Source organism: Lissotriton helveticus, chromosome 12 (genome assembly GCF_964261635.1).
Source record: "Lissotriton helveticus chromosome 12, aLisHel1.1, whole genome shotgun sequence".
NCBI classification, from domain to species: Eukaryota; Metazoa; Chordata; class Amphibia; order Caudata; family Salamandridae; genus Lissotriton; species Lissotriton helveticus.
The window spans coordinates 834,404,476-834,455,177 of NC_136073.1; the positions used below are offsets into that span (position 1 = coordinate 834,404,476).

The following is a 50,702-nucleotide window of genomic DNA, read 5'->3' on the forward strand; positions in this document are numbered from 1 at the left end:
GCTGAAACGCATCATGGCAATTGTGGTGGATTGAAGGCTATCAATAAAGACACCTATTGAGCACGAAATGGGTTTGCGCTTTGTTATTTCCTGCGGAAGGGAAGTTGATGAATGCGGCTGTGAAGGAGATATTTATACCGAGCAGGCTTCCTCGGTACAAGCGAAGCCCCTCCCCGCTTCTTGGGCTGTAAAGACAAGAAGCTACGTTTGTTGGCAGCCGGAAATGAAAAGGGGGGGCTCTTGGCCCTCCCGCCCGCATGGCGGCGCGGCGACCGCCTCCTCCTCCGTGCTTCTCGGTGGTGGGGCGTGCCCTCCTGGGCGCGCCCCACCACCGATTGGTTGGCGCCCTCCCTGACCCGGATGGCATTGTAGGACATCCGGGTCAGGGGGCGGGCCGCAGGAGGGGCTGGGTGGGGGGCATAGCCACCCCCCATCAGGCCCCTCATGGATAAAGAAGCAGGGAGCCCCCGGGAGACCCTCTTGTTCCCTGGACGCTCCCCCACATCATGTCGTGCCCCACGCTCGGGGCTTCTAGTTTGTCTTTTCTCTCTCCTCTGCAGGGTATACGGTGCGGAAGCCGCGGGTTGCTGAGGAGTCGAACAGCCGGCATGTTGGTATCTGGCAGGAATCGACATGCGTCCAGGGGCCGACCGAAGCAGACTACGAGGTCGTTTTTGAAGCAGCGGCCTCGCACGGAGATCTACGGCAGGAGAGGGCTTGGTCTGGAAATGACGGCCTGCTATGTGCGTTCGCAAGAGACTACGTCTGGAGGCACTCGAGACCAAACGGAGTGTAAGTTTTTACCACCGGGATTGGGGTGCTGCAGCACGTATGTTTCTGGGCATTGCTGCAGGTATTTCTGCATGTATTTTCTGGGCAGTATATGGCCATGGGGCAGGCATGTTGGTTTAGGGGCATGTTGTGCGTTGCCTCATCTAATTAATGTTAGCGGTCAGCGGGCGGTGTGTTGCTGACTGGGCTTTGTTGCGAAAACTTTAGTATGGCTTAGACGCAGTGCAACATCGCCTTGGGCTGCATTCCAGTTCAGTTGGGTGTAGTGTCCCATCTGTGAAAGCAATACAAATACTCTTATCATAGTACTATGAAAACACGTACCATTGATTCTTTTCTAAAATATGTACATCATTACATTTTCAAACTGTATTAGACAGGCAAGTACAGTAAATTAAATCCTGTCGTTGAAACAAAAAACGAATGTAAATATTCTTGAACCGCAGAGTGAGCGATAGTGCAGCGGCGCTGTCTTCGGCCTTTGGTGTCGCAGGTCCCTAAAAGACAAGGGTTTAATCCCCAGCAGTGACTGTAAGGTCAGCTTTCTCGGGCAAAGAATCTAAAAGAGCTGCTTAAAATGATCGGAACCGTCAAAAATGTTGAGAAAGTTCTTGCATTTGTATACGCCACAAGAATACGAAGGTACCATGCGGCTTACAGTGCAAGCATGCAAACAAAGCCTGGCCGGAGCATCTCGAGCTGCACTTGCCGCCCTCCGCGTGCCGCGTGCACTAGGTTCAGGTTGACGGTTAAGAACTAGTTCCGTTGGCCTTCGTTTCTCCTTAGTTTTGTTTTATTATAGGAGTATTATTCGGTACTTGTGTCTGCCGGCAGCATTCAGCAGTCACCATAAATAAAGCTAGACATCCGCTGCCGCAAATGAAAAAGTGATCATTGGTGTGACGACATTGTTTTAACCTGTGCTCAGTTAACACTTTAAACCTGCGCATGGAGCGCTGTATTTGCATTTTCGTATAATACCAGAACGTATCCCCAAACCTTTACAGTGGAAGCGTTAAAAATGCATGGCGGGGCCTTTTGAAGCCACAACAGTTAACTACTCACTCATTATTGTCAAGGTTAATATGGTGGTTGATCGCTAATCAGTTCTTCGCTTACTCCTGGGAACATGGGGAGGCGGCTGTTCTTACAGACAGATCCATTATAGCTTATCAGCCCATCTGCACACAACCTATGAAAGCAGGGGATCTTGGTAGTGGCGCAGACACTTCTCTTACTACCAGAACCGCAAGGCAAGAGCAATGGATAGGCTGGATGGTAGTTACACAGCTGCATGTTTGTTGGATACAGGTTAACTGTTAATGAGATACACAACAGGATGTGCAAACAGTTGTATCATGCAAACTGAGCAGATTATGTATCGCTGGCTTTGTGAGAAGCAATTTAACATATTGGGGAAATGTCATGCAAACAATTCGAGCTGTCTTTGTATTTCCGTTAGTTTATACACACAATCTCTTAATCTTAGCTGCTAATGTATATATTTTTAGGGCATTGGAGTGATATGGGTATTGGGACAGCCCCCCCCCTTTTTTCCTCCGGGTTCCCAAGGAAAATGTTTACATCAAACGAGGCAAAGTGACAATCGTGAGCCAACAGAATGCGGGAGGTAGCAAACGGTGCATTTTAGGGGGAGGAAGTGACGTGGGCAGGTTAGAAGCACACAAAGTAACATAGAAGTATAATGCTGCAGTATATGTAGGACACCTGAACACAAGAACAAGCGTTACGTGGGCAGGGGGGTACTTGTGCAGATTCTTCACCTTAGTGCTACGGAACAGGGTTCGAGCCTCGGGGTCACGTCAGACTTTTAAAACGACAGTCTGGGATGGGACTCTTCTTGACACTCAGATTAACCTAGTTTGCCTGTGCTGCCATCTAGTGGCGACGTCGTAGAATTAGAAATGATGGAATTGTTCTGCCTTTCAGAACATGGGTTCCGTAATAGATCATTTTCCCCGTTTTTGAAGACACTTCAGGTTATGCGTAGGAAGGGAATGATTGTTGTCGGGCCTGTTCGAGGTTATTATACAGGGAGTGTAGTGGCCATGTGTGTTTGTATGTCGTGGGTCACTCTACAACAGGCAGTGACGTAGAAGAATACTCACTAGATACACGGACATCATCGTGTATGGTTCACACGGATGCAGGCTGTACGCCGTAACGGTATGAATAGCAACTACCCATAGGCAGGATTTCATGGCAAATACAACCATACAACTTACAGGAGGGAGGTGCACTGAATCTAAAACACCCAGTGCACATATCAGGGGCAGGACGAGCACACCAAACAAACGCTGAGTTGCAGTGCACACAGAGTATTATTTAATTTAGTTAGTCGTACGTTTGTATACAGCGCAGGCTTTTACCCGCAGGCGTCGGAGCGCTTCGCAATAGGAACAGAACTAGTTTAAGAGGGGAACATTACACGTGAACAGATTACAAAAGCAGAAGTTACGTTGCCTAAGGTATACAATGAATATTGTGAGGATGCAAGATACATGAGTTAGCATAAGGTGCTCAGGAGGGAACCGTGACAAGTATGCGGGCTACACGAGAAAACAAGATACAGTAGAGGTATAATACGGTAATAGATGCTAGACACAAAGGCACAAGAACAAAAGATACCTAGGCAATGATGGCACTTGTTTGCAGGTATCAAAGGCAAACAAATGTGAGAGGGACAAGCTTTGGCAACGCCAACAAGTTCTGCCTCTACGGGAGTGGCCCGTGCACTTATGCAAAAGGTTGATTGCACAGTAGTAGCATGTTGAAGCTAGATCTTGTGGGTGTGTGAGTGCAGGTTACATTTCAACCTCCTTCCGGTGGTAGTTGGTCCTGTTCTCCCCTAAATGGCACAGGACACGTGGGGTCCCTTCAGCAAGTCTTGGTGCAGCTAGCAATACTTCATTTCCTAGCACCAGTAGGGCTCAAATAACCAGAGCCCCAATCATACAAAGAGTGTTGACTAAACAAGCACTGGTCAAATGGGGGGCCACACACTTTGAAGTTCCTGGCCTTTCGGTCTGATAATCTGGGCCACGGAAATTGATAGATTATGCGGCTCTGGCAGGAGTTCCCATAGTTATGACTTTACCGCACTTATCGCTTACTCTATAAGTTGCCTCTCAATTTTCATATTTGAAAGTAGCATGCGTTTAATAAAAGTGCTGCACAAGGGCAGGCACTGGGTTCTGAAAACACAGGGGTATCATGGGGCACAGTGCAGCGGTGTAGAACATGAAACTTACCCAGAGTTCTGTTCATTTGTTTAAATACATCTTCAGAAAACACGGTGGCATGGACGAGTCTGGTTGCTTGACGCAACTTTAATAGCACATCTCGCCGACAGGGTACGCTTCCTACCTTCAGGGTAATCACTGTGCACTTTTATCAGTATCTTGGGCAATTACGGGCGCAGTGATCGGGGGGTTCCCTCACGATGCACCCACCGTACACTTTTCTTACTGGAGGCAGAGCTGTAATCATTGTATTTGTTGCCACTGATGTGAACGAGCTACCCTTGGTATCAAGCTAAGGGGGAGGGGGGCCGACTAGGCACATAGGATCCGAGTGCCGTTCCAAATTAGGCTTTATGCGCAATGCACAGACCCTTGGACCTGACCCTCTGCCTAATAAGGAACCAGAGCAACTGTTTAAGCAAGGGAATGGATGCTCCCTGGGGCTAGGACAGAGCTGTACCTCGCCGAGGTCAGTAATGGCAGGGAACACAGGTCAGGCCATGGCTGAATAAAGTTGTTGCTATTGCAGCGGGAAGTGTCCCTGGGAATACATTGGGCGTTAATCATGGCTAAGACGTGGCTTGTGCGGGCAATGTAAGACAGGCTTGTGTAATGCAGTTTTCGCCACGAAGCCAGAAACACTAATTGTTTGTGTTTGTCTATCTTTGTTTTCGCGGCTGGGTCCATGGCGGATATCTGAGAGGTGCTCCACACCGCAACATCAGCGACGGGTGGACGGCAAAAGGGAAGCGTACGTCAGCATGGCGACCGCAAGCAGCGACGTCAAGTGTGGTGGCGATTAATCAAGAGAAAGAGGACACCCAAGGGCTCAAGCGGTGCTGGCAGGAGTAAGTGCTACCCATTCCCTAAGGTGGAAGTGGGATTTGTCATCCAGGTGGGGTGCGAAGGGTATACTACCATGGTTGGCCCAAGGGCAGGAGTAGTATGGACAAAGCGTCTCAACAACGCCCTTGTGGGAAGACGGACATTGAGATGGTTGCGCCTGTGCTTGCAGGCGCCCCCCCCCCCTTATTTGTTAAGAATAACTCTGCGTGGAGTAAGGAGCATATATCATAGGCGGGTAGGCGGCACGTAACTGGGCACTTTGCCATATGGCCAGAAATGTAGTATACAAAAATCTAGATGAGGATGTTAGATTCGGTTAGGAAACAATCTGTATTAGAGTTTCTGTTAAGGTTAGTCTCTCAAACTTGTTGACAATATTGTATCTAATGTCCTGCTGATTTTTGTATAAATTGTTTACCATGCAATTAAAATTATTAATTTTATATCTTAATAAATACGGCCCGGGGGTCTTGCGACCTCCCGCCTTCCAAAGATAACCATGTTTCATGTTCATGTGTCCGGGGGTTGGTGTGGTCATATGGGAGGGGGCGGCAGCCAGTCGCTGACCATGTCAGTATTGGGAACTCAGTCAAGTTAGTCAGACTGCAGCCCCCGGATATAATTCCACCTCAGGAGAGCAGCGGGAATCGAGTCGGGGGACACTGTGAACGACTGCCATACGCATACATGCCGCCTGAAATTACATTTTCAACAATAGAAGTCAATGGGGAATTTTCATTCTCCCGATTTTTTAAATCTCCCAAGTCCCTGTCCTAAAATGTTGGCATGTATGCATACGCTAGGTAGGACCAACGGGAATTGTCCGGTAGGGGAGGCAGGGACGGATTGGGAACCAAAACTGGCCCTGGCTAAGAGCTCGGCCGGCCCACCTGGGAGCAGCCGAGTTGTTTGCCAGGGCCGGTTTCAGCCGATTTTGTTACAGGGCCGATTTTGCAGGAATGCTGCAAACACAGCCCTGTAACACAAATGGCCCCCGGGGGCCTAAAATCAGCCACCACCCTAGCGTCCCACCGGGGAAACGCCCGGTGCCCCCTACAGCCAGTCCGGCCCTGAGGGGAGGTGTGCGTTACGAGCATAGGAATTACACCGAAAAAGCTTGTAACGTTAATTAGCCTACAGAAAGCATTTCTGCCATGACTGCCGACGCGCTAAGGAGTAGAGATGCAGCAGCTGAGTTTATGTTTGACGATGCCCCGAGCACGATGCAACAAACTATGGCCCCAGCTAGTACATTTATGGGGAGAAATGCAAACATGAGGGATATGTTATAAAAAAATTGAAAAATTGATGAAGTCAGAACAGTCCAAATGGTGGGTGCACAAATCCCTTGGCAGATATTTACAAATAGGACAAATGCAAAGAGGTCTGCACATTATGATTGCTCCTAGTTACGAAAATCCGGATCCACAGATGTTACAAGTGGGCAGAGTGCAACTTAGATTCTTCCAGGAGATTGGTTGAAATTTTAGTCAAATATACCGACAGTGACAGAGCCAAGTTACAAAAGCAAATAGATGATTAAAATGCTGAAATTGCCGCATTTGAGATAACGCCTGCTATCACAAAATATCGTGAAGAAATGATGACCTGAATTCAAAAAGAGGAGATTATCAAAAAATGAAAGACATATAAATTCCAAAGAGAAAAACAAGATTACGAACAAGAACAAATATTTACCTTTGCCAAAAAATATAATACTTTAAAAGTAGAATGGAAAAGCGGTCCACGTGAGGACCAACAAAGTGGTAATAATGCAATAACCATGTCCTCTACATCAGCGTCTGACTTAAGCTTGGCTGTGGAGAGTTTAGTCAGAAACAGACCAAATTTGATTATCTGCCCAATTGGGGTTTACATTTTTTTCCCTTAAATAGGAAGTCAATTGTCTGTGTCAAGACAGAAGGCAAACACTACGCCCGGGCTTACAAACCGCACAACAAAACAAAGACGTAACCAAAAGCAGAGGGAGAGGCGCAAATGTGTCCGAAGGAACCAATGCCAAAAAATCACAGAACAACAGAAAATAGAGACGGAAATAAATCGGACACAAAATAACAATAGAAATACAGTGATGAATCTGTCGACAGTAAGTTTAACAAAAGCTGAAATTCAACTCTTGGAACTGGGGCTTTCATATTGCCCCGAAAGCAATTTTGATTACGCCCAGACCAGGATTGATGTCTTCAAATTTATCAAGAAATTGAAATTAAAAAAACATCATCTTGTCAATCAAACAGTGAATCCTGCCAAAACCAACACAAATGAGCATGGCTCTTCCTACCCACTCACAGCAGGTGATGCAGACCTAATACTAAATCTACAACTAGAACACTCTCTTTCTCCCCTGAGGCGGAAAGCCGGGGGCCCTTCAGCGCTCTTGCTCTTGTTTCGAAATCCTGCTATTTGTGCTAACTGCTGGTTAATGATTGAAGATTACCTGCTTTTAAAATCTGTATATATTTTAATAGGATAGATTTTAACTATCCAGTTGGCCCGACCTGGTGTGAGACTTAAGTCGCCCAGGGCGGCCTCCTTCCCCCTCCTCAGCTGATAGAGCGCCGCTATTACCGGGCGCTGGGCGCTGAACTAACTTTGGGCGCCATCTTGGGTAGGGGAAGGATCGCGGTCTAGATGATCGTCGATCCCGCCCTCCCAGGTTACTAAAGGAGTGCAGCCCCGCCTAATCGAGGTATTTGCCATACTCTCTTTCTCCCCTGAGGCGGAAAGCCGGGGGCCCTTCAGCGCTCTTGCTCTTGTTTCGAAATCCTGCTATTTGTGCTAACTGCTGGTTAATGATTGAAGATTACCTGCTTTTAAAATCTGTATATATTTTAATAGGATAGATTTTAACTATCCAGTTGGCCCGACCTGGTGTGAGACTTAAGTCGCCCAGGGCGGCCTCCTTCCCCCTCCTCAGCTGATAGAGCGCCGCTATTACCGGGCGCTGGGCGCTGAACTAACTTTGGGCGCCATCTTGGGTAGGAGAAGGATCGCGGTCTAGATGATCGTCGATCCCGCCCTCCCAGGTTACTAAAGGAGTGCAGCCCCGCCTAATCGAGGTATTTGCCATACTCTCTTTCTCCCCTGAGGCGGAAAGCCGGAGGCCCTTCAGCGCTCTTGCTCTTGTTTCGAAATCCTGCTATTTGTGCTAACTGCTGGTTAATGATTGAAGATTACCTGCTTTTAAAATCTGTATATATTTTAATAGGATAGATTTTAACTATCCAGTTGGCCCGACCTGGTGTGAGACTTAAGTCGCCCAGGGCGGCCTCCTTCCCCCTCCTCAGCTGATAGAGCGCCGCTATTACCGGGCGCTGGGCGCTGAACTAACTTTGGGCGCCATCTTGGGTAGGGGAAGGATCGCGGTCTAGATGATCGTCGATCCCACCCTCCTCCCGCCCCTTACAGTGGATATAAACACCAGATACGCCCGTCTGCGCCGGCGGCGCGCCGAAGGCGCGCCAAAGGCAAGCCCGTCTGCGCCCGTCCGCGACCGGACGGGACCAGGGGCCACCCCCCCTGCGCAGTGTGGACCAGAAGGCAGTCAACCGATACGGTATGATTCAGCCACATTAAAAAATCTTATGTGGCCTATTAGTGATGCCTGCCGGCATTCTATTCATCCTAATTCTACCACGGGAATCTGTTCCCACTGTAAATTTACACTTTCTAGTCAGGAAGGTCAACTCCACCCTGTTAAAACCTACAAAATGTTTCTTTTAAATTGCCGTTCATTAACCAAACATGCTGTGCAAATGTCCCTCCTGTTAGAGGAGAATGATCCCGATGTAATATTTTTAACAGAGACATGGTTGAAAGATGCCTCTGACACTGATATTACTTCTATTTTACAAATGGGATACACGTTGCAAAGGCAAGATAGACCAGAAGGCAGAGGAGGTGGCCTAGCCATTCTTCTAAAAAACCACTACCTCTGTAGGATTTCATCGGCCGCCATCTCTAACTGTGAGAGTATGCTCTTTACCTTGGACTTTTCACCCACAGTCTCATTCTCTGGTGCTCTTATTTACCGTCCCCCCAATCAAATAGGCGAATTTATTGATTCACTTCAATCTAAGATAGCCGACTTAGTGGTTAGTAGACCCTATTTCTCAATATTAGGGGACATAAATATTCATTTAGATGACCCTAATAATTCTACGGCTAGGGCATTTCTGGACAGTCTGGCAGCTCTTCAGATTGTACAGAAGGGCTTTGAACCCACCCATGAAAAGGGCCATCTCCTTGATGGGGTACTTAGTAATGATCATAGACTGGAAGTAGGGAGTCCACTGCCTCTTACATGGACAGACCACTATTTAATACCTATACAGTGGACACCAGTTATGTCACTACAGCCCTCCCCCCGCACTATCCTACAAGGGAGGGACTGGTCCAAAATTTCCTCTGATCAATGGGCCAATGTGCTCTCCTTTGCTCCCCCTCCAAATGAGACAGACCCGGCATTGCAGTATGAGAACTACAACAACTGGCTGTGTTCAGCCCTGGACTCTATTGCACCTATCAAAGCCCTCAAAGAAAAGACTAAATCTAAGGATTCGCCTTGGTATACTCCCCAACTTAAAGAACTAAAAAGAGTGTGCAGGAAACTCGAAAGAAATTGGAGGATTTCCCGTAGCAATATAGACAAAACTATTCATCTTGAAGCTATCAAACAATACAAAGCAGAAATTAGATGTACTAAAACATCATACTTCGAGGAAAAAATTAAAACCGCCTCCAACTCTTCTAGAGAAATTTTTCGGATAGCTAAATTCCTGATTGATACCCCTTTGATTCCTCCGGACCCTAGTAAAGCTCAGGCTCGCTGTGACAGTCAAGCTGAATACTTTCATAGCAAAATACAGAAAATTGCCTCTGCTTTTGAACCACCTAACTTATGTCAGGACACAGGAACCACCTCACCAAACACCAGCACTCCAAAATTAGAAGAGTTTCCATTGTTGGATACTAACTCACTTGGGGCCATCATGTCGAAAATAAAATCCGGATCTCCTGCGGATCCTGCTCCCCCCTGCCAGTTAATAACAATTGAAAACACCATCAAACCAGTTATCCTTAATATCTTGAATGCTTCCATTACCACAGGCTTAGTGCCCACAGCGTGGAAATGTGCCCAAGTTAAGGCTCTACTGAAAAAGCCCACCCTGGATTCTGAGAATATGGCTAACTACCGGCCTATTTCTCTCCTTCCGTGGGTCAGTAAACTTTTAGAAAAACATATTAACACGTCCATCACTCAATTTTTAGAAAATTATCATCTTCTCCACGATTCCCAAGCCGGCTTCCGTCCCAAATTGGGAACTGAGGCGGCTCTTTTGGCGGTAACTGAATTGGCCAGGAAACAAGTGGATCAAGGCGGCACTACAGCAATCATGCTGCTCGACCTTAGTGCCGCTTTCGACACTGTCAACACCAGCATTCTCCTTCACCGCCTCTATAAAATGGGAATCTCAGGGAAGGCCATGCACTGGCTCCAGTCTTTTCTGGAGAATCGCTCTTTTAAGGTTGTCGAGGGCACTACCCATTCAAAATGCTGGCCCTTGGATCAAGGTGTGCCCCAGGGCTCTGCTTTGAGCCCGACACTTTTTAATATTTATATGCAGCCTTTAGCTGATATAGTGCACTCGTTCGGCCTTGACATAGTGACGTACGCCGATGATACGCAATTAGTCGTATCTATGAATCAGGCGGACTCCTCTTCTTCTAACTTAAGCAACTGTCTAGTAGCGGTTGCTCAGTGGATGGCTATCTCGCATTTAAAATTAAATGGCGAGAAAACGGAGCTTTTGATGCTAGGCAACTCAGCCATTCCCAGCCCTCTCCCGGACTGGCCTTTGTGTATGGGGCCCCCGCCACAACCTAAGTCCCATATAAAGAGCCTAGGCATTTGGCTGGACACTAACCTTAACTTCCTGCAGCAAGCTACTACTCTGTCCGCCATATGCTTTGGGCTCATGCGTATGCTGAGAAAGGTGTTACCACTTCTCCCTTTCGAAGCTCGCAGAATAATGGTGCAAGCCATTATTCTGTCCCGTTTGGACTACGGGAACTCCCTATACTTAGGGGCTCCTACCTCCACAATAAGGAAGTTGCAGGTGACACAAAACGCTGCAGCCCGCCTCCTATTAGGCCTCAACAAACGGCAATCAGGTACCATGGCCCTGAGGAAACTGCACTGGCTTCCTATCAAAGCCAGAGTGTTGTTTAAATCCCTGTGTATCATGCACAAAGCCATGCGGAAGACCGCCCCCACTATGATCTGCTCCCTAGCGGAACCCTACCTCCCTCACAGATCTCTGCGTTCAAGCACTGCCTTTCTAGCTACTGTCAATAAGATCAGACGCACTAGATGGGGTGGACGTTCCTTTTCCTGGAATGCTGCTAAGGAATGGAACTCTTTGCCCACTCTCCTTCGCAGTGAACCCAACCTTTTAAAATTTCGGAAGGATCTGAAAACCTATCTGTTCATCTAATCTCTCCTCCCTTCTTAATAGTATGACGGTACATAGCGCTACGAGGCCTCCGGGTTGTTTGCGCTTTATAAAACCCGATTAATAATAATAATAATAATAATGAAAGTATAAATGATTAAGCAATATGTGACAGCCCTATGGGGATAACTTTCGGCACAATACGGACAAATTTCAAGCCAAAATCAACATTTCAACCATTGGCACCAAGGGCACATATATATATATGTATATATAGATACATAAATACACACACACACACACCCTACAGGACTACTGGAATGTCTCACAATGGTTTCATGATGTTGTCAATGATGTCATTTAACATGTCATGAGTGATGTAATACGGGGTTAAAAGCAGTGCATGTCATGGGCACAAGTTCTGTTTTAGCTCAGTAAATTATAAACGGAGACATTCCGTGTTTTTTCAGTTTTTTCTTGGCTTATTTTCATATTATCGCAACCCCTAACTATAATGCCACATCAACCTTTGTTCTTTCCGCGAATTTCATTTTTTTTTTCAATCATATTCACCCAAATCCCCCACTGAGTATAGATGTTTGTCATGCATGCCTTGCGGTTGGCCAATGAGCCACACCTGTGGCCAGGCCCTAAACCCAACCCACTGCGGAATGCCAAAGTCATGCCTGTGACCAGGCTATTTACACAGCCCCACAAGGACGGCCAACCCTATGCCACACACAATGTTTGGACTTTCACCAAGTGTGGTTGGACGCCCCACACAGGAGTCCAATTCCCCACTATGCACAGCGGTTGGTATGCCGCAGGGCTTGGCTTATGGCCAAGCCCTGCACCCAAACCCCAGCTGGAGGCTAACCACCATCAGACCCCACCCCACATTTTTCTTGTGTGTTTCTTTTTTTTTACATTTTTTTGCGGTACCGAGGTACCACACCCAAAGGCCCACCTGCAGTACTACAACATGGAAAAAGCTTCACTTGTTGAAGCTAGTGTGTTCTCACAGTACCAAAGCTCCCTTGGGAGTCATGGGGCACAATAAGGGGTCTCATGGGTGTTTCACAGGATATGCCGAATGCATTTTTGTTTGGGGGGCCACAGTTGTGTTTCCTTTTGCACTCCCGCAGAAGTGCCAAGTGATTAAGGTCCCGCTACCCGGCTCCTTTATTTGTTTTCCAAACGTTTGCTTCTGGACATGGGACAGAGTCATAAAAATGTAATGACAGCCGCAACATTGGTCTTCATGTTGTTGCCAGTCAGTCAGATCACTTGGTCTTGTGGGATCGGTCCCTCTGGACCAAACCAACCAACAGCAACAAAGCCCTCTTGCCTGATCAGCTCACTCTGTTTTTTAAATTAGGGTTCCACAAGACTCCCATAGGACGAATAGTCCAGATATCACTGTAGTTTAATCCCTTAATAACAACCCAGAATGCCTCTTTACATGCAAATTTATCAAAAACAGTTGAATGGATTTACACACAAGAATGAAAACCATGTTTTCTGAGTAAAGATCAACCTCTGTGCCAGTGATCCTTTTCAGCCATTTTTTCTGTATCGCTTCCTAAACCTTTCCATGAAAATTAATATGGAAAAATTATGTTTTCAGAATGTTATATATCCCTGCCCCGCTCGACAGATCACCCTGAAGCTTTCCCAGAAAGAGCTGAGGGGAATGAATGTTCTTGGGGAATGTTTTGGGAAGATTCATAACACAGCAACAATGTTAGCAAAACAAAAAAAAGCTGTTCCTATGGAAACTCTGACCTAACAGTACTCGTCGTAACTTTACACTCATAAATCTTGATGTAGGAAGCTCCACTACAGGATTACAGTGGGTTGAGACAAGTAAGTTTAAAATTGAGTGTAAATCCACACTTGTAATTTGTAAATAGTAAAAAAAGTGCAGAATTACATCTATGTTTAGATGTAGCTAAGTGACTAAGTATACATATATATTAACATTTGAGAGTAGGCCTCACATTGATTTATATTTTGGTCGATGCTCCTTGTGTTTTCAACAGTTACTTGTTTGCATCACACCCGCTAACATGTTTCGACCCTTCCAAAGACTTTCTCATGGCAGAAAATGTTGTAATTAGAACCTTAGTCATAGCTGCAGTATTAACTAGTGCATCACCAGTGGTTTTTGGGATACTTATGATGTGTCCAGTGTCTCTCCCTTCCTTCTGGTAATGTAGTAGAACCCTGTGGTTAATATTTAAAAATGTGGAGTGTACAATAATTATATTGTCGTTAATAAATGGCGATGAATACTCAGGTGAAATTGGCAGGGCTGTTGGAATAAATATATTAGGAGTCACTGAGGTTTATGATAGTGCCATGTTGAACAGATATTTAATGCAAAGCTATACTAACTTGCCCCACCGATTTCACACTGAGCATTTATGACCATTTATTAGCACCAGCATCAAACTTAAGTCCCTCATTACAAGTTAGACGGCATAGGTGACGTTATTGCCACATATGGTGAAGAATATTACCCTGGAGTGAGGTATCTACCACATGTGGTATATTCCTCCCATTTCGACTTTTTAATTTGAAAATCAGGCGTAACATGCAAACATGCAGTAACAGTATTTAACACACTAAATTCCACATGTTTTACCTTCCTTACCAACCTTTTCCCCTAATAGATCTCACCAGTTTTGACCTGCTGGACATTTTCAGGGGAAAACTGCTAGGGGTGGGATAGTTATGACACAACTCATAATTCTGAATTTTGCCCTGCGTTTGTAATCAGGGCCATAGTATCTCTGACCTAAACCTAGCCAAATAATTGTGCATGCTTAAGGGTAGGATTTTAATAAAAGCGTTAACTTAAAAAACATAGAAAAGCCAGTAATATTACCATGTGTTGTTCTCATCTGCAGGTAGTGGCGGATGTATGACGATAGTAACAGCCGCGTTGTAATGGCTGTTTCCCGGCAGGGATGTATGATGATACATCGCAAACTAAAACAACGCGTGCTTTTACAACGCGGTTTTTAGTTCACAAGTACCGTCACAACGCATGTTTTTTCAACGCATGGCATTAGTTCACATTTCCTTTGAAATGCATACTATATGCCATTTCATCGGACCCAAGTTTACCGCATGTATTTAAATTGCTAACTATCCCCCAAACACTAACACACTACCCTACAAACACACAGTCCACAGTAATACCCTACAGTTCATAATTGAAAACTACCCTAAAACAGTACTCAAAACACAACCTTACCCCTATGCACAGTCTGCCACCTTTACGTAAAACACTACCTTACCGGTCCTGCTTACACACCCCTGAAGCCTAAACCAATACCATACACTACAACCCTCTGACACTACCCTAAGCCCTAAAGTCTAACACTACAACCCCCTGACACTACCCTAAGCCCTAAATTCTAAAACACTAGCATACACTAAAACCCCCTTACACTGCCCTAAGTCCTAAAGTCTAAAACACTAGCATACACTACAACCCCCAACACTACCCTAAGCCCTAAAGTCTAAAACACTAGCATACACTACAACCCCCTTACACTACCCTAAGCCCTAAAGCCTAAATTACTTGCATACATTACAACCCCCTGACACTACTACCACCTGAGACTACCCTAAACCCTAACCCCCTTTACTTCTCTCCTTCCTCGTGGTCCGGTCCCGTTCCCAGCGTCGCCGAGTCTCTGCTCCCGGTTCCTGCATTGCTGTCTGTGCGTTTTAAAAGCGCATGCGATGTAATGGCCCACGTCGTAAAGTGTACGCGTGGTTACGTCGCATTCATTGTAACGCATGCGACGTAACGGCATGCGTAGTAACAACCGCGTTGTAATGACTGTTTCCCGGTAGTGGCATGACCATTCTCAATGACCAGTAATACAATTGGGAACAATTGCATTAATATCGCACATCTAAATGTTGTGTGTGTGCAAATAATGACCATTCTGACTTTTTAGGGGATTTTTATTTTGTCTCATACAAAACATTATTTTTGTTCTAAATCAATAAACATTTCTTTTCTTTAAAGAGGATAAAAAACACTGAACTTCCCCAAAAACATATTTTGAAGGCATTTTATGACACAACTCCTAAAAACACTGAATTTTACAAAACAGAAATTATCTCTTTTGATAGCTTATTATTATCAAACATTTCTAATGACAAGAGGTTTACATTCTGCACCTTTCTATTGAATGAATACATTATTGCATTTCACATAGTATTTGCAAGAGGCTCATCTTGAAAAACAAAATCATTGTTTTGTCACTACAAAAGATTTAAGGCATTGCTCGAATCTGAGGTTTTGTAGCGGAATTGTTACTGTATGTTTACCTGTTAGTATATATAGTAATTACATTTGTTGCTCCTCAAGAGTGTTTTCACCAACTAGGCTTTGTGTTTTCTCTGTCACCTTCAGGTGATGAGAAGACACAGTTTACAAAGTTACTGGACTGGAATCCGCAGCAATGGAGTCGGATGTGACTTATGTTGATTTGAAATTCAACTCTGATGTGGAGCGAACATCTAAACCGACATCAGGTAAAGGGTACGATGTTGGAAGGCAGAAGCTTACCGGCCTGTGGGGAGGCTTCAGAGTAGGCTACTATATGTGAAAGAGCGAGCGAGTATAGAAATATCGCATCATGGTGTGCAGTGCAGGTGTTTGTGTGTGTGATGGTGTGTGTTTCTCATTGTGTTCTAAGGTGTGTGCATGTGTGTGTCGGTGTGTGTGAGGGAGAGAGAAAGATAGAAGATGTGTGGGTGGTTATTATGAAGTTTGTAATGGTGTGTGATGAAACAGAATATGGCCTCATTTAGAGTTTGGCAGACAGGTAACACTGTCAGAAGTTGCTGTAGGTGATAATGCACTTGCAACACAGCTGATGGGACATCCACTACGTTTGTGACTGAGTATCCCTTCTGCCAAACTTGAAATAATCCTTAAATCTCAAATTACACAGAAAAAGTCATAAGAAAAAATACTTCCCTGATGTCAACAGTGGAGAGATACGCTCAACTAATTATAGAGTAGGATTAACACAAGATTACAGGAAGAAGCCATTGACGAACGAGCAAGAAATGGAAATAGAGAAAAAGACCATGAAATCATGAGCAAGGGCGAACCCGGAGATCACTTTGAGAATATGTTGAAATATTGTTTACAATGTTGTTTGTAGGACCCAGCTAAAGCTGTCTGTAGCAACAATGTAAAGAAAGGAAACTGAACCTCATGACTAACATGAGGTCTGCCCTTTCCACTGCTGGCCAGACCTGTAAAGGAGTCATGCTCCAGCTCTCCCCAGCAGCTCTTTTGAAATGTAAAGTCTGTATTCCAGTAAAGAGGATGGAGTGCAAACCGACATGCAAATATCTCTATGATCGTTGTCTGCACTAAATTACGTTCAGGAAGCTATTTGGGCACAGATATTCAATGTATAAACACACACAGATGGCGTGACTTGTGAAATTCAGAAAGGTAAACTTGCATTCATAAAGGGATTTACTCATGGGTAATATTTCCCCAGTATACTATAATAATATGCATGATTAAATATTATTACATCCTGTAATTGGTTGGCATTATGGAGTCATCTCAAGACACCGTGTGAGAAAATGCCTTTGCATCTGTGGACTGGGTGCATAGGCAGGGGGATTTCTACAAATTTGCTTTGTGGAGAGAAAATAATTTTTAAAAAGTACAGGTGCAATAACGTGAAGGCAATGTCACACGTTTGCAATTTTGCATACAGTACTGATTTTGAACAGACATAAATGGAAAACCATTCACATTTGCCAGTATTCTTCTGGAAAGCTGTAACTGTGTCAAGTAGGTTTCCATAAGTACTCTAAAACCTCTATGAATTCCAAAAATCAGCACACAAACAAGGGAGTAAACATATATCTGTTTATTTACACATATTGTAAATATCAAAACCAGATAGGGAGGGAAGGACAGAGGGGTAGGGAGAGACAGAGTGAGAGAGAGTTATTTTATAGAATGTAAGTTCCATCAAAAGTGGACCTTCTATTCCACAAAGGACATGTTCTCCACCTACACAAGGTTGTGCAGATTGAGCAGTGGTGTAGCAAGGTCAGCTGGTACCCGGTGCGGAAAATTTCTTGTCACCCCCCGCCCACATTAAAATGATTAAAATAAGGAAAAAAAAGATAGTTACACATAATTATGCTATTTTCTCACCCCATTCAGTGCCAATTTGTCCCCCCCCCCCTAAGGTATGACAACTGGGGCGGCCCGCTCCCACAGCACCACCCTTACTACGCCACTGAGATTGAGTAAATCCTTCTCTAGTTCTCGTTTTTATCTTCTAGTAAGTAGTTGGACTTGCTTGATATGCCACCCGTTCAAACTGGAACCACCCCTCCATCCTAGTAACGTTACTAGCCCTCATGTATCCAGGTACAAAAGGAGGTTTTCAATGTGGAATGCGTGCTTTGGTTGGTTACCTGTAATGATTTCATCCTCTGAATCAGATATATATTTTGAAGCATCTAGGAGATGTGGTTAAGGGTTTCTAACCTTCAAGCCACCTCTTTGTGGTGTTGAACATAATTTTCATGCAACTATTATCCATCCTTTGTGATGGATTAAGAGAAAGAAGCGAAAAATGCTGGGACAAATGTCTTTTTGTCTTACTTAATCATGATAATTAATTAGGGATGGTTTATGGTCTACCTTTTTTTCTCATTGTTTTTCTCCAGACAGGGAAGAATCATATTTAATTTCGTTTTTTTAGAGTTTTATATAGCGCAAACTAGATTCTTACTCTGAATTTTCATTGTTGAAATTTTTGATTTTCCGTTGGGTGTCAAGGCATATCTTTTGCCATGGATTCTTGCTGATGACATCTTTCGTTATTTGTATTTCTCATGGATTTTGAGAGTTATATCCCTCACCACTTGCGTTTTACGAAAAGTTGCATTGGATTTTGACGTTCTTTACACCTTACTGTATGTATGTATTGTTTGCTTGTTAAGCACTGCAATCAAATGCAGTTTTTCTGAGAATTACCTTATTACACAGCCCAAAATATTAAATTCAAGGTAAGGTTGGATTTTGTATAACCTGTTTATATGCCTGGATTGGCCTAGTGGGCATTCTCAATTCATCGGTTTCTCACAATAACAATATATGAATCATTTAAACTTTTGGGTGGGTGGATGGTTCTCAAATTTCTATTGTAAATGGAGTTGAATCTGCAACCCATTTGCAATTGAATGGGTTTTCTTGGCTCTAGATACTCAAACCCTCATGCATTAGTAATTGGAATCCAAATTGAGTCAAAGATTATGTGTTTTCAACAAAAAATACTTAGTTTTATTAGAAGTAGGCCTGGGCGAAGCACTACGCTACGCTCGTGTAGTTTGCGAAGTTTGCGCAACTTCGCACTACGCTAACTGCACGTAGCATGGTGCGAACATGCGTAGCGTAGTGCAGCGGTCATTTCTTGGTTGCTCGCGGTCCTCAATGTCAAGTTGGCGACCGCGAGCAAGCAAAATGACATCCTGGCGAGACTTTTTCCTCGTTCACGATCAGCAACATCAAGTTGTTGATCGCGAGCATGGAAATTAACCTACCGGCGAGATTCTCAACGCGGGGAGTTCAGGTTTCTCATTGCGAGTGGTCTTGTATGCTCGCGACCGCTCGTGATGAGAAACTACCAGTCCGCGTTGAGAAAGCTGCCGCTCGAGTAAAAATCTACTCGAGCTGCAGAAAACTACAGCTTGCACTGTGCAAGATGCCATTTTCAATGATTGCACAGTGACGGATGCTTGTCCGCACTGTGCAATCATTGAAAACGGCATCTTGCACAGTGCGAACATGCTACTACTCAGTTCGCGTAGTGCTACGCTCAGTTCGCGTAGTGCGAAGTGCACTTCGCGTAGCTACGCGTAGCGCTACTTTGCGAACTATGCCCAGCCCTAAGAGATAGCGTATAGTGTTTGCTATAGTGAACACATCTCAAGAGAAGGGGTAAGGGCGTAAAGAGGCATACTACCAACACTAAATTGCATGCGCTATATAGTGTGACAAAAATATTGCTTCCACCACAATGACTTAATCACTACATCACATGCTCATGTCAACAAGCAGATGTCGAGTTACGAATAGTAAATATACACACACGTTGATGATTTAGTGGTAGGCAATAACCAATCTTGTAGAATGATACTAGAGTCCTTGAAACAGTGTCATATGCCTGTTAAGAATAACCAGAAGTGCAACAATTCTCAAACAAATTAGGTAGATGTGTATGAAAGTGGGATAAAGGAAAAGTAATTGAAAAGGAAGGTTTGAGTGGTGAAATGTGGAGGACTTAGAAAAAAAGAGGAAACATGATGAACTGCATAAGAAAGTATAAGGTTTCAGGGTTTTAATCAGAGTACCTTTTCAAACACATGATTGACAACCTCTTAACATTCAAACATTCAAACTAATGGTTGTTCTTTGGTTTCAAGGTGCCAGGACAGACTCCCGGGCTCAGGGTGAGAATAAGAATTCACCAAACATCTTGGTCACCTTATTGTTGGTGATTGTCCTTCTGCTGGCAGGATTGATTGCTCTGATCACGCTCTGTAAGTACCTTGTGTTTTCTAATCATCCCAGTCAATAGGTCCGACTTCTTTCTAGCAACATCACCAGAAATGTATTTTTTGACGCATGTCGTGACTTATTTTTCTAAATAATGGTCTTACCACACAGAGGTTGAACTGTCTCCTTTCCCCAAGTACAAATGTGCCTACTTATATTCAAGTGAACAATTCCACTTCACCTAAACATTTTACATCTGGTACATTTAGAAGTTTCCCATTATAAATTCTCTTTATATCCCCAAATCCCTCTAGGTTTGTATCAGTTATGGAGTGGTACAGGAGACTTTTACTCTTTTTAACTTTATTTTGAGCTAGGAATGTCCACTGTTCAGATTTAAAATAAAAGTACTTTTATTTAATGAGGCACTGGAGAAATGTGTTTCCCGAGTTACCTGTTTCAGAAAGAGGATCTGTTATGTAAGATTTTGTTAGCGGAAATAAATGGGCAAAATGGCACGGTTATTCAATGATTCCAATTTTCCGTGCAAATTAAGTTTCAGGAGTGTACTGATACTGTGATTTTGTTTAAACAGACGTGGTCCAAGAATCATCCATTGATAACAGTTTGACTTTTGTTTTTTGTAGATTTCAAGGCCTCCTCAAGGCTTCCAGAGTTGGAACATCAGATGAAACGATTACAACACAATCACACCAAGGTGCTGGAGTACATTGGGTGCAAGAACAGATCCTCTGCTCCTAATTGTAGTCGTGAGTATTCCTCCTACTCATCCCAGGCTTTCACTTGCATTTATTACATTTTGCTGCAAAATATCTGTGGTGATCTGGGTGCTTTACATCATCATCTATGTCATGAGAATCTAGAATGTATTGGTTTTAGGTTTTTCATGTTATGTATTATTTTATTGTTGTAGTGTTATTTATCCATATAATTATTTTGGTTTAAGTTATTCACTTTTATGTAAAGAAGGGATATGGTGTGGTGATCTGAGTGCTTTACATCATCATCTATGTCATGAGAATCTAGAATGTATTATGTTTTGCCTGTCGGAGGGATTCCATGTTATACAGTTACTTTGAGGATCTGCGTCAGCTGTGGCTAATAAATCTACATCTTGAAATATCAATACATGGTGATATGTATTTCATTACAATATCCCATATCATTCCATCGTTGTGCATGGCAATCAAGGCCTACCCTAATGGTTACGTCAGGATAGCAGCTACTATTAGTTATAGTGGATTCAGTTGAAGCAAGTGAGCATTTGGAATTCAATACATAAAATCGCCAAAAGAAACAAACAATATTCCACTAGATGAATAGACCAATAAAAACAAGACTGCTAATAATAGTACAAATGTGTTCCCATGATGCAGAATCAACTGGAACTTCCCTACAGTGGTTGTATGTCACATTAACAAACATTAAAATATCAAGTGTTGGGTGATAACATTGACTCTCAAAATATGTTAGATTTAAATGTAAATTTTCTTTTATTAACTCTTCTGAGATGGTATGTTGGAAGGCGGTATTATGTTTCTGATGTATGTGTAAGTCGATATTTTAACCGTATCTATACGGCCACAAAATGGTGTAGAGTTACCTAAAGAATGATGTTGCATGTTACTCCAGTGCAGCAATGTCAATTGTAGTTAGCCTTGATTTGTTATAGGAAATGTTCATAGTGACAGCTTCTTGGAAAATACTCCAAGCTTTAGGGACTCTCTGTCAGACCCACGCTGCACCTCTTCTGAGCTGTAAAAATAAAGCCCGTACAGTGAAATTCAAATCTACTGTACATGTAGGTGACTCAAGCTTGTGTAGTTTTGGTACATGCAGGACTGGCCAACGTTTCCCATTAATGGCAAGTTCTGGAAATGTCTGCATTATGTCCTCCTTGTTTGGATTTGTTCATTAATAACATCTACAGGGAAGCCTTGATGCAGAGCTATCGGTTGATGCAGAAGAATGACCCAGAGAAAATCCAGCGCCGACCAGATGTATTCTTATATCAACCACTGTCTATGTGCTCTTCATACCAGAAAGACTTTCACATCTGCTGGAAGCATGACTTTACAGTATCCAAAAGCCCAAACAACAGGGACAGTGCAACCGCCTCCAGTACAAACAGCTGTATTTCAGGCTGCAAGCATTTTTCTTTGGTCACACATCCACAATGAACTTAGAAGCTTGTCTGAAGACCCATCCTGTCCCAAACCTCTTCACACCACTCTTTTACACACACAGTCCTTGACAAACCTCCCTGGCTCCACCACCTTAACAATGCATGTTCTTTATTCATCTTTTGTTTGTAGGTAGTCTGAATAGAAAGTTGAGACAAACAATTGGTGTTGACATTACACACCCAAACAAATGTTACTAAACTAAATTGATATTAAGGCACGGACATGTTAGTCGAGCAGCGATCTTACTTCTGCCTCCATTGGTGAACATATGCATAAGAAAGTTAAGGGCACTTTGATTTTTAAATTGTCCACCCACAAAAAAGATTGCAACTGACACAAACCATATGTGTAGTAGAATTTATTTTGCAATTAGAGTGATTGCCCTAGAACTCAATAGGTGTTCTCGAAGCAAATTATGTAACATAGACTGGATTATGTCAGCCCCAAGGTCATATTCTCTGGCATTCGTCATGACAATACAAGGTCATCAAAGATCGACATCTTGCATTCATAATGTTGCTTCTAGCAGGGTAAAGTTAAACATTTAGGCTCAGACTTGCTAACATTTGGCGCAACACAACGCAACAAGGCAACTTGCTGCTCTGTGTTACGTCAAATGGAGAGAGCTGCACAGAACTATATTTACTAATGACACTCACACTGGCGCACTGTCTGTTTTCTTGTGCCAAGGCATGCACTCTTGAACCAAAGATTTTTCTCCTTGTTCTGTCTCACTGGGGAAGGGGTAGATTTGATGCATTTTCAATTTGCTCCATCAACTGCGGCTGAGATGTCCAATAGGATTAGAAGATTTGCTTGACCTTTTCCCTGCATATCAAAGGCATCATCAATTATGTTTAACATAGGCCTTCAAACAGAGGGCCTTGATTTGAAATCCGAATGAAATTTGTTCTGTGCTCCATTCCTTTAACTTATTGGGATAATTATTTCCCTCCACGCCCTATAATTTTGTCAAAAGATAGGTCCCAATAGGGATGATTGTTTTCACTGCTGTCTTGATTAACTTTAGGTTTGGTTGGGATGGGCCTTGTGATGTCCTTGTTTAAGGAGTCGTGGGTTCGGCACAGCTCATGGTAGTTGTTGACGTTGTTTTTGCTGAGTACCGGGAGCAAGGAGGAGGGAGCGTCAGCCATGTTAGATGGCATTCTGCACCGAATCAATCTTAAAAAGCAAAACCAGTTATGCAGGGACAGGCAGCTGAACTTGTGGGGCCATTTGAGAGAGAACTGCATAAAATAAACACTCAGGCCAGTGGATGATGATTTTAGAAACTGCTTTGCTTACACTCAGGGCACTAGGGACGTCCCATCAAAAAGAGAATGTGGCTTGAATCCCTATTTAGAGCGCCTTGAGGCTTCACTTCTGACCCAGCAGAAGGGTTCTTGATGGTTCTCATTGTGTGTTCTTACTCCATTGATTGTCCTTTCTCTTTCAGAGTTCTTCTACAAGGATTGTCCCATAAATTGGCAGCTGCACAATGAAACATGCTATTTCTTTTCTCAAACCCCACTGTCATGGGAAGTAAGCAGATCCAGCTGCCAGTCAAGTCAGGCAGACCTGGTCATCATCGCTGATCGGGAGGAGCAGGTAATTTAAGGATTTGTTGAATGCGTTGATGTGATAACTATGAAGCATCTTCCCTGGTGTATTTCAAATTGTTGTACTCTGCACCATTGTAACCTTAACCCCTCCCCTGCTGGTGACAGAACCACTCCGTCATCAGCTGCTGCTGCTGATGACGGAGCGGTTCCGTCACGGCCCGCTCGGCACGCCTGCGCGGCGCGGATTTGGCGCCTGCGCTGAGCGTTCCATTGAGCGGGCGGGGCCGTGACGGAACCGCTCCGTCATGAGCACAGCGCAACCATGGCTGGTGACGGAGTAGTTCCGTCACCAGCATGCGCCCGCCGCGCGGCCGCCCCGGCCCCTAAGCACTGCGGTGGAATAGCCGCCGCAGTGAAGGGGTTAATTATGTTCAAAATTGATTTTTCAGTCAATAGCAATCTATAAATAAAACAGGTGCCCTGAGTTGAAGCTCAAATTCGGTAATGTTTTAATCAGCCCAAAACATTAGTGAGCACGGTCGAGGCTGGGCAAGTGTGCTTTAACCCCATATCTGCCGTCGAAAATTAGCTGTAATACTCGAGGGAGGTCTTTGCATCCATGAGTTTCTCAATCGCAATCCCCGTGTAGTTCCTGTGACCAGGCTTTCTCCTCACCTGCTGCCCTGCTCACTCTCTGACCCTTTATGCACAAGAGGCATGTTGACACGCATAGAAGCCCCTCACCACACACTAGCAGTATCAAAAGTCTTCCCGCCGTTTCCCAACTATGATGGAAAGTTACAGGCACACAGGGTCACTGGAGGCAAGTCTTCTGGCCCTTAACACAGCTGCAGTGTAGGAAAAGCACTATACATTTACCCACGAGGTAGCACTTACTGATTAGCCAGTAGAAAGTACTCCAGTTGAGTAGAGGTATTGCACAAAACGGTGGCATCTTCGTGGATAACTATGCAGGGCAGGATTCATTCTGGCACGAGGCTCCTGTCACAAAAATTAAACCTCAACAGGAAGCACTTACAGATATAAAGCAGGTGCCCGAGTTGCAGCTCAAATTCAGTAACGTTTTATTCAGCCCAAAACATTAGTGAGCACGGTCGAGGCTGGGCAAGTGTGCTTTAACCCCATATCTGCAGTTGAAAATTAGCTGTAATACTCGTGGGAGGTCTTTGCATCCATGAGTTTCTCGAGTGCAATCCCCGTATAGTTCCTGTGATCAGGAGGCTGCTTTCTCCTCACCTGCTGCCCTGCTCGCTCTCTGACCCTTTATACACAAGAGGCATGTTGACACGCATAGAAGACCCGCACCACACACTAGCGGTATCAAACGTCTTCCCACCCTTTCCCAACTATGATGGACAGCTCACTCAAGGGACCTCGGCGCCTTTTGGCGTGGTGGCAAAGTTACAGGCACACATGGTCAGTGGAGACAAATCATCTGGCCCTTTACGCAGCAGCAGTGTAGGAAAAGCACTATACATTTACCCAACGAGGTAGCACTTACTGATTAGCCAGTAGAAAGTACTCCAGTTGAGTAGAGGCATTGCACAAAATGGTGGCATCTTCGTGGATAACTATGCAGGACAGGATTTATTCTGGCACGAGGCTCCTGTCACAAAAATTAAACCTCAACAGGAAGCACTTACAGATATAAAGCAGGTGCCCGAGTTGAAGCTCAAATTCAGTAACGTTTTAATCAGCCCAAAACATTAGTGAGCACGGTCGAGGCTGGGCAAGTGTGCTTTAACCCCATATCTGCAGTTGAAAATTAGCTGTAATACTCGAGGGAGGTCTTTGCATCCATGAGTTTCTCGAGCGCAATCCCCGTATAGTTCCTGTGACCAGGAGGCTGCTTTCTCCTCACCTGCTGCCCTGCTCGCTCTCTGACCCTTTATACACAAGAGGCATGTTGACACGCATAGAAGCCCCACACCACACACTAGCGGTATCAAACGTCTTCCCGCCCTTTTCCAACTATGATGGACAGCTCATTTAAGGGACCTCGGCGCCTTTTGGCGCGGTGGCAAAATTACAGGCACACATGGTCAGTGGAGACAAATCTTCTGGCCCTTTACGCAGCTGCAGTGTAGGAAAAGCACTATACATTTACCCAACGAGGTAGCACTTACTGATTAGCCAGTAGAAAGTACTCCAGTTGAGTAGATGGAAATCGCAAAAAAATCCCAGAGTTTGCGGGAGAATCCGTGAATTTGCAGACTTTTTTGCGATTTCACGTGAATTCGCGGACCGCAGATCCGCAAAATTCACCCATACTTAAGCTGAGACAAAGTCCTTTGCGCCTTCATGGGCAGTAGGATCCGGGCTGCATCTACATCTCCTCACAGTCTACCGTCCATGATCAAAGTCAGAGACCTTGAGGAGGGAAGTGAAGGGTGAGTCGCCAGGCATTGTCCTTCCTCAGACAGATTGCCACAAGCAGCTGTAGAGGGGGTGGAGGGCCAAGGATTCAACAAACTGGTCACCTAGATGGCCTTGATGGGGCGGTTAGGAGCAGAGCAGGGTTTAGTATGTACCATATTATAGATCCAATCATAGCAGTTACATTCATCCAATCCTGTACTATCTTGCTAGCAGTGAGAGGCTTGACATGCACTCTTGAGAATGTCCTGACATAGAAGAAAGACTACAAGAACAGCTGGTTCACTTTTAGTGTTCCAAAATGGAGTGCCTTCCAATGCACGCTGGTAAAGTATTGGTAAACGTTCACTCTATATAGAGAGGATCACTACGCCACACTTACAGTCACTGAACACACTTGTCATGAATGCACAGGAGTGTAAGCATTTCTTTGGCAACCTAAGCATATGTGAAGTTTTCACTTGCTTCCTAACCTGCACCATGGTATTGATTCTGTATTTACCAGGGTCGGACTTGTAAACTTTAAGGTTGGAAATCTTGAATGTGACCCTACAAGTGTAAAATGTGCATGCCTGCAATGTACATTAACTACCAAAATGCCAACATGCACACCAGGGGTTTAACCCCTTCCACGCTCATGACGAGCTGGGCTCGTCATGCAGTAGCCTCCTGCTACGCTGATGACGAGCCCAGCTCGTCATGAATAATGGCGTTTATGAAGTTCAAGCACAGGAGAAAAATCCCCATAGCGTTCAAGGTGTTAAGGGACAAAATGTGCAAAATTTGCTAACCGTCCCTTTATTCTCCTGCAGCTTTTCATCAGAAACGCAAAAAAAGCGGGCTTATACTGGATCGGCTTGATGGATAAGGATGCGGAAGGTACCTGGAAGTGGGTGAATGGCTCCAATGTACAGCCAGAGACGTAAGTCAACCGCAAAGCACTATACGTTCAAAGTTTATATATTCATAATTTATGTTTCTGAGATTTAATTTTTCTATTTATTTATTTAATTTGTCAGTATTTTTTCCAAAGCAACAAATTATAAATACATCGGCAACGCTAATCAAACCACTATGTAAATGATTTAATGTTGTGCTATAGGACAGAAATATTGAGGCTGAAACAAAGATTTGGATTCGAAAATTAGACATCAATGGAATAATAGAGTGAAAAAAGATGGGTATCATGGAGAAAAACTTTCCTATAAAAAAATGTAGAAGAGAGAGAGTGAATATCTGATAGGCCCTTATTACGAAATCATTGGATATTGGTGAGGGGATACAGAGGACCAGAATTCCCAATTTATCCCAGTATTCACGCACGATTCCAAGTTTTCTTCTTGAAATGGGGAATAACCTCATAGATCAGAGCTACCAGGTCCTTTACTGAATGTTTTTCCGTGACTTCAGTGATAAAGTGCAGGTTTTGAGCAGGCAGACAAATTAATCAGAAGGCCTGGTGGGGAGTGTGGGTTGGGGTGTCGGGGAGTGCTTGGGTCTGTGTGGGGCGAGCATTGCTGTTCCCCATCTTTGAGCAAGGGACTAGGCGATGCGGCTACCTTCAGCCCATGCCAATCTCTTTGGGCCTGGAGACATTGCAATTGTAATTGTACTTATATAGCGCTTACTACCCCTGACTAGGCATCGAAGTGCTTTTTCAGCGAGTAGCACGCTACTCCGGAATCCCAAAAATATTAGTGGTGAATTAGTATAGTGAAATATGAAATTAATTTGACCGGTGGATATGTTAGTCTCTTATTTGGATTGAAAAGGATAGTGGAGGGAAAGATGAGGGAAGGGTTTGCATTTATATAGATCTTTCTTCCCCTGATGAGGTGTTGCAGGGCTTTTCGGTGAGTATGAGTGTCCGAATTACACTGGGAGTAGTTATTGCTCCAGGTGAAATTGTGCCACTTGTATTGAGGACCTAAGTAAAGAACAAACAGCTTATGGGAGCTTGTAACAAAATGGTACTAAGAACAAAGAGAAGGAAATAAAGTGTAGGGAGGAAATGAGGGGCATGGGTGAAGAAGCAGAGTCAACTGATTTAGGTACAATGCAATAATACACTGAGAAAATGGGATGAGTAATGTTTGAAGCGAAGACTGGAGATATGAGCGAAAAAGAAAAATTTTGAAAACAAAACACACTGAAAGATTTTCTTGAAATTGGGAGTGAAAGGATGCAAATATCAGGGAGCCCATCAAGGAATGAACAAAAGCCTAACATAGCATACAATATCCTTATAGTGACCCAAAAACACAATGTAATGTGACAGATTTCAACACAACACAATACAACAAAACACAGCAGTTTGACTTGCAACACAACACATAACAAGACACAAAGTAGCAAATAAAAAACCTGGTTGGTTTACAAAGTTGCATGTGTTACCGCAGTTAGATTGACCTGAAGCAATGCATAGGGGGACTCAAAATGGGAATTAATTCTTATGCATTATACAGCAGGAAAAGTTATACTGACTTACCGAAATTAGGAGTGGGTACTCCTCATAAGCACTATATTGTGGACACAGTGGAGGTAAAATTTATTGCATCTGAAGTGTGCATAAAATAGGGTCCGGTCTTGATGCTCGGTGGACAAATGCATTTTCTGCAGAAACCTGTTTTTGACCCCATGGATATGAGTTTGAATCTCCATGGTTCCGCTTTGCCCTTCATTCTTCTGAGGTCAATGAAATGAGTTACTTGAATTGGGTAATCATAAACACCTGTTATTAATCCCCAAATGTTACAAATATATGTTATGTTCAGAAGCTACCCGGTAGAGGTATACAAAACAATTTAGGCATCCATGTGGCAAAAGACAATTAGTGAGGAAAACACATAGAAATGGCGGCCTTAAAACACCGCCAAAATGCAGGAGCAATAAACTTAGAGCATAAGAAATCACAGACAAAGCCGATAAAACCAGCTCTCCAAGTGTATGAGGCAAAAGCCCTAAACTCAGCACTCTACGGTGCCGAGATATGGGGCTATGAAAAATTAACAGCATTAACGCTTGCCGAGAACAAGTTTCTGCGTAATCTTACTGGTCTTCCAAAGAGTACCCCGATGAAGCCATTGAGATATGACTTGGGCAGAAAGGCAATAGCAGATATGGCCAGATTGCGTCCTATTTTATATTGGCGCCGACTATGGGTAACCCCTGAGCTTGCTCATTATGCCCAAGGATTCTTGGATGTCATTAAAATTGATGAATTCCACAAGATAATGTGGCTAAAGGAACTCTCCAAGACTCTGGTGGGAATGGGTATGCGGGGGCTATGGGATAATCCAGAGGCAACTTAATTTCCAACCAAAGACACTTTAAAAGAAAAGTATTAGGAATTGGTTGCGCATCGCACCTGGAATAGCGTTGATCCCTCTACTATGGAAGGTCGCTTCCTGGAGGCTAAACCTACACCCAGTCTAAAGTTATATTGGGATGTCATTACAAAACTTGGGGACAGAAAGCTCTATTTTCGGCTCAGAGCAGGATCTCTACCTTTAAGAACGCTGACGCAGGTGGGCTAGAGGTAATAGCAACATTTGTCCGGCATGTTCAACTGAAAAGGAGACCATTGCCCACTTTCTTTTTGGCTGTCCTACTTATACAATCCCTAGACGAGTCTGGCTAAAAGCTATGTGCATAACGATAGGCACTAGAGATAGTGCGGTGGCATTATGATTAATTTGCACTAGCACTTTACCCGTTATCTCAGTAGCGGTTGCCAAATATCTGGGGTGGGCTTGGGCCATTAGGAATGTTTTTGTTGCTGTGATTAATTGGTTTATCCTTGGTGCACATATGAAATTATGAATTATAAGTGTATTTAGGTGTTGAGAAAGATAGAGATCCCACTGATGGGACTTTACCAGCATTAACTGTGATAATATGAAATTGATGTCTGTCTTTCTAATTGTACACCATTACCGATCGTCGCCTATTTCACTAAATTTTCGGTATAGTGCTATCAAAATGCTTTTTTATCCTCTTTCTACTTTTTAAAAAAACTTTTACATGATGACAAATCATTTTTTAATTGTAACATAAAGTGTTTTAGTCATTGTTAATGTTAATGTACTCATAATAATAATGGAACGCTCATTTTTTATTATGCTTTTATGACTTTTTGCTTGAATAAAACTAATTTGACTGACTGACAAAACAATTTAGTTTATTGATTCTTATGTTTTAGATTTTGGAACTGTAAACAACCTGATAACTCTGGAGGAAATGAACATTGTGCCACAGTTGGTTCTTATGAGAACTGTGGATATCCGATGGACTGGAATGATGACATCTGTGAAACGGCATACAATTTCATCTGTGAAAAAGAGGCTGAAGATAGAAAGATGGATTTCATCCCATGAAATACAGAGCCAGAAAATGGATCACTTCTAATTTAGCCCTTTTATGTTTAAAAAAGACAACATATATTTGGATGCAACAGAATGCACTGTTCACATTGGTGAAAAGGAGTTTAATTTGTGAAAACCTGAATGAAAATAGTTCAAGTTTATTGCTTATAGTTATTAATAACCATCACAATTAAATCAATCAGTCATTATAAATCCAGGTATAAATAAAAAGCATTTGTAGGTCAGCTGGTTCAGTTTTGGCCATAAAAACCAATCAATAAAACATCCTTTCCAGAAAATACAGAAATAAATAAAATAACTACGTACTGTATGACAGCATCCCAAACGATCTTCTTCACTGACTCCAAACCACCCAAAATGCTGTCGCAAGACTTGTTGTTGACCTACTGTGCCAGACACACACCACACCACATCTAGGAGAGCTCCACTTCTTTCTGCCACTCGAGTAGATGTTCTCAATGAGAACGGATGGCTTCTCAATGCGAGAGGTCATGCTCAGCCACTACCGCCCGCATTCGGAAATCTCGCTGGGAGGTGGTCTAGCATTGGATTTTCCTCACTCGCACTCACCAACTTAACGTTCGCAGAGCAAATAGTGCGGAAAACTCCCAAACTCTGCGAACGGAGCAGAGTTCATCACCCAGGCCTGGATTTTACCAAATTATACTTAAACATTAGAACAAGACAACCCTGCTCAATTATTTTAGATTACAAACATATGAAAGTTGTAGATCGTTCCCATTTAGGCGCTGAATGAGAGCTGCCCTACATGATCTGATTTGTAAAGTGTTGAAGTGCTTGCATAAAAAATACCTACAAACGTCCACCAAAATTGGACAGATGCACAAAATAAATGTGAATAAATGCTTCTACTTTGTATCCCCATAGATGACAAGATTGTGTTGGCTGAGTGCACTTCCATTATGGAATAATGTCTTTTGAGGCTAGATCGCGCATCCTTAAGCTAATGAACTTTGTCTTGATGTGGTAAGAATACTCAAGTATTACTGTGGTTGTAAACAGCCATAGGAGTCTAAAAGCATCCATGCATGAGTTTTTTCAGCAAGTTGATTCCTGAAGAAACAAAACAAGTCTAATTGACCTGCTTACAAATTGCTTAGAGGACTGGCCTGAGACAAACAGAGTCCCATAACAGAGTAAGCCTTAAAGTGCTCAGTGCAGAGGATATATACTCTTTCCAAGCTGTATTTTATTTCACCAAAACCCAGTTCTGCCCAGATAAGTGAGGGCAGGGAGGATGTGGGTGTTTGTTCCAGTGTTTTGGAAAAATAAATAAGTGCACCCTGACATGACAAGACTTGTCTAACTAAGCCAAATCCAGGAGAATATGTGCCTGAGAGGTATTAGGTTGATTTGTTTGGTAGAAATTTGCCTACAGAATATATAAAAGTTTGGAGTCTTGCACACGCATTATTTCCTATCCATAACTAAGTGATACATTTAGCCTCAGTTGTCTTAAGTATAGGAGTCCGTGTTGGACCACTCAGTGTTGCAGTGTTTTGAATGTAGCTAACAATGAGTTTGAATTTTGTTTAGATAGTTGGCAATAAAAGATGATTCCTAGTTGTGTCGGTTATGCACACATTTTTGTCTAAATACCAAGTCAAGTTTTGTTTTTGTATTTTGGTGGTGCCAAATGCCGTACCTTCTGTTTTCTTGGTATTCATTTGCAGCCCATTCCTTCTAGTACATGAAGCAAAGGTTGTTATCAGGAATTGCAAATATATTGGAGTCTTGCTAAGCAAGACTATATCATCCATGTTTGACCTGTCAGCCTTTGGGTGGTCTGCCATCACACTTTTTGCCTACTAATTTTTGCTGAAATTCGTTTTTGTTGGCCTTATGACATTATCACTGCATAGTACAATAAGATTTTGGAAACTCACAAAAATGTACTGCCGTTGGTATAATCGAGCCCTATCGCAACCATCTGAGATTGTCTTGAGTTTGGGCTGTGCCACACTCACCTGTATAGATCACAAATTGAGATATCAAGCCATTTTCATAGCTGCCTTAATGTATTGTGAGGATTTGTAAGCAACAGTTGCTCAAAATAAAAAGATGTACAATACGTTTTTTTCCCCTCAATCTAAGGCAGATCTTTTGGAATAGAAAAGAAAGACGCCTCAAAAGATGAAGAACTCGGAATCCCTCTTTGTGAGAAGGGCTCCCATAACCTGAAACTCCAGCCCTCCAGCTATTAAGAGTGTTCCTTCATGTTATTTTCACGAGAAGACAGAAAGCCATTCCAGCAATTTTCCCTGTTAGTGACTCCATCCTAAGATCATAACAATTTCATTTCCATTTTCCACTTCTCTGGTGTACCTACTTCCTCTGTAGGGTGATTGCCTTTCTGCCACTAGTGTACGTATTATGGTTTCCTGCTGGATCCTATTTTTCTTGTAAATATGTACCTTGTGTTATCATTGCTACTATGTAAAGTGTTCTGTTGCCCTTTGAGTCTGGTTCATGTTATATAAAATCTATTAATAAATCAATCAATAATAAGAAACAAATTGAACATGTATATATGCTTATCTCATATCAATGACAGCAAAGTAAAAAAACAAGTCAGAATAAATGTTCAAACAATCAGTCATATACATCCTTTTGTCGGCAGTGATATTGCACCCATGCCCCTTAAAAATGCATTTCATCTGGATGTTACTCCCAACTCTTGTCCATATATACCGGCGGAGTACGTGATTATCCTTGGATTATTGGCAACTTGCCCAACACGTCAATGGGAAGAAGTAATATCAGTTATAGAAGGTAGATTGGGATTTTGGCGCTTATAAAATTAATAATAATAATAATAATAATTTTGAACAGAGATAAAGCTGCACCCATGTGGTCTTCGACATCACTTAGATGCAGATTGCAAAACTTTTCCAGGTTATGTTAATGATCAGTATTATTCCAGGTGTAATCATGAAAATGTTTCTTGAACTTCTCTACATCACAGAAATATACATGTACAGATGGAAAAAGACAGATCATTTTAATTAACTTGTGTTTTTCTAGGCAGTAATCAATTTGTGCCAGTGGTCTTGTCTTGTGGCTGGTACTATCAATGATTCCCGGGCTTCCTGCCTGTCCTGCGTTCAATTTGGCCCGGACAACGCATTCACAATGACATCATCCAGAGGCGCTGTCGCTGCAACCCAGCATCACCTGCCTTGCACTGGTTACTTCATCTGATGGCCAAGTACCATTCCTTGACTCTTTGAGAAGTTGGGTACCTAAATGTTTACTATTCAGGCTAATCAAGTTGTCATTTATACCCGCCTTCACCCACCCCCTCAGACAACAAGGGTGAGGGCTTGTCAGGTAGACAGTTGCTCATCTTTCCAGAATAGTATTTGACTGTTTTTGATATTTAAAGAGCGCAAACATAGTTTGTGGGCAATAGAGCACTTTAAACTGATAGATGTTGAGTGTGGATTCATATATTTTAGTTTCAGTTAATGCATTTTGTGTTTTTAATTAAAGAGAGATTAAGTGATTTGCCCAGAATATCAATGTCAGTGTATTATTGATTCTGTATAAGAACACTGGTATTCGGGTCCCACAGTGAACCGCTCATTCAATAGACCACATCGACTCCCTATCATAGGTCGAAGTAAGGGGGATCTTAAGGGAACGATGTGCCCATGCTTTTTTTTAATTTTACAAAAATATTTCCTGTACTTTTTTTTTTAAAACCAATAATGCCAACCTTCAGGTGCCTCCAGCTGAAAGCAAAGGGAAGTGGGGGTCTCCTGTGCTGAGAAGCCGAAGGAGCAACAAAGAGCTAAACAGAAACAACATATCCAACAAAGTAATTTCTGGTTTAACTATAATCACCACCATAGAGAAATCAGAAACCAACAGCACTTTGTAGTATCCCAGTGGAAGTGAACATTTAAGAGTAAGCAAATTTGTGTAAATTTGTTTGCAGTCTGATACTTTTTTAAGACATCAGTGGCTGTCTCTTGAGGCATTTATTGTGTTGCACCAGTGCAAAATACATCTGTGCTCTTCTTCTGCGGGGTCTTCAGTGCATATGTTATCTTCACAAATCTCCAAGTTAATGCATGCTTTGCTGATAGCAATACTCAGAAACACAGAGTGCCAGTTACTAGGCCTCTGTTTCTGAGATCTGCCCTCAGCAAAACCTGCATTAACTCTGAGATGATTTTTTTAAGTTAACGTATGCACTGAACATGCATTAACGTATAAGGTAACGTATGCACTGAAGAAAGGCACCAACATGTAGAGCACAGTCTATGGTGCCCAGAAGTCCCAGATTTGTCCCAACGGTACTGGGTTTAAAGGATGTGTTCTGGCATCTGAACTGTTTTCATTAAAATAAATGCATGTCCTGTTTTTGAATACAGAATTGTTTGTATGCGAACACATTAGTAAATAAAATTATGTTTGCTACTGTTTCCATCTGTCTTTCCTTGAGCAGAAAGTCATTTCTCTAAAGACTGTGCTGTTTCAGTCTTGAAGCACAGCAGTATTTAAAGAGCGGTCACTCAGCAAACATGGATACCCAAAGGCAAGGTCGAGGTTTGCGGACCTTTCTCTCAGCTTCATAAGAGTCTGGAGATATGCAAGGGTTGTTTAATGGAATAATTATTTTGCATTGTTGTACTGTGGCAGGTTTTAACAGAAATGTGTAACAATTTACATTTTAAAAATGTCCCCTGAATGTTTCTTATTTTGTTCTATGTGGGTGAATGCAAATTCAGCCCAAGTTGCTGCCAAATGTTTGTCCTACTTCTACGCATGTAGCCTGTCCTGGTTTTTAGGTCTGACCTACTAGACAGAGCATGTGCTGGCTCTTGCGAGACGTATTGTTAATTACCAGTGGGCTTAGCGTCCGCCTACTGCTTACCATTGTTTGACTTCATTGTCACTCTCATTTGCTTGCTTCTTGTTTGTTAGCTCGATTGGGCTTTCCTGTCTCTTCTTGTGTTGTCCCTCTCCAGGAGCTTGGGCACATTACTTGTGTCCTTCCACCCCTCCTTTTTTAGCTGCTCCTGTTTTCTTTTTTTTTTAAGCACTCCATGAGATTGATTGTTTTCCAGCCGTCTCCCTATCGTTGGTCTCTCCCACCCTCCAAGATCCATGTTGCGCTCACTCGCTCATCCGCTTGCTTCTCCCTCGCTCCTCTCATTGCTCTCTTGTGAGTTTAATTTTCCACCCTGTATCCCTGTTTGTTTGGGTCCCTCAACACATGTTGCTTTCCCCCACCCGCACCACTGTGTTGCTCCCCCCTCCCTCCTGTTGCTTCTAAAAACCCAGTGATTCAGCCACCCCAACCGCCTTATTGCTTCTACTCAGGGGTGGCTCTAGGCTCATGGCGGCCCTGGGCAGGGAGCGTAGGTAGGGGGCCCCGGAAGAGGGGGTCCGGGTGGGGCGGAGCCCCCTAGAGCACAGGAATGGGGTCAGGGTGTTCAGAAGTGGAACAGAGCCGGAGGCCGCCAAATCCCTGCCAAGGGCCGCCACGCAAATATGTGTCCATCCTCAGAGGATTATTATATTAAGGATATATATTGGCGTGGCGGCCCCTGGGGTTTGGCGGCCCTGTGCAGGTGCACAGCTTGCACATGCCTAAGGCCGGCCCTGCTTCTACTTCATCCCCCCTCAACAATCAATGCTGCTGTCTCTTGTTAGTGTTCCTCCCTTTGCGCGGGACTCCCAGATGAGCTGAGGATATTTAGATCTGTACGCCAGGGAAGACATGACATGCATAACATTTTGATCAACTACAGCTCCACCTCTAAAGGGGCGCAGCGACACCAATTATCCCAGGACCTACAGTCACAGAATGATGTATCATTCTCAGTGGAGGGCGTCAGGCCTTATGTTTTTTTGCTTCTTTAAACTAAAGTGAATGATTCCCCCACTCTTATTTCCCAGAGATGCTGCAGAATGAGTGCCACACAGGAGGAAAGCAGACGCTTTTTGTTTCTACGCCACAAGTTTTAGATTTGACTCCTAGGACTCCACAGTTTTACATAATCACAATTTTTTGTTCTCGCCTACAAAACAGCTGTGAGCTGTCTGTAGGAAAAAGCCTATTGTGGACCACATAGCTTTAGGCTAGGTGAAAAAGGTGATGGCGGGTCCCCTTGAAGGGGTATGATCTAAATAATTAAGAGTGTGTGGCTTAAAACATGTGAACTATAATCCTGTATATTTCACAACATGCTACCTGATGAACATGTAGGTGCCTCTTTGTGAGTTTTCTGCTAATGCATCCAGGCGTATCACACAACAACAGATGTGTCTAAAACAAGCCAGATGCACTGGCTTTGTGAGTGCCTGTTAGTCTCTTTGTATAAATGCGAAATAATAATGATTTTGTTGTAAATAATTACAATTGGTCATTGCAAATGGTGCATGTGTGACCATTACTATGTGCGCACTGGAGGCTAAGGATTGGATAAGCATGTAATATGATCACTGTTATGGCCCAAAAACTCACTGTGCGGTCAGCTTCAGCTTGAGAGCTCTCAATTGCACCCTATTAACACCATTCCACAACCAGAAATCACACGGACACCAAAATGTGACACAGCTTACATGTACCATACAGTCTCGCCCCATGCAGATAAGAGTGGTGGGGCCGGTTTGGGGGGAGATTCGACAGACGAACACGAGGGGAAATTAAATAAATAAATTATTTTCCCACATGGTTGTCTGTCAAAATCCCCCCAACCCGGCCCCACTGCCTCACCGCTCTTACCTGCACGGACCACGGCTGGTACCATACACACGCACAGGAAAACCAGTATCTTACAGCATAGACCTCTTGGCTTTGCCAAAACTTAGAAAAGTCAATTTCAATTAAAATAAAATAAATGTACTAAAGCAAAGAGAGTTTGCAAATGTTAACAAATTCAATGTTCTTACCTAAAATAAGATATGTATATGCAATTACAAATTGCTAGAACCATTGTCAAAGCAAGCCGGTCCTAAAGTCGAGACGTATTGGCTTTGCCCATGCTTGTTCTGTTTGTGTGTCTGGTGACTCTAGCATAAACCCCGTCTGCGCTGATACACCACATAATACGGCCCCTGGCACATGTATGTTTTATGTTAAGTACTTTCATACATAATTTGAGGATTTTTTTCCAGTGTCAATAGTAAAATGTTGCTTCAGAAATGGAATATTACATTCATGGATTCATGTTTCTAACAGCTTAAAGGAATCATGAGTATTGTCATCAATATTATCAGCTCACTACAATAGGGTGTTTTCTATCTTAAAGTGTGTAACATCCAAGGAATTGATTCAATATTTCATTTCAAGTGTATATTAGAAAGAAACTATTCAAATATGGCAGATTTCTGGGTATTTTGTACATTTTCTGCATGAGGATGTAGGGTTATATTTAGAAATATCAGTCAGTTATCAATTCTGGCAAACTAGGCCTGAGGTTGACGTCCTGTTTTCCCTACAACTCAAACTGAGCTTTTCATTCTGCTGAGGTCATTACATTAATTTAGGTGCTTATTATAGGGCCACAGCAACTCTTGTTATTCACAGCGCTTAGAGATGGATACATTCTACTTAAGGAACTATGAAGAAAAGACAGGTTGTGTGGATTACTCTGACCCGCACCTGAATCTAGACTCCAAGTGCCAGTATTGAATTCATATTTTAGATGGAGGGTTAAAATTGAAAAAAGTATGTACACCAAATACTACAATATCAAAATAATGGCATTGGATGATGTGTTAAGGAGTAATCTTGTGAGATGAGGGAAATGCACCTGCCTCATAGTCCACAAGTCTACAGTGCTGGGCCTTAGGTTCTCCTAGTTTCACTAACCACAAAGCAGGACAAAGAGGAAAGAAGGCTTGCTGACTGTCTTTCACTCTTTGAGGTTGAGACATACTGCAAAGAGAAATTATCACTTGACACACCTTGCCCATCTGGAAATAACTAGAATATTCCATGAGCGCCCTTTCAGATCCAGTGGTTTTGTTTACAAAATGTAAGAAAATTGTGCCCTAAAATGCTTTATTTGGCCATATTTTTTCCAGTTTTTTTTTCAAGGAAAGAACCTCTCTCCCCCCAACCCAGTTTGAGAAAAAAAAAGCATGCTTGCTTAGCTCACAGCATTCCAGCTTTGGGCGCTGTTCACGCAGGCACAGGCATCGGCAGTGAAGCGGACAACACCAGTAGTTGAAGTGGGTGGCCCCATAGAAACATTTTGGCCACCTGTGCTTATTTATTCATTCATTCATTCATTATTCATTGCTTTGGGGGAAATATTATCCCTGTATCAAACTACTTTCCCTGTACTCCCTTCAATTTTGGGCTGATCCTGGACTTTTCTCACACTTGAAAATGATTCACTTCACCCCATGCTAGAAGCGAATTTCTGACAACTGCTTGTTTGGGTCAGAAAATGATTTGCAAACACACACATGAGTGTAAATATGTTTCTTTTCACAAACTACCTGGACATTTGTTCCTGGAAAGCACACTGCATCACAGAGGAAGACATTTGCTAAAATGAACTCTTTGTGTAGGTAAATAATTGTACAATTCCTAAATCAGTGAATTGCAAAAAATAATTTGCACTTGCAAAAAAAGAATATATTTGTGTGTTATTCAGAGAAATTTGTGCCTGGAGATATGTGTATGTAGCCAACTGTAGCCTCTACTCCCCAGTGACTAGGGGGTGCAATCAAATCAGACACATTTTTCATTGACTATTGCTTAAGGAGGCTTTCCATGAAGTAAATGGAGTTTTCAATTGGAAAACAGCAATTTACAAGATGGAGGGGACCTTCCCTCATATCATGGTTTTATGAGGACGTCTACTGTGTGAACAACACATAAATTGATGATTTAGGGCCCGATGTAGGTAATCCCAGATTACCGATTCTTAAATACCGAATCATACCGATTCGGTATTTAAGAAATGGCAATCGGGATGTAGGTATATTTACCGAATTAATTACCGAATCGGTATGATTCGGTAATTAATGAATCGGTATTTACCGATTCTGTAATTGCCATTGATTCCTATGGGCCTTGAGGCCTATAGGAATCAGTGTCAATTACAGAATCGGTAAATACCGATTCGGTAATTGGGGGAAACATTGAAGGGTGGCAGGGTGTCACTTTGACACCCTGTTGCACCCCTCAATTGTGCATGGGTGCACATGTTGCAGACATACATGCCCTTAGGGCATGTATGTCTGCAACATGGCACTGTTTAAAAAGCAGAAGAAATGCTTTTTAAAGGGTTTTCTTAATTTACCACCAACTACTAGTTGGTGGTAAATTAAGAATTCTTAAACCCCTGTAGCACTGATTACAGTGCTACCTACATGTCAAAATACAGATTCGGTAATTATACCGATTCGTAATTTTACCGATTCGTAATTTTACAGAATCTGTATTTTAACATGCCCCTACATCTCAAAAACCAATTACCGGTCGGTAACGGCCGAAATCGGCCGTTACCGACCGGTAATTGGCGACCTACATCTGGCCCGTAGTGTGCAACAGCTAGACAAGTGCCCCAGACATGGAATCCAAAAGTGACTTTTCTCACATATGTTATGTATTTTCTTTAGTGCAGTTCACAAAGGTTCGTATGTGCTCCTAAAATGCAATTGTTTTTCCCCCCAAAAAGCTGTTCACGCATTTCTTGACTTATAATAAAAATACCACTCATTGACCTTTCAAAATAATTTCTTCAATCCATAACAGATTTGTGCTGTTCATTTTAAAATATCTATACCTATTATTCCAAATTATTAATCATGTTGGCAAATGAATGCTTGCAGATGCTAGGAATATTCTAGGGCAGTGTTGAACACTACCAGAGCAGCCATGAACCTGAAGTCAAATCAAACATTGTAAAAGAGTCAATAGTCCAAAGGAGAAAGTATGTGATCAAGAGGTCGACCACTTGAGAATATCTGAAGTGAAAAGACTGAAGCAAGGAGAAAGTGGGGCCCACTGGACTATCTGGCAACTGTGGAAAGAAAACAACAGTGAAATATTGTTCTTCAGTATGTGTATGGCAATGGGTATTTGGGAAGGGGTATAAGGTAAACTGACCCACATAGTTTCGAAAATTGATCCAATGTGGACATCATAGAACGCAACTAACAACTATACATGTCATCGATGACTTTAACAAAAGAACCAGAAACAGTGGAAGAAGAAGGAGAGGGTGAAGGAAGAACAGAAGAAGAAAGAGGGACCGGGGAAGACAGAGAAGAAGGAAGACTCAAGGACAAGAGGTAAGGATGAAAAATATATTTATGAAAAGTACTATGGAAACACACAAATATATAGAGAAATATCTGAGATTGATTAAAATGAAGATGATGCATTTTTATAATTTTTACAGAAACCAAATGGCTACTAAGCTCAGGAGACATATGACTTTAGAATAACTCTTCAAAAGAGAAGGTGACAGGATATTTATTCTCCGTTTAGTCCAAATTTGATGTTCCTAATGTTAAGGAGTTGATTAGAAGAGTTGGTTACACTAAGACCTTGCGTAGCAGTAATCGTGGAAAGACACTGGTGGTGAACTCTGAATCAAAAAAAGAGGGTCTTAAGTTATGCACACAAAAAAGAATGATTTAATTTAGAATTTAAATGTATTTTCCATAGGCTAGTTCGCCTACATTGCCAATTAGTCTTTCTAAAGCGAATTTTTTCATAGTCTTTAGTGACACGGAGGAGGGGGGTGAGTTTTAGGTCTCTGCTACTTAAATGCAGTCAATTATTTTGTGGCTCTCAATCACTGTAGCGCTGTATACAGTTTCACTTTCCGGAAGTGATCATATCCTGTTGGTCTTAGTTCTAGTATGAAAGAGCCTGGTTTGAAAGGTAGCAAAAAGCCCTGTATCTGCCATGTTGCTTTATTTACCTCTTTCTAGAATGTGAGAAGTCGAGGGCAATTCCACCATATACATATTGTCTCTCCTTCTTCTCCCCAGTCTCTGCTGCATCGACAAGTCTCCGCCAGAATCATGCAATGGATGTTGACTAGAGTGTAATGATAGATGTACATAGTATTAAGAAAGAATCGTGGCCTAATGAGTCTTCAAACACATGGTGATTTTATGAATAACTTTATGTAATGCTTACCAATCTCTTTTACTTATTATTTTTCTGCTGAGTTGTACTTAAGACTGTGCCAACGCTCCCAGAAAGTTCCTTAGGTCTTTAATCAGTCATTAGGTAGAGTATAAAACACCACTAACCTTACAAAGGACAGCCAGGACTCAACACTCTCAGAGGTCTACACAGCATCTACATCATTAGAAGGTTCCACATTCTAGTATGTGGTCACAGCCACACAGACCTACTTATAGCCCATAACATTGTCTAGGAATTTTCTGTCTTCTAGGAACTTATTACAAGAACTTATTCTGCAGTCCGTCAATGAGTAGGGTGTTCAATTTTGAAATTGTGCTATTCATGCCTGTTAGTTTCCCCTATTATTTTCTCTAAATCAGTTGTGTCTCTAGAATCAGCTGCCTTTATGTTTGGGTGTAGGACCTTGTATCGTAAGTTGTGCCTAATGTAATCACTCTGTTTCCTCCAGATGTAATTCAACATTACATTATGAAAAAGATTATATAAAGGGGCCTTGAAAAGGCCTGAAATCATCTAACATCCTCCGAATCTCCACTTACCTAGTGTGGTGAAGTCATTTTTAAATGTAGAAGGGTTTGTGGAGAGGGGAACATGCTTAGTCCATGCATCTCTGTGTTCATATCCCACAACATAAGTGTGGTGAAGAATTTTATGGAGAGCTACGCGTTAGTGAGCCTAGTAGCTTTGCTAAAACAAATGATGTCCTATAATGGTTTCCTAATTATGACAGGGGTCATGGCGACACAGTGCTTACCTGATTTTGACCTTTCAATATTCATTCGCATTTGTGCCGCTATATGTGTGCAGGAACCGGGAAGGGCTAAAACACTATTGCTCTAAATTTGCTGCTGTCATTCTGGATCTAGCTTTATTCCCAATGAAACACAGCATGATTCTCCTCACTGAGGTGAAGAAGGTGGAATCCAAGAGAATTTGATGGGCCAGGAACAAATACTGTACTTTTACAGAATATCCATTTTAATTACATTTATGGGGCCCTTTCATAACAACTAAGAACAGAACCACTGTGGTCGGTCTATATTTGATTTCCACTGTTAAGAGGAGGGAGAAGTTGTACCCATATATTTAATGTAGTTAGTCGCACCGTGGAAGGTAGTGTACCATGTTTTTGTAACTAATTTATGTGTTGGTGAAGTAGAGGCCTATTGGCCCACTAGGGTAAAGTTCAGCTAACCCAGACCCGAGTACTAAAATTTCAATTTTATGTTGTACATGTTTTTGTATGTAGTCTGTTTGGCATGTGCATTGTGTGTATGAGTGAGGCAGAGTAACCAAGGCCTGTGGGTTCCATTTTCAATGCTGTGGCCTGTTTCTGTGAACAAGATGGGGGTGAGGTTGTTTTCTCAGACAGTGGAAGTGTATTGCTGACTTTCCTGAAACTGGAGGTAGGAGACATTGACACTCAAGTGAGAACAGAGGAAAAAATATCTGTTAGAAATTCTGTTAGGCCTTGTGCTAAAAGGATCTGCTGATAAATCTGCCTGGAGCACTATCATTTGGTATATGGTAGGGTGAAGGGTGGGAATGCAATTGATGCTGTTCAAGGTGAAACTGACCTCTTTAGATGAGACTGACCTTTCTCCTCTTCTCTAATTATTGTTGACTGTGGCTGTCAAAAGCCAGGTGCAGAAATTCACAACTCTTTGTGCCTCTTATCTCTGTATTTCAGACTGGAGACTGCCCTGGTGGGAAAAGCATTATTGTACACAATGACTGTGTTTGTAGAGTAGCCTAGAAAAGACACTTGAAAGAAGAACCCCCCCAATCTGGTTCTGGAAGTGCAGACAGGGTATCTAGATCCCCCATCTGCTTTGACGGTTTAAACTGGTTCATCAAAAACTTTATTTCAATTAAAACAATATAAGCACAAATAAAATCAATTAAAGAATAAACTGTTCAGTTCAAAGTTATCTTCGACCAAGCCAAGGAAGGGAGTGTTTCAGAGTACTCAGAGACATATTGTACAATCAGAGCTGGACTATGCATGACAGCTTGCTGCTTCCCAGAGGTGAGGGGACTTGATCTGAAGTCTTGTCTTGCTCCAGGAAGGTTTTTCTCTGATCTGAACACCTGGAAGCCAGCTTGCCTGCTGAGAGAGAGAAGGACCCTAGCACTCTTGCAGGAGGTGTAACTGTCCAGGAGTGCCCAAAGCAACTTGACTGGATGATGTGAAGTTCTCCATCAGAATGAAGGCTATGCAGTACAATCTGTGATCCCTAGGAACATGAGGTGAAGGCTCTCTGAGATCACTGTTTCAAGAGGAAATCGCGGAAAGCAGTTATTGTTGTGATTACCAAGAACTTTGCCTTACGTGGCCATCACTTTTGTGACTTGAGTTGTGCTGAAGCAGATGTCACCACTGTGACTAGAGTTGTGACAACGTGTATTTTGCCACTGCAACCAAGAAGTATGCCTAAGGGTGACTAAAACAACAACAAAAATCTTTGCCAGAGGAGGGTGCTGCCACCCCAGTTCAGTAACGCACCCACAGTTGTCCTCATGCCCCTGTATCCCTGACCCACTAGCTGCCCATCCACTGCACCTAATGGTGAGACCCAGAAATGGGACCAAATCCTGGTGTGAGGCCTTGCTGACATTCAAAGCTTGAGCCCACTTGCAAGGAAATGAGGGAGTGGGTCCCGGTTATATCTTATTTGATATATTCCATCTTATATGCTTATTTATTCCATGTTCCATTGCAATATTTTGCCTCATGCTGTGCATGCTGCAAGCACTCTGAGTGTCCAGTCTTTCTGTTCTTTTGTTGCACTCCATTGTGGTCAGTTTCTGCTGTGCTGTGCTTCTAAGAAGATTCTGTTTTTTTTTGTTTTTTTTTAAATATTTTTATTAAAAAAAATTCTTGTTTCATTGGCACACAACATACAAAAAAAAAATGCCATTTGTATAAACAGAGATCACAATGCAAAACTTAAACAAAATAATTACTGTAAGAGAGGTTTAGACAAAAACATATAAAGGTGGAAAAAACAAAATCTTATTGACTATGGCTTGCACTTACTCTCTCTTTCCAGCAATATACAGGTTCCCATATTTTCAAACCCAGTCTTCTTGCTCTTTTACCTTTCCTAGCATATATACCTTTTTCAAGGTTAAATATCCCCAATAATAAAGCAATCCATTGTTGTGTTGTGGGAGGGAGAGGGTCCCGCCATACTCTAGCAATTAATAACCTATACACTGCCATTGCTAAGAATACAAATTCAGTATTGTCACCCCTAAATCCCCTAACCCCTAGCATAATAACAGTTGGTGTTAGAGTCACATTTAAACCAAGTGTATGTCGCATAAATTCTTCAATACCCTTTCGTAAATTATCTAATTGGGGACAAAGTGCAAAAATGTGAATACTATCTGCTGCCGGAGCGTCGCAGCGAGCACAAGTTGTCCCTGTAATCGCACCCCACTGTGCAATGCGGTCCGGTGTATGATAAAGTTGATATAAAGTTTTAAAATGCTGCGATTGAAGAGAAGCAGAACACAAAACAGAACATCCTAAATCCAATGAATCCAAAAAGCACTGATTCTGTACCCCTAATTTTCCTGCCCATTTGTCCCCGAATTTCCCAGTATCATCCTTCTTTAATTCTGCTAAACTAGCATAAAAAAATCGTATAGAGCACTCTCCACCCTGATCTAAGGATTCCATAAGATTATTCTTCCGAAATCCACATTCTCCTCCTTTTTTCTCACCCAAAAAGCTCCTAATTTGCAAATACTTAAAAAAGCTATTTCTTGTTATATCGTATTTTGCCATCAAATCTGAAAATTGCAAGATGTTCCCATCCGTCCCCATCAGGTCCCCTATTTTTTTTATACCTTTCATATTCCAGTCTGCCATTATAGAATCAGAGAAGATCAAGGGTGGTAGTGTTCTATTCCTATATATTCTAGTATACCTATTATATCTTCCCAATCCGCATTTTTTTGCTACCGCTATCCAAATGTTATATGCAGCTTTAACTGTTTTAAAACGTGTATGTTTGTAGTAAAGGAAATCCGCACAATTTAGAAAAGCATTTGAAGCATCTGCCCCCAATACGATAGAGTATACCATTGTCGAAAAAGATCTAACATTCAGATCTAAATCGCCTGCACCCAACAAGCCCTGAGTGAATTGTAGTACAGATGCCCAGTAATACAACCTGAAATCCGGGACCCCCCATCCTCCGGTAGCCCTCGGCAAAGTCATAAACTTATAGGCCCTTCTAGTCTTCCCATATGACCATATAAATTTATTTAATATCGATTCCAACTTATTAAACCAAATTGATTCAAACAAAAGAGGAATGGTGCGAAAGAAATAAAGGAATTTGGGGAGTATAATCATTTTTATTACATTTGTACGCCCGACTAAAGTAAGCCTAAGATTATTTATTCTGACCAATTCTGTGCTTACGTTCCTAATTAAAGGGGAGATATTCCGTTCTACCACGGTGTCCAAATTAGGTGAGATCTCAACTCCTAAATACACTGCTGCTGGAACCACCCGTGTATCATTATATTGAACCTTTGTATTTTTAATAATCTGTGTTTTTGCACTATTTAATTTGTACCCAGATATTCTGCCAAATTTACTAGCCTCCAGCTCAACCTCCCCCATTGCTTTAAATGGATCTGGGGTGATTATAGCAACGTCATCTGCATACGCTAATACGTTAACCTCTAATCCGTTTGAGACAAGAGGTGGGATATTAGGATTAAACTTCAGATAACGCAAATACGGATCCATATATAATGCAAAAAGGAGGGGAGAACTAGGACAGCCCTGTCTAGTACCTCTTTCAATTTGTACAGGTGCGGTTAAATCTCGATTTACTTTAATTCTAGCTGTAGGTGCCTTGTATAGAACCTGGATTGCCCTAATATATTTGTTGCCAAAACCATATAATTTCATTATTTCCCACAGATAATCCCATGCGACCCTGTCAAAAGCCTTCTCGGCGTCGAGGAATAAGGCTGCCACAGGGCCGCCGGCAACCTCCATAGCATCAAAGCAAGTAATCACTGTTCTAACATGTGTTGTGGTGCCTTTCCCGGGGATAAATCCGTGTTGATCTGGTGAAACTAATTTGTCTATGACAGTGGACAGCCTTGTTGCCAAAATTTTTGAATACAATTTCACATCTGCATTCATAAGGGCGATTGGTCTATATGACCCTGGGGCTGTGGATGGCTTGCCTTTTTTTAAAATAACTATAATCTCAGTGCCCCCCCAAGAATCTGGGACTGACACTTCCCTCTGTGCTTGTAAAAGGGTATCCAGTAACTCCAATCTTATAGATGAAAAAAACGTTTTATAAAATTCAATTGGGATGAGGTCTGGTCCTGCGGCCTTAGAGGATGGAAGTTCTAATAATGCTATCGTAACTTCCTCCAATGTTATATCAGAATCCAGCTTAATCTGAACTTCCATTTCCAACATATCTAGCTGAATATTTCCCAAATAGTCTCTTATTTCATCTCTTATTTCATTACTACCCACCCTGGTATCAGAATCATACAAATCCGTATAGTATTTCCAGAATTCATTCCTTATACCATTAGAGTCTAGGATCACATTCCCTGAGTTATCTATCATATTTTTAATATCCCCAGCATTAGCTTTCTGCCTAGTTCTAACAGCAAGTATATGTCCCACCCTCTCACTATACTCAAACACCTGTTCCTTTTTTGCAAGATAATTTGCAGCCGTTTTGCTAGTAACACTTTCAGCAATATTGCTCTTTAACATCATTATTTCCAATATTTTTTGATCCAATGGGCTCCCACATATAATAAGTCTACTAAGTTCTGCCTCTGCAGCCAGAAGTGAATTCATTTGAAGTTCTGTCTTCTCTCTTTCCCTCTTCTGTCTAAATGTTGTAAAACTAATTGTCTCACCTCTTATCCCTGCTTTAAAAGCATCCCAGATGTTACCACTACTTGAGCTACCCTTGTTGTTAAGCCAGAACTCGGTTATCCATTTCTCCATATGTTTACAATAGCTCTCATCTTTTAACAACACTCTTTCAAATGTCCATTTATAAGTTCTCCTAACAATACCATTGAGATTCAATGTCAGTAACAATGGATTATGATCTGACATCAGACGTGGTAACTTTCTAATACATACATTTGATAGCAAAACATTAGAAATTAGGAAATAATCTAATCTAACTGTAATTCTGTGTGGTGCTGAAAAAAAGGTGTCACCGTCACTCATTGGATGTAAATTCGCCCATACATCTGATAAAGCATTATGCACGGCCAAATCTACTATAGCCCTATGTACCCTCTTCTTGCGCCCAGTATAGCCGTGATCCCTTTGTAGCTCAACACTAGCAGGGCGATTAATATTGAAATCCCCACAGCACACGATAGGTTCCACCCAGGTTGTCAACTCCTGATCCAAAAATTGAAATATGTCTGGTTCATCACACGTTGAGCCATAGACAGAGACCAAAGTAAATCTAGCTCCCCTAAACACTACTTCCACAATGACCCATCTTCCCCACATATCTACCTTATTCCTAATCACCGTGCATTCTCTCCCCCTACCCAAAATTGCCACCCCCCGTGTTTTTGAAGCTTGTTTAGTGTACGCCAATACTTCAAAACCCAACTGCCCCAACAAAAAACCCTTGCCCCCCTCCACGTGGGTCTCCTGGAGACAAATCACATCTGGACATAATGCCTTACAAAAAGCAGAGACCCGTAATCTCTTCTGAAGGTCATTAAGACCACACACGTTCATTGAAATAATTCGGCAAGCCATTAAAAAACATCAAAAATCAGATCTATCTTCCTTTCCCAGTTTCCTTTTTCCTTCTTTCTTTCATTATTCCACCTTATACTAAAAACCTGTACTTGACTCTCGCTAGATCTCTGTACGTATGTTGCGTATGATGTGTGCCATTTTCTCCCCCCCCCTTTCTGTCCCCCCCTGACCCACCCCGAGCTACCCCTCCCCCACCCTCCCCTACAGGCAAATAGGTCACACATGACCTATGTGTGATCGCCAGGGAATCAGCAGTCGCCACTCCTCCCCACCTTCATACCACCTTCATACCAAATACCAGCATCACTATTCCAATTGTCACTCCTTATACCCCATAACTTCTATCATGAAAGCCTTTGCTTTAATCTCAGAAAAGAAAAACTTAACCTGAGTTTTGGTTACTACTTTCAATTTAGCAGGATATAATAGATAAGCTTCTGAGCCCAGTGTCTGTATAATCGGTATCAATTGCCTCAACCTCCATCTACGCTCTACTGTAGCATGGCAAAAGTCGGGCCTTGCAAAAAACGTAACATTGTTAAATGTCCGTCTGGACTCAGGTTTGGCCTTATCCAGATTCAGCTGTCGCAAAAGAAAATTCCCTACAAAAATCAAAATTGCCCTCGGTTTCCCCCCTTGGGCTCCATCCTGACCCCTTTTGAAAAATGGAAAGCGATGGGCTCTTTGAATTTCATATTCCCATTGCCATGTTGTTAGTTCTGGGAAAGCACCTTTTAGCAAATTCACAACAAACATTCTAATGTCTCCCCCTTCCAGTCCTTCTTCTACTCCTAGCAATCTGATATTATTGCGACGCTGCCTATTCTCAAAATCCTCCAGTTTCCAGTTTACATCTTCAGCCACCTTCTGATGTTCTTCCTTATACATTTTCAACTCTCGCAGATCATCCTCCACTTTCCCAGTTCTTTCCTCCACATGGGCCACCCTTTCCACCATCTCGTCCTGTCTTTGACTTATTTTCCTCAGCTTGTTCTGGACCTTTCTTGACTCATTCCTTGCCCTCCTACTTTCCCCTCTAGCCTCGGTTTGCATTAATTTCAGAGTGTTAAATAATAAATCCAAGGTAACCGGAGGTTGTGAAGGCTGCGAGGATCCCTGATCCCCAATCATTGTAGCTGGACTATCCTGTTCTAAAAAAGAAAATGTAGTAGTGGAGTAGTCCCAGGCTAACTTCTTAGTAGGATCGGTGGTGCTACTTGCTGAAGAGGGGTTTCTTTTAGTTAATCGTTTTTTCTGAGTGAATTTCTGTACTGGAGAGCTGCTACCTGTGTCTCTCCCAGTTGACTCATCGGAGCTCTCTCCTGTAGGAAGTGACTGTGACTGGGAGTCTTCTTCAACTGAATAATACCTTTCTGCAGAGGCCGCTTCAGACATAATGTGTAAATCAACAGAGTTAGAAGCAGAAGATTCACCTCCTGATTTAACCCCTCCATTTTCCATATTTGAATCCACTTCATTCGCCCATACTAAAGTATCAGCCCTCATTTCTTCCCCCAAATCCCCCAAGTCTCCCACTTTCACATTGTTCACCATTTGCTCTCGAGGCATTAGTCGCATGCCTAAGTCTGTCGCCAAACCTGTCACCAATCCTGCAGTTAAATCAGTAGTTTGTAGTTCAAAATTCTCCTCATCCGGCAAATATGCACCCAGAGCTCGGTTGTCTATCAGCCCGCCAGGGACTTTACACCCTGTAATTTGTTTTCCTGGTTGCATAGAGCCCAGTGATTGTACAGAGTCAGAAACTGCCTTAGCTCTATTCTCACCTGGTACGGCTCCTTCTGTCAGTTTTACTGCAATGCTCAGAGTTACAGCACTATCAGCGGTAGCAGGCATTACCTCAGCCGGCTTCACCGCAACGGGTCTTCCACGTTGCTTAGCAACCTCCGTCCCAGCACTGGCGCTGGATCCCGCTTCAAATTTCTCTCCCAGCACCGAAACCATGCTGTGAACCCCACTGACAAACCCTGTTATCCCACCAGCAGCTGTGACAGCGGACGCCGGGAGGCTGCCAGCCTTACATCCCATCTTACCGCCGCCGCCGCCACCGCTGGGATTCACAGGTACACTTGAAAAGCTCTCCGTGAGTGAGGGCTGTCGCATTGTGCTTTCTTTTGTTTTTTTGTTATTCCCTAACTCCTTTGCTGAGGCTGAGTTATCACAACCCGGCTTTTTCACAGTTGATTTCTTGGAGCTAGTCCCGCTCTTCTGGGCAGCATTTAGTAAT

At 42.6% G+C, this 50,702-nt stretch overlaps 1 protein-coding gene across 2 annotated transcripts; it reads left to right on the forward strand.

The window, feature by feature from the left end:
- Positions 1-362: 362 nt before the first annotated feature.
- LOC144798679 (CD209 antigen-like protein D) lies at positions 363-31,385 on the forward strand. 2 transcript variants are annotated; one of them, XM_078669667.1, is made up of 7 exons: positions 363-792; positions 15,816-15,937; positions 19,877-19,993; positions 20,597-20,719; positions 23,613-23,764; positions 26,928-27,037; positions 30,317-31,385. In XM_078669667.1, the coding sequence occupies exons 2-7, from the start codon at positions 15,865-15,867 to the stop codon at positions 30,489-30,491; spliced, it is 750 nt and encodes a 249-aa protein (XP_078525793.1). In that variant the 5' UTR covers positions 363-792; positions 15,816-15,864; the 3' UTR covers positions 30,492-31,385. The 2 variants fall into 2 exon arrangements, with proteins under 2 accessions (XP_078525793.1, XP_078525792.1); XM_078669666.1 differs by lacking the exon at positions 363-792 and adding an exon at positions 1,899-4,903.
- Positions 31,386-50,702: the final 19,317 nt, after the last annotated feature.

Coding starts and splice junctions, on each gene's coding strand:
- LOC144798679 (XM_078669667.1), top strand. CDS start 15,865: ATGGAGTCGGATGTGACTTATGTTGATTTGAAATTCAACTCTGATGTG. Junction 15,938..19,876: donor AACATCTAAACCGACATCAG/GTAAAGGGTACG, acceptor TTTGGTTTCAAG/GTGCCAGGACAGACTCCCGG. Junction 23,765..26,927: donor TCGCTGATCGGGAGGAGCAG/GTAATTTAAGGA, acceptor ATTCTCCTGCAG/CTTTTCATCAGAAACGCAAA.